Below are 72,089 nucleotides of genomic sequence, written 5' to 3'. Positions count from 1 at the left end.
GTCGATACTCTCTTTTCTGGGACAAGACAATTGGATGTGCTCAACAGATCTCCAGGATGCGTACTATCACATAAAAACGAACATGCATTTCAGGAGACATCTGCACTTTTGGCTGGGAGTCAGTCACTACCAGTTTCGAGCACTGCCCTTTGGACTCACTACAGCCCCCAGAGTGTTCACCAAATGTATGGCAGTAGTTGCAGTTCACTTCAGATGCCTAGGATTCTGGGTGTTTTCATACTTAGATGACTGGCTCCTATCTACCACCACTGAGCATCTACTGATAAAAGCAAGAGACACCACCTTGCAACTCTACTCTCACCTTGGAATTACAATAAACTACAAAACAATCTGCCTTGTTGCCTTCTCAGCATGTCATATTTATAGGAGCAGAGTTGGATTTAAGAAACATGATGGCCAGACTTCCTCCAAAAAGAGTCCATGTTGTACAACACCAGATTTTAAGTCTTCTCACAAAGAAAAAAGCTCAAGCAAGGATAGTCCTGAAAGTCTTGTGGACCATAGCAGCAGCAATAACTCTGGTCCCATTAGCATGTCTACACATGAGAATTCTCCAATGGCTACTGTCCACTCACTGGTCAAAGCAGGAATTACAGATATTCCACAAAATAATGATAACAGAAACTTGCAGGAAAGACCTTCATTGGTGGTTTTACTCACCTCAGGTGACACTAGGTTGACCATTTGTACTTTTCCAACCATCGGCCACAGTGACTACGGATGCTTCTTATATAGGGGGGGCATTATCTGGGAAAGACTGTTCAAGGCACCTGGCAGGATCAGAAGGCCCATTTGCACATCAATGTCCTAGAGATGAGAGCAGTGCTTCTAGCATTGCAAGCATTCCAGGACTCTCTTCAGTTGGGAACTATTGCAATACAGATAGACAACATGTGAGTGGTCTGGTACATAAACAAACAAGGTGGAACCAGATCTTACCCCCTTTGTCAGAAGGCCCTGAAAGTATGGCACTGGGTGACCTCCTCCCAACGTTTTCTGATAGCAACACATATCCCAGGGAAATCCAATGTGATAGCAGATAGACTCAGCAGAGTGATTCTTATGCCTCATGAGTGGTCCCTAAAACAAGAAGTAGAGGAAAAGATTTTTTTCAAGTGGGGCCAACCTTGTTGCGACCTCTTTGCAACATCCATGAATGCCAAATGCAGCAGCTACCTTTCCTGTATCCCCCCTCTGGGGGAGTGACCAAGGGATACACTTGCCCACGCCTGGCCCTCGGGTCTCCTCTATGCTTTTCCTCCCTTTCTCTTGATACCCAAAGTTCTTCAGAAAGCCAATTGTTTGGAAAGGGACTTAATTCTCATCACCCCCATACTGGCCTCATCAGATCTGGTTTTCCTTCCTGTGACCTAATTTTTGGGAGAAGCCTTTGATTCTGGACCCAGTTCCAGACCTTTTGACTCATGAGTCAGGAATGCCCCACCCTTCCCTTCAGACCCTCAAAGTGACAGCTTGGATGCTCCAATTCCAACCATAGCCAGGTTTCCTAACCTCTCTTCATCAGTTAAATATATACTATTTTCTCATAAGGCTTCAACAAGAAAGATATATAGAAGCAAATGGAAATGATTCTCTTTATGGGCTTCTCATAACCATATTGATCCCTTTACTGCCCCAGTCACTTCCATTCTAGAGTTTCTAGCAAAATTATTTGATGAAGGTGCAACTGCAGTTACCATAAGAGTCCAACTAGTAATGATTTCTATTTTCCATATGGGTGAATCCGGTCTCAACGTAATGTCTCATAGGCTATGCAAAGCATTTCTAAAAGGTAGTCTATTGCTATGACCTCCTATCAGAGACCTACCAGCACCATGGGACTTAAATTTTGTCCTATCCCATTTATTTTTCCCCCCTTTGAGCCAGCATCATTTTGCAAACTCAGGTTTTTGACATGGAAAACTATTCTCTTGATAGCTTTTACCTCTGCCAAAAGGGAATCAGAGTTACAAGCCTTGTCAATAAAGCCCCCCTACTTGCTTTTCCACAAAGACAGGGTATCCTTAAGAACAAACCCTTCCTTTTTGCCAAAAGTTTGTTCAGACTCTAATTTAAACCAATCTATAGAGCTTCCAGTATTTTACCCAAATTACAAGAATAAGGCAGAATACATGTTGCATCAGCTGGATGTGCATAGGCAATTATGCTTCTACTTACACAGGACTAACAACTTCAGAAAATTTGACCAGCTATTTATATCTTTCTCACATTCAAATAAAGGTACCTCAGTTTCTAAAGTGACACTATCAAAATGGCTTTCAGATTACATAACCTACATCTATAAATCTCAAAACAGAGATCTCCCCCAGAAGGGCAAAGCACACTCTACAAGAGCCATTGCAACCTTCTCTACCTTTCTAGCTAGACTATCAATTGATACCATTTGTGCTGCAGCAACATGGACAAGACCACATACCTTTATCACTCATTACAAAGTCTATTTGGCCTCCAGGAACAGGGGCTCTTTTGACTCCACGATACTGAAGAATATTCTCCCTTGAGCCACCCAAGAAAAATGGTGTTAGGGACACTGTCCCATCCTGGTAAGAATGAAGGCAAGATCGGACAACAACACATAAAGAAGTTATGTACTCACCATAATGTTCCATGTGTGTTGTCCATATTTGCCCTCATTCTTACATCCCACCCTACTTTCCCCCAGCCAGCTTTTACTCCTGGAAGACCGAGTTGCTACAATGGGACATCATTGTTCTCTGACTTTCTTGACTGCACTCTGAGATATTATAAAATTAATTTTTTCTTCTTATTATTGTTATTATTATTATTATTATGACTGCGAACAAGATCTGGGAGATGTTCCTAGGGCATGCTGGGATAGGGTTTAGCCACGAGCTAGTGGAAGACCTGGAGATTGCATATAAGGCCGAGTTGGATCCGAGGATCGGATCCAAACCCATCCTGGTAAGAATGAAGGCAAAGATGGACAACACACATAGAACGTTAAGGTGAGTACATAACTTCTTTTTTTTTGTGGCCATTTCATTTTGTTACCTCATTGTCTTCACTAGATGGTACCTCGGTATGATGTAGTCCTGCTTTATTTATTTACTTATTTTAATTTGTTGACCAGGTAGTATGATTAGTTCATAGGGTCATAGGTTCATACTAGGCTATCTGCCCAAGGGCATTTATAAGCCTAGCCCATAGTTATGTGGCTTTCGCCACCCCTTTAGTTTGAATAAAAACTATGCCTATCATTTTTCTGTGCCTCTGTCAAGCAGTGACACTGAAGTAATCCCTGGGGTATATCTGCGATCTCCCATCCATTGGTCAAGATTCCTCTTGAACAAGGCCAGCGAGGTGCTCTGCCTCACATGTACCGGGATTTTGTTCCACAGCATAGGGAGTCTCTGGGTGATGAATCTGTCCCTCCAGCACGTTCTATTTATAACCGTGTCAAGGTTTAAGTCTCCGCCTTGTGGTTCTGAGGGATCTAGATTTTTGAGGTGAAGCATATTCATCAAATCTGGGTTTGACATGGCCTTATATGTCAGGCACAGGTCACCTCTGAGCAAGCGGTATGAGACTGAATAAAGCTGGAGTTCTTTCAGTCGGGCAGCATAAGACATATTTTTGAGACCCTTTATCCTTTTGGTGAGGAACTTTTGGGGCCTTTCAAGCTGCATCAGGTATCTGGTCAGATACATTCGAACGGGCATTGTACTCAATCATAGGTCTAATGAGTGATGAGTACAGGGGACGATGACCTCCCTTGATCTAGATGTGAATCCCTTCATGATCAGGTGGGCGATATAGAAGGTTTTCCTAACTACTTTAGCAACATGAGTGTCAAACGAAGACTACTGTCAACTTGGGTCCCCAGATCCCTGATGACTTTTTCTGTGCTCAGTGGATTGTCACCTATATGGTAGCTAGGGTAACCTTGTTTTTCCCGAAGGGTATGACTATGCATTTTTGGCGTTTAACTTCAGGCCATGGCTCTGGCACCAGTTATCCATTTCTGTGAGGCCCTTCTGGAGGATATCTGTGTCAGATGTGTTTTCGACTATGGCCCAGTTTGCAGTCATCTGCAAACTTTGTCAGCCATAACCCTCCTGTGTTTGCTTGTACTTCAGAAAAGTAGATGCCGAACAAGAGTGGACCCAGGACTGAGCCCTGTGGGACACCAGTTGTGACAGGCTTTGAGTCTGACATGGCTCCAGCAACTCTGACCCTGTGGGTTCTGTCGCTAGCCAGTTTGCGACCCATCTTGTGATGTATGGGTTTACATTCAAGCTGATGAGTTTTTCGATGATACCTGAGTGGGGTATTGTGTCGAAGGCCTTTGCCAGATCGAGGTAGGCTGTATGGACTGCCTTTCCCTCATCAATGGCCTTGGTGACTGTCTCAACAAAGTCAACCAAGTTTAAGAGGCAGGATCTGCCTTTGACAAAGCCAAACTGGGTTGGATCCAAAGTCTGCAAGTTCCCTATGTCTTTATTTATAAGTTCCATTATGATCCTCTCCATGGCTTTGCAGATAAGGCTTGTCAAGCTAATGGGGTGGTAATTTCCAGGGTCTGTGGAGGCACCGCCCTTATGAAGTGGGACCACAGTCGCCGCGCCACTCCTTGGGCATGTATCCTGAGGTGAGGCTAAGATTAAACAGCTGTCCTAACTGTGGGTTTAATTCCTCGTTGAGTTCATGAAGCACACAGCCGGGGACACCATCCGTCCCATGGATGCTGTGTTTTTGCCTTAGTGAGGGCAGTTCTCACCTGGGCGTTGGAGATGTTTGGGGGCTACAATCCTCTGGAATAGATATCTCTCCTTTGGGGAGGGGAGAAGTTTGCACTGAACCTGTCAGCCAGTATGTTAGCAATGTGTGTAGGTTCAGTAATTTTCACATCATTTTGAACTAATTCTGAGCATATCTGGGAGTTTCCTCCTAGGTTTCTAACATAGCTAAAGAAGGCCTTATGATTGTCTTTAGAGTCCTTGGCGATTTTTCTCTCAAAATTTGCCTTGGATGATTTTATGAGAGCTCTTAGTTTTTACTTATAATGATCAAAGGTGTCTTACCTTTCAAGGATTTTGCTCTATCTTGTAGTAGCTTCCTCCTTTTGTTGTAGAGCTTGTTTATGGCTGGGGTCCACCAGACTGGACGCTTGCCTTTGGTACAGAGAGTCTTAGTTTTGTTTGGGATTGCCTGATCCATGCAGTCCTGTAGGTGCTGGTAGAAGGCATTTGTAAGTGATTCAGCGGTTTGAGTAATGTTTACCACTGGCTCAGGGGCCTTAAAGGAGACCACACTAGTTTTAGAAGTGTGAAATCGGCTTTTGAGAAGTTTTTCACTGTGGTCTTTTTGTTTCAGGTGGGGCGGGATGAGGACCTCCAGCGAGATTAGTTTATGATCTGATCTCACCAGTGAGGGGTATACTTCCGGTGTTGAACATTTTGATCCCATGTTCGTGATGATGAGCTCAAGTATGTTTTCACCTCTTGTGGGGATGGTGACTAGTTGTTCCATGGCATTTGAGTTTATGAACTCCAGGAATCTTTGGGTTAGAGTGTTCGGGCTTGAGTAGTGTTCCCAGTCTATATTAGGGTAGTTGAAGTCACCTAGTATGATGGTGTTTGGAGATACACTTATCCCCTCCAATGTTTTCAGGAAGGCCATGTGAGGTTCCTGAGTTTGAGAGGGTGGCCTGTAACATGCTACAAATTGCAGAGCAGTCTTGCCTATGGTTAATTGCACCTGGATGGTCTCCGATGCATCGTGCGTTGCCACCAACCTTGAGGTGTGGGTGTCCTTTATGAATATGGACACCCCCCCTCCTTTCTTGGTGTTGTCCGGATTTTGGGGCCGGAACGTATGATATGAGGTGAAACCTGTCAGTGCTGGGGTGCTCTCAGGAGCCTTGAACCAGGTTTCTGTCACAGCACAGACATCGATGTTCTCCATATTGAGAAGGGCCTCGAGTGCGTGCATCTTGAGATTGAGACTTCTGGCATTGAGCAGCATTACCCTTAGTTTTTCCTTTTTGGTGTTCTAGGGTGGTAGGTTTAGAATTTGAGCCTTGCCTAAAAAGGCACTATGGGGTGGCAAGAGCCTTTGCCAATATCCGGAAGCCCAGGGTGACAGGTGCAAGCCGTCCCTTGAAGCAGCGTGGCTTGTCCAGCATGTCATCCCAGGCAGACAGACATTGGATCCCCTTTGAATGACACCAGAATTTAAGCCAATTATTAAAGCTGATCATCTTATCACTGTATTGTGGCATCATTCTAGGTGAAGGTAGGATACTGCTCAAGGTCAGGGTCATACCTGCCTGGGCTACATAATCAGAGAGCTCCTCGACGTCCCTTTTCATGTAGTCCAAGGAGGTACGTCTCAGGTCGCTGACACCAGCGTGGACAATGACTGAGTCGTACTTGTACCTGCTGTTGAGAGACCTGCGTGCTTGCGTTATGTGGCGGATTTGATGGCCCGACAGGCAGCTTACTGTGACCTTCTCCTTACTCAGTCTGGTGAGCGGGACGTCAGTGTGCCTGACTATGGAATCACCAATGACAAGTGTGTCTGGCATTTTGTTTGGCCTTAAGGGCTGTGACTGTTTGACACTCTGACTGTGTGGTCTATGTGTTGCATGTGTTGGGTCGTGAGGTGGTAGTTGTTTGGGTGTCTGCTTTGGTGGCCTCTGCTGTTTTGGTAAATTTTTGACCAGAGCCTCCGAGTATGTCTTTGTGTGAGTATGTGTATGATTTGAAGTTGTGATGGTACCATGTGTGACTGGGTATGTATTGTGTGTGGTTGCCTTCTCCTCCTGTCTGGTCTTGCCAGTCCTATGTTTGGAGAGCTCAGCCTCCAGTTTGGCCGTATAGTTGCATCTCGCATGTATATGAGATTTGTGGGAGAAGGAGAGGATTGTCAGTGTACATGAGGCAATTGTAACATTGCCTCAATATTCCCAGGTTCACCAGTTGAGCTGGAGAGGACACTAGCAACTGATCCCTCGACATACTAGAAGTAGTAGATAAAGAACTTTCAAAGGACTCGGGGAAGTGGGTTTTGGGCTGGTGGGGTACTATCTATAATAAGAGTGCTTTATCAAGGTGCAAGTACTGTAGGAGTAAGTGCTAGGCTTTACAGATAGAGAATAGTCTACTTGGGAATCAAGTAGAGATGAACTTTTCAGTTATAGGATATGCTGGTTAGATCAGCAGTACAGTTTAGCGTGTTTTATAGCAGGGAGCTGAAGGGAGCTAGGAATTGGCCCAAAACGACCAATGGACTACTAGTTTCTGGCTGAAACTTCACCAGATCGGACTAAAAGGCCGCTCAGTGCTTCCCACTCCCACTGGTAAGCAAAGAAACTTCCCTCCTTCCTAATAAGGCAATGGATCAGTAACAGGAACTAAAAACAAAGCCCAGGGATCAGCAACTCTGAAACTGGACTACTCTAGTTCAGTAAAGTGGGAAAACAAGAGATTTTTGTTTTATTACAGAGATAAGGAAAAACAGACAGTAAATGCTATAAATGCTGTAAATCGGCTAGCGACTTTAGTGTGTAGCCTACAGAAACAATTTGCAACAATTAGTAACTTAAAGTGCAATAAACAGTGTAAAATGCAGAAATCACTTAAAGTAGCAGTAAAACAGGCGAAATGCAGTCGCTAGCTTAATAACAGTGGGAAAGCCACAAAAATACTTATATCTGGTAGAAAGTCACTCTTTTAGCTCTCGGCTGCTTGGATCACTCTGCAGGCCACCACGAGGATCTGTGCAGAGTTGGTACAAGCTGGAAAATACGTGTTTAGCGTGTTTTATAGCAGGGGCTGAAAGGAGCTAGGAATTGGCCCAAACGACCAATAGACTACTAGTTTCTGGCTGAAACTTCACCAATTCGGACAAAAGGCTGCTCAGTGCTTCCCACTCCCACTGGTAAGCAAAGAAACTTCCCTCCTTCCTAATAAGGCAATGGATCAGTAACAGGAACTAAAAACAAAGCCCAGGGATCAGCAACTCTGAAACTGGACTACTCTAGTTCAGTAAGGTGGGAAAACAAGAGATTTTTTTTTTTTTTTTTTTTTACAGAGACAAGGAAAAAAACAGACAGTAAATGCTATAAATGCTTTTAAGTGGCTAGCACACTTGAGTGTGTTAGCCTACAGGTAAAATTAAGCAACAAATAACTTTTAAGAGTGCAAAACAGTTAATCAACACAAAAACAGTTTAAATAGAATGCAGAGCTGTATAAACAGGCTAAGATGCAGTCGCTAAGCAGTAAATATTCAAAAAGCCAGAAAAAATACTTAAATCAGTTATAGCAAATACAGTTATAACAAATGCTCTGAAATATACTGTATATTTCCAATATGTTTGAGAAGGACAGTCAGAACACAAGAAGGTTCAGGCGAAGAAGAAAAAAGTTTTGTTTTACTTTTGAAAATGTAAAAGGAGGAACAGAAGGCCTTATCAAATGTTCTCTCTGTATTAAGAAGAATGAGCTAATGACACTAGACTGGGAGGTGTGTCACAGTAGGGGCGGGCAACTGCAAAGCCACCAAGTATAAGAGCAAGACACCAACAGGGAGGGAGGGTGGGACAAAACAGCCTAAGACAACAAGCTATGAAAGTTTTTAAACAGAAAAAGAATTCTGAAGATTCTGAATAGACAAAGTGCTTTATATATATTAAATTATAAAAACAGTAATCTGTTAAAATAATCAAAAATAGTTTTATTTTGTAACTCAGTTGCGGTCAAACAACTTCTACAGCCTGCACTAAAGACCAGAAACACAAATTTTTTTTTAGAAGAACACAAAAGAACCAGCCCCACTAGCCAAGAGATAATTACACAGAGTAAATGTTTCAGTTTATACAATAGCCTAAGACAACAAGCTATGAAAGTTTTTAAACAGAAAAAGATTTCTGAAGATTCTGAATAGACAAAGTGCTTTATATATATTAAATTATAAAACAGTAATCTGTTAAAATAATCAAAAATACTTATATTTTGTAGCTCAGTTGGTCAAACAACTTCTTCAGTCTGCATCAAAGACCAGAAACTCAACTTTTTTTTACAAGAACACAAAAGAACCATCCTCCACTAGCCAAGAGATAATTACACAGAGTAAATGTTTCAGTTTATACAATAGCCTAAGACAACAAGCTATGAAAGTTTTAAACAGAAAAAGATTTCTGAAGATTCTGAATAGACAAAGTGCTTTATATATATTAAATTATAAAAACAGTAATCTGTTAAAATAATCAAAAATACTTATATTTTGTAGCTCAGTTGCGGTCAAACAACTTCTCCAGCCTGCACCAAAGACCAGAAACACAACTTTTTTTACAAGAACACAAAAGAACCAGCCCCACTAGCCAAGAGATAATTACACAGAGTAAATGTTTCAGTTTATACAATAGCCTAAGACAACAAGCTATGAAAGTTTTAAACAGAAAAGATTTCTGAAGATTCTGAATAGACAAAGTGCTTTATATATATTAAATTATAAAAACAGTAATCTGTTAAAATAATCAAAAATACTTATATTTTGTAGCTCAGTTGCGGTCAAACAACTTCTCCAGCCTGCACCAAAGACCAGAAACACAACTTTTTTTACAAGAACACAAAAGAACCAGCCCCCACTAGCCAAGAGATAATTACACAGAGTAAATGTTTCAGTTTATACAATACCCTAAGACAACAAGCTATGAAAGTTTTAAACAGAAAAAGATTTCTGAAGATTCTGAATAGACAAAGTGCTTTATATATATTAAATTATAAAAACAGTAATCTGTTAAAATAATCAAAAATACTTATATTTTGTAGCTCAGTTGCGGTCAAACAACTTCTCCAGCCTGCACCAAAGACCAGAAACACAACATTTTTTTTACAAGAACACAAAAGAACCAGCCCCCACTAGCCAAGAGATAATTACACAGAGTAAATGTTTCAGTTTATACAATAGCCTAAGACAACAAGCTATGAAAGTTTTTAAACAGAAAAAGATTTCTGAAGATTCTGAATAGACAAAGTGCTTTATATATATTAAATTATAAAAACAGTAATCTGTTAAAATAATCAAAAAATACTTATATTTTGTAGCTCAGTTGCGGTCAAACAACTTCTCCAGCCTGCACCAAAGACCAGAAACACTTGGACCCTTTTCAGTAATGACATAAGTGCAAGAGATCACAGTTATAGTAGAAACTATATCTGTGTAGACATAAAAAAGACGTTATATACTCACCATAATGTTCCATCTGTGTTGCCCATTTTCATTCTTCCTCAGCCTATGGGTTCACATCAGATCCCTCGAATCCGACTTGGCCGTTACTATATTCCATGGTAACCAAAAAACTCTCAAGCTTCTCCTTTACCCATAACACACCCTTCCTACGTATCTCAGATCTTGTTAGCTAATAGAAGTAAAAGAAAATATCAGAAGGATCCAGAGAGACCATATCTGGAGCTCAGTACAAGGGAAGTGCCAACTTAAGAGCACTTGTTCTTCTGAGAGTTCAAAGGTAGGAGGGCTGGTGGGTGGGAAGTTGAGGAAGAATGAAAATGGACAACACAGATGGAACGTTATGGTGAGCACATAACTTCTTTATCTGATGTTGTCAATTTTCATTCTATCCTCAACCTATGGAACAGAGTCCCCAGCTACCTTAGATCCTGGGTGGACTCAAGGAAGGATGTTCTTCAGCACCATTGAGCTGAATGATGCTCTACCCCTGGAGACCAGATCCAATTTGTAATGAGTAAAAAAGGTATGGGGAGTAGCCCAAGTCACTGCTGCACAAATGTCATCCTTAGACACTCTAGACAGGAAGACAGATGAAGTTGCCTTTGCTCTAGTTGAATGGGCTCATAAAGGCTTCTGTAAGGCAATGCCCAATCAGTTATAAATGAAAAAAAAATACAATTGGTGAGCCATCTGGACAAGGTTACTTTGGTGACTGGTTTACCCAATTTAATCTGTGAAGGGAACAAATAATTGGTCAGATTTCATGATATCCTTGGTTCTATGAAGCCAAAATGCAATTGTCTGTGAACATTTAATAAGTGTAACAAGTATTCACCTTTGTTCTCAAATTTTGGAAAAAAATACTGGTAAATTGATGGACTGATTGATACTTATCTCTGATACAACCTTTGGTAAAAAAGATGGCTTAATACACAGAGACACTCTGTCTTTGTGAAACATCAAATATGGTGGCTGGGAAGATAAGCTTGAATTTCTGAAATTCTTCTTGTAGAAGCTATGGACACCAAGAAAATAGTCTTCCAAAAAAGGACTTTGAGATTGCACTTAGCTGCTTGTTCAAAAAAGGGGGGGGGGGGTTATGATAGCCTGCAGCACCAAATTTAGGTCACAAAGGGGAGTACAATCTTTATCAAGGGGCTTTAAGAGAAGAGTTCCTCTCAGAAAAGTTTTGCAGAGTTTATGTGAAGCAACTGAAGAACCTTGGAAACCAATATGAAAATTGGATATCGCTGCTAACTGGACTTTGATTGATGAAGAAACCAATCCTTCTTTGATAAGCTGAGCTAAAAAAATCATGACTAGCATGAGTAGGAGCTGAGAAGGGATCAGTGTTATTTTTCAGTGCCCAGTGAATGAATCCTTTCCATTTACTGGAGTATCGCTTTCATGTAAATGGCTTATGAGAAGGCAGGAGTATCTGTCGGACTAAAAAGGGGATCATAGGTTGTCTGGCTATTAATTGTATTCGAGAAACCAGGCAGTCAGCCTGAGATTGGGTATGGGTGAATCATACCTGTCAGGTGAAACAGGAGGTCTGGAGTTGGATCCAGAATCCACAGTTGGTGACATAAGTGAGGTCAAAGGAAAGATAACCAAATCAGTTGAGGTCAGTACAGTGCAATGAGGATTACTTTTCTCCTTAATTTGTCTGCCTTCTGTAGAAATTTTGGGATTAATGGAGTCGGGGGGGGGGGGGCAATTGTGAAGAAGAGCATCTCTCAGTGAAAAGTAGCTGCTACACTTGTTTGGGAAGAGGTGAAAAGATTGCTGTGAGGCTGACCCCATTGATGGAATATCCTTTCCATCACATTTTGATTGAGGGACAATTTGTGAGGTAGAAGAATGCACCAGCTGCATTTGTCTGCTATCACAGTGGTGGTTGGATGAGATCACCCACTGTCAAACTCAGCATCTCAACACAAGGGGTAGGATCTGGTTCCTCCTTGTTTCTTGATGTACCAGACTACTGACATGTTGTCTGTTTGAATAGCAATCATCCCCAAGGGGAGAGCATCCTAGAAAGCCTGCAATGTTAAGAACACTGCTCTCATCTCTAAGATGTTGATATGCAAGTTGGCCTCTGCAGGGGACGAAGTGCCTTGAACTGTTTTCCCCAGAAAATGCCCCCCCACATCCACCCTAGTTAGGAAGCATCCATGATCACTGTGGCCTTGGGCTGGGGGAGAATAAATGGACGACCCTGTAAAATCTGATCGAATTAAATCCACCATCTGACATCTTTTTTTTTGCATTCACTAGTGATCCTTATCTGAGTTGACGTTGATTGGTGAAGGATAGACCATTGCTCTGATAGCAGCCACTGCAGAATTCTCATGTGAAATGTGGCCAGCAGGACTAGTGTTATTACTGCTGCCATATACACTAAAGTCTGAAGAACCAGCCGTGCTGAGATCTTGTTGGTGTAGAGTATTTTCATGACTTGCAATCTGATTGTTTCTACTCTTGAAGGGGGGAGTGGGGCTATTGTTTCTTTTGTGTTGAAAATTGGTCCTATAAAGTTTAAACTTTGAGTGGGCTCTAGATAGGAATTCTCATAGTTTATGGATATCCCTAGATGTGAACATGTCTGGAGAATGTAGTTTCTTGCCTCCAATAGTTGATGCCTGGTTGGGGCGGAAATGAGTAAGTTGTCTAGATATGGAAATACCCGGAATCCATGCAGTCTTAATTGAGCTGCTACTACTGCTGTGCACTTGGTAAAATACCCTGGGGGCTGTGGTGAGACCAAAGGGCAGAACTCTGAACTGATAATGACTGGCTCCCAGCTGGAAGAGTAAGTACCTCCTACCTCCTGGATCACTTGTTCATCTTTATGTGATAATACTCATCCTGAAGGTCTGTCGAGCACATCCAGTCATCCTTTTCCAAAAACAGAAGAATGGACTGAGCTGTGACCATCTGGAACTTGTTGCATCGAACTGCCTTGTTCAAGTTGCTGAGATTCAAAACTGGTCTCCAGTCCCCTGTTTTCTTTGGCACTAAAAAGAATCTTGAGTGAGTTCCAAATTCTCTGGTCTGGTGGGATCTCTTGGATGACTCATTTTCCTAGCAGCTTTTGTACCTGAACAGCTACTTGCTCCCTCTGACCTGGTGGAACACTGAGGATTTTCTTACAATGGGAAGGAGGAAGGGAAAATGGTATAATATAACCTCTGGAAAAGATCCTCTACACCCAGGTGTCTGATGTTGCTTCTAGCCAGGCTGTCTGATGCAGGGAAAGTCGACCACCATTTGCCTCCAGAGGAGGGCAATCAGGCCTCTGTTCAAGAACATTAGAAGGGTCTGCCAAAGAAAGTTTCTCTAGACCCCAGGTTCTGCAGGCCTCCTCTGCCATGAGGGTAGCGTCTACCATTGGAGTGCCTCCCTCTGCCCCTGGGGGAACTACTTCCATGTGTGTCTTGAAGAGACCTTTGGAATTTTCTGAAACACTTTTTTTCACTACATCACTGATTTCTGGAGTAGAATTTCTGAGGCGTGGAGAAATGTACACCCATGGCAGAGAGGGTCTTCCCATCTTTCTCACACCTAGACAATATGTCTTTTACCTTAGGGCCAAATAAGGAGCATTGACAAACATAGACTTAAAAGGCTCTACAAAGTCACACAAGTGCATCCAGGCATGCCTCCTTATGGAAGTGCCTGAACCTGCTGCTCCACTTGTTCCTTCGGCTACATGAAAAATGACCCTCATGGAGGAGTTAGAAATAGACTGGAGGGTAGCCAACTGAGAAGTAACAGAGACCTGTACTTCCTCAGAAACAGATCCAGAGAGGGTATCTGAATGCTCTTTAATCAGATCTCTCTGTAACCTACTGAAATGTGCCAGATAGTTCAGGGACCATAAGGAGAAAGTTGCTGAAGCATAGGCATGCTTCCCGAACCTATCCATTGCACGAGATTCCTTGTTGGGGGGATGGATGGATGAATTTTCCTCAGCTAGTTCCTTTTTTGTGGCCTCTGCCATGGCCATAGCATCCACAGCCACACCTTTAGTCCAAAATTGCTTGCCTACAGGAGCAGTAATAATTTTGTCTGGTCTCCAAGAGATTGGCTCAATGGTGTTGGAGGCCTTCCATGCCCACCAAGAGATCAACTCAATGAGCTCATTGGTGGCCGGAGTCACCCAGAAGGTAGACAGCCGTTTACCAAAAGCCGCCAGGTATATGGACTCCCTAGATGAAGGATTGTTAGGTTTCTAATCACCATTCTGTTTCAGAATTTCCAGAAGTTACCTTGGGAACTTTTCGTCCTCATCAAAGTCTGTGTCTTCAGTGACAGATTCTTCCGGGAATCCAAGTGCTTCCTCTTGCACACCTTTTTCTTAGGGACCTCCTCAGTGGGATGCTCTGTGGAGGTATCAGAAGAAATGGGGATGTCCTGCTGAGAAGCCTGGGGGTTTGGTACTTGCTGTCCCTGTGGATAAAAATGCTGGGACTCTGCACACAGAGATGACAGGGTTGGGAAGATCCAAGGAGGTAGAGACCGTCTGAAGTGCTGAAGCAGACACGGTCTCTCCAAAACCTCAAAGGCTGACCTCCCCTGAGAGGGACGCGACTCTGGATCTGAGATGGCAAGCCTATGGATGATGTAGTCCCTACCTGCTGCAAGGATAATCCTCCTGAGGCAGAAGCCAAAGCCGAGCTAATCAGAGCTGAAGCCTCTAGGTGCAGGGATGGCTCCAAAAACTTCAGAGTTGACTACAACACCTCGGAGCCAACTAGGTAGCTACAGCTCTCAGAGGTCTCTGGCTCAGACTGAACTAAAGAACTCAGAGCATATGATGGATCTGAGGATAGAGTTATCTTTGGAACTGAAGCAGGTGGAGCTGGGCAGCTCAGATCCAAGAACTCCAAGGCCCCGAAAGAAGTCAAAGGAGGATATAAAGGAGGGGTAGTCGATTTATGGAACTCCTAACCTGAAGGGGTAGTAGCTGAGGAAACCCCTGATATACTCTGCCCCCAGAGAATTTTTCTCACCAGTCTCTACATCCTCTTTGGTCAAACACCTAGAAGAATGGGTAAACATCAGAGAAGGTGACTTTGGTCTTTCCAGAAAGGGAAAAGGCATTGTTAATGAAACCAGGTTAAGTGAAGATGAGTATTGGGTCCTTGGTAAAACAGGTAGGCTTGATGTCAAATCAATTAGTGTCTGATCTGGTAAAGGTTTAGACTTGTCGAAGTAGGATCTAAAAATGTGGATGGATCCATATGTTTCTTTGTCCTGATTTTTTGAATCTGAGGAGTTGTAGGATCCAAAAGCTTGGGTTTTTTAACCAATGGATCCAACGGAAAAGTCAGAGCTGACAGAAGCCTCTTCTTAGATTTTTCTGACGTTTTTGAGGAAGAAGAGGAAAGGCTAGATGATGTTGATTTGATCTTTTTTTTTTTTTTTTTGCTTACCAGAAGGGGAAGCTCCAGATAATGCCTCACTGAATCCTGATGGAAGTAGACCTTTAAGAATCAGTTTATTTTTGCGTTCAACCAGTGCTCTATGGTTAAACGAGTGGCATATTCTTCCTGGAGATGGTGGGGTCCCAAATAACACACACACACACACACACACACACACACACACACACACACACACACACACACACACACACACACACACACACACACACACACACACACACAATGTATGTGAATCAGAATAAGGCATTTTTCTACCACACTTTCCACACTTTTTAAAGCCAGACAGCCCTTTATCTTTTTCTGACATATTGAAGAGAGAACAACTTAAGCAAAAAGACTAAGAATAGAAAGCCTTTTTTTTTGAGAGATAAGGAAAAAAGAGGGGAGATACCAACAATGGTAATAAAGGAATACTCTAAATGTAAAGGGAAGGAATACTAACGATAGTATTCAGAGGTACTTTCGTACGAAAAGAAAAGGGAAATAATAACAAGAAAGCAGTCGCTAGTTAAGGGATATAAGCTAAAGCTACAAAGATAAACAAAGAAACCCCAAAAACTATTTAGAAGAGAAAAGACATAAATACATACACTTATCTGCTCAAGAGCAACTGGTCACCACGTCTAACACGAATAGTAGCAAACGAGATCTGAAGTACTTAGGAAGGGTGCGTTATGGGTAGTTTAAGAGTTTTTTGCTTACCACGAGCTATTGTAACAGCAGAGTTGGATCTGAAGGATTGGATTTGAACCCATAGATTGAGGACAAAATGAAAATTGACAACATCAGATCTACAGATAAGTACTGGACTCTTTATCTGTGAAACAGAAACTGTAGCCTGTGAGACATTTTACTGTCCCTCTGATGTGACATATTATACCTGTTGGGTGATGTAATTTCTCATGAGTAGTTGTGGGAGGCATAGTTCATAGCGGGGAGTAGCATTTGAACATAACTGGTGAATGTGGGAGGGTAGAGGTGGAGTGGGTGTTAATTATGAGGTAAGTCATAAATGAAAGAAAAATCCATCAATGAAAGCAGTCAATGCCACTATCCCTCTCCCAGGACACCTATATGTTCCACTCCTGCCCCAAACTTAGAACTGAGATAGTCTTGGGGAGGTTATATGACAAGCTGGTAGACTCCATGATGGACAGGACCATTAGGGTAAACTGGAAAGAATGAATCAGATGAGGAAACAAAAGAAAAAAAAAAGACGACTGAGCAGTGTGTTTCAAATTTTTATAAGTTAGGGAAAAATTCCATGAAGAATTCTGGGTTACCAATATTTGGGACACAGCACCCAAATGAGCAATGGTAAGTAACTAAGGATATTTTGTTTATAGTATTACCCACCTCCTTTCCACATTCTTTAATGTAACACTGCATTTCCCAAAGGTCTTTACTGTTAAAAAAGATGGATATTTCCCTCTTTGAAGTTGATGCTGTCCTGTGCTTGCCAAATAATTTTATTAATAAAGACAGTTATTTCTTCTTTGAAGCTGATAAAGTGTCACCAATATAAAACCCAGTGAGTTTTTCAAAGATCTAATAGTTTTTAGCTGCTTTTTGTCTTGCAGTTGAACAACATTTGGATGCTTTAGTATAAAAACTTAATTTATTTATTTATTTTATTTATTTTACATTTGTTGACCGGGCTAGTCTAACTGGATACATGTCCATTTTCAGAAGAGGCCCGGGGAGAAAAGCTCCAAGCATCTGCAGAGAGTAAATAATACAATATATAGTAATAGTCAAGTGGATTCCAGTACATTAGCTACATCGTGCATTAGCTAGATAGGTCAAAAAATGTTTACAGAGTAAGTTAGTAGCTTTAAGCTAAGATTAAATACAGTGAACCAAAAAACATGATTTTTTTTTTTTTTTAGTACTACAGATAGGTGAGATAAAACAGAAGAGTAGAAAAGTATAGAGAGAGCATGAGCTGAAAGAGATATCAGTCTGGGTTGGAGCAGGGACACAGCCAGTGAGTTGTAAGATATTCTTTCAGATACTTTTTAAACAGAATAGTGGAAGCAAGGGAGGAAAGTTCAGTAGGAAGCTGGTTCCAGATTTTCCCTACTGTGTTGGTGAAAAGTGAATCTCCTGCTTTGTTATTTGATTTAATAGTGGAAGCTAGAAGCTTATTCGATGAGCGTAGCATAGCAAGATTTTTGTATGGTGAAATCAAGTTAGTGAGGATAGGGGTATTTTTTGGGTGGTAAAGGATTTTTTGGGTGATAACAATTTGTTGATAAAGTAGTTGGTTCTGCAGTTCTAGCCATCCCAGTTGTTTTAGGTTAAGACAGTGGTGAGTTCTAAAGGTGGTGCCAGTGGCAAATCTGGCTATGTTATTGTAACTGGTGGAAAGTTTGGTGAGATTGTTTTTTGATAGATTGGTATATATTGCCGAAGCATAGAACAGGGTAGACATAAGGTGGGTCTGGGCAACAGTTATTCTGTCTGAAGGGGAAAGAAAAGGTTTGATTCTGTAAAGAGTGCCTAGTTTTTTGTTGACTGTCTTTATAGTAGAGTTAATGTGATCATCAAAAGTAAGGTTATTATCAATTGTTACTCCTAGAAGACATGTTGAGGTATCTGGGGCTATGTTGGTAGCATTGTTGGAGGTTAATGTGAAGTGCAGTTGAGGTGATTTATGAGTTGGAGCAAAGAGTAATAACTTTGTTTTTTGGGGTTCAGGAGGAGGCAGTTTTGCATGAACCAATTTTCAACACTGTTAAATACTGTTTGGGTGAGAGACTGCAGAGAGGTTATGGACTTAGCTGAACAAATTAAAGTGGAGTCATCTGCATATTGTATGCAGGTGGCCTGAGGAATATTGATATGTAGGTCATTGATAAACAATGAGAAAAGTAGAGGTCCTAAAATAGAGCCTTGGGGTACTCCAGTGTTCACAGGAAGGGATTTTGAAAGATTATTATCCCACAATACTGCTTGTTGTCTGTTTTCCAGATAGGATTTAAACCAATTTAATGCTTGTGGGTCAAGAAATTGGGCTTTTAGAATGTCTATAAGGATATTATGGTTGACCATATCAAAGGCTTTTGAAAGGTCAATAAATAATGCAGAGGAAAAAGTGTTATTGTTACGGTTTTTGTTTATGGAGTCAGAAAAGGACAGAAGGGCAGTTGTTGTGCTATGGAAAGGTCTAAAGCCATGTTGGCAGTTGGCATGTAGATTATTTTGGAGAAGGTGGGTAAGTAGTTGTCTGTGTATGCACTTTTCCATTATCTTAGCAATTGGAGACAGTAAGGCGATAGGCTGAAAATTGGAGAGTTCAGTAGATGACCCACCCTTATGTAGAGGGATGATGTGGGATACTTTCCAAATGGAGGGGATTTTGCTTTCTAAAATTGTTCTATTTATAAGGATGGAGATAGGATATGCAATAGCTTTTGCTGCTATTTGCAGGTATTCAGCTGGAAGACAGTCAGCAGAAGGGGTGCATGGTTTTAGTTTTTGAAGGAATTTGCAAATGAGTGATGTAGGTATTGGTTGTATTTGAAAGGTAGGAGATGGAGTCTTTGTGGTATTTAATGGGGATGTGGTAATAGGTGGTAAAGTATTGGCTAGGGTTTGAATTCATTTTGAGTTCATTTTGGAAGTTCTCTTGGTTAAAAAATTTTTTGGAACGTGAGGTTTTAAAATTATTAGTAGTAGGGCTATGGATTCTTTGTTTAATAATATAGGTTAGCATGTGGTCACTAATATCGTTTAATCTTTTAAATGAAATCTGTTGCATTATTTGTGACTAATGTGAGCATCAATGCTTGTTATAACAGAAGGTATCTTAAAACACTAAGCAAGACATGGGGTACAATAATAGTTATCACAGACAGAAAGTCATTAAACAAAACATCCATTGTCTAGAACCCCCTAGCTGGGGGAACAACTGAAACTCAGTGCAGGACACACAGCACTGAACTAACAATGACAGGCACTTGTCTATTAGGCACTGCATGCACAGTGACACCCATTAGCTTTTTCTCACAAACAACAAAACATGGTACTATTTGCCATATAGCTTTTGTTCCTGGACTGAAACACTTCTCTCCAGGTTCACAGGTTTATAGGTAAGTACTAGGTAAGCTGCCCTTACCGGCCATTCTAAGCCTAAAATACTAGGCAAGCTGCCCTTACCGGCCATTCTAAGCCTAAAATACTAGGCAAGCTGCCCTTACCGGCCATTCTAAGCCTAAAATACTAGGCAAGCTGCCCTCACCGGCCATTTTAAGCCTAAGCATTTTTTCTTTTTGTGCTCGAAATAACCTAGCCAATTTGGTTATAGATTGGCTTTATTAGCAAGGAGGAAGTAAGCATAGCTATGAAGAGGATGAAGAATGGAAAGGCTGTTAGCCCAGATGACATACCTGTGGAAGCATGGAGGTGTTTAGGTGAAATGGCAGTGGAGTTTTTAACCAGATTGTTTAATGAAATCTTGGAAAGTGAGAGGATGCCTGAGGAATGGAGAAAAAGTGTTTTGGTACCAATTTTTAAGAATAAGGGTGATGTGCAGAGCTGTAGTAACTACAGAGGGATTAAACTGATCAGTCACAGCATGAAGTTATGGGAAAGAGTAGTGGAAGCTAGGTTAAGAAGGAACGTGATGATTAGTGAACAGCAGTATGGTTTCATGCCGGGAAAGAGCACTACAGATGCGATGTTTGCGCTGAGAGTGTTGATGGAGAAGTACAGAGAAGGTCAGAAGGAGTTGCATTGTGTCTTTGTGGACTTAGAGAAGGCATATGACAGGTTGCCTAGAGAGGAGTTGTGGTATTGTATGAGGAAGTCAGGAGTCTCAGAGAAGTATGTAAGAGTGGTACAGGATATGTACGAGGGTAGTGTGACAGCGGTGAGGTCTGCTGTGGTAGCGACTGATGCGTTTAAGGTGGAGGTGGGGTTACATCAAGGATCAGCTCTGAGCCCTTTCTTATTTGCAATGGTGATGGACAGGTTGACAGACGAGATCAGAAAGGAGTCCCCGTGGACTATGATGTTTGCAGATGACATTGTGATCTGTAGTGAGAGTAGGGAACAGGTGGAGGAGACACTGGAGAGATGGAGATATGCTCTAGAGAGAAGAGGAATGAAGGTCAGCAAGACTAAGACAGAATATATGTGTGTGAATGAGAGGGAGGATAGAGAAATGGTGAGGATGCAAGGAGTAGAGATGGCGAAGGTGGATGAGTTTAAATACTTGGGGTCAATAGTTCAGAGTAACGGTGAGTATGGAAGAGAGGTGAAGAAGAGAGTACAGGCAGGATGGAGTGGGTGGAGAAGAGTGTCAGGAGTGATTTGTGACAGATGAGTACCTGTAAGAGTGAAAGGAAGGTCTACAAGAGGGTAGTGAGACCAGCTATGTTATACGGGTTGGAGACAGTGGCATTGACAAAAAGGCAGGAGTTTGAGCTGGATGTGGCAGAGTTAAAGATGTTAAGATTTGCACTGGGTGTGACGAGGGTGGACAGGATTAGGAATAAGTATATTAGAGGGTCAGCCCAGGTTGGAAGGTTTGGAGACAAAGCCAGATTGGCAAGATTACGTTGGTTTGGACATGTGCTGAGGAGGGATGCTGAGTATATTTGGAAAAAGATGCTAAGGATGAAGCTACCAGGTAACAGGAAAAGAGGAAGGCCTAAGATAAGGTTTATGGATGTGGTGAGAGAGGACATGCATGTGGTTGGTGTGACAGAGCAAGATGCAGAGGACAGGAAGAAATGGAAACAGGTGATCTGCTGTGGCGACCCCTAACGGGAACAGCCGAAAGAAGATGATGATGATTGGCTTTACCCATCCCATGGTTGATAATCATATATTACCCCTTATAAGAATAACTGGGATCATACCACAGATAATTTGAGGTGACCAATGCATGGGATAAAGCATTTAGGAGTTGTCTCTGTCCATTAGTAGTATGGGGGCAATCCTGGGGTAAATTTTTCTCATCCGTAGATCTAAGTTGCACTTGAAAACGGACAGGGATTAACTTTGTTTTATGTGGATGGGGAGTCTGTTTCATACAGGAGAATATTTAAGTAGTACATATACTGTAACTAGAGATAAGTACTGGACTCTTTATCTGTGAAACAGAAACTGTAACCTGTGAGACGTTTTACTGTCCCTCTGATATGACATATTATACCTGATGAGTGGTGTAATTTCTTAAGAGTAGTTGTGAGAGGCATAGTTCATAGCATGGAGTAGCATTCTGATATAACCAGTGAATGTGGGACGGTGGGGGTGGGGTGGGTGTTAATTATTAGGTAGGTCATAAATGAAAAAAATACCTCACTGGAAGCAGTCAATGCCATAACCCCTCTCCTAGGACAACAGGACACTCTTAGATTCCACTCCTGCCCCAGACTTAGAACTGAGATAGCCCTGGGGAGGTTATATGACAGGCTGGTAGACCCAGTGATGGACATGAGCATTGGGATAAACAGGAAAGAATGAAGCAGATGAGGAAACAAAAAAAAGTGACTAAGCAGTGTCCATTTTTAATTTTTACAGGTTAGAGATATACCTGTCCGTCCAAACCATTCTGCTGATGTTGTAGAAGAAGTTTAGATCCCAAGACTGAGTATTTCTGATGCCATTTGTCTTGCTGATGTGAAGTAAATCCATCAGTAATGGATCACAGGATGCCCTGTATGCTAGACACAGGTCAACTTTTAGAAGTCTGTAGGATACCGAGTAGAGTGACAGGGCTTAGAGTCAGTCCATGTAGGACATGTTGCTTAAGCTTTGTATCCTTCTAGTAAGGTATCTCTGTGGGCATTGCAGCTATTGTATGTGTATGGATAGAGACATGCTAAAGGGGTTATTACATTCAGTGATTATTTATTTATTGATTGATTGATTGACATTTATTAACCAGGTTAGTCCAGCTGAGCCAGGGGCCCATTTTCAGTGGAGACCCGAGGAGAAAAGCTCCTGAAATATTACAAACTGTTAACAATAGTTGCAAAAAATAAAATCAACAGATATCATAGTACAAGTCAACAATTTGAGAACATCAGTACATCGAATAGGTCAAATAACAATTAACAGGTCTAGAGAATATCACGCTTGAAGTACATTCAAATAGAATAGACAACTGGATAGAGACCCATCAATGGATGTTTTATATATTTTTTTAGTATATATAAATATATATTATATGTTACGGAAAGGAGAGGAAAGGGAGGAAAAAAGGCTTTTAAAACAAGTACAAGGAGGTAATGAGTTAATACGGAAAAGCAGTTAAGTTGAAAAGAGAGGAGGCTAGCCTAATGAGGGCTGAGTAAATGGGGACAATGACATCCCTACATCTGGTCAAAACTTAAGTCGCTGTTCAAATAAGTTCTCAAATCCTAAATAGGTCAACTCGTAGGGGAGTATTGTCAATGTGGTAGTTCCCTTCGGTACATGACTTATCAAAGGATACAATAACGCATCTTCTGGCATTTAGTTTCTGTCCATGATTTTGTCACCTGTTTTTTATTTCAGACAAACCTTCTGCAGGATGTCTGAGTCATTTGGGGATTCAATGACTGCTCCTAGGTTGCAGTCATCTGCAACCTTAATCAGCCAGAGCCCAATGGCATTGGCTTTTACTTCCGAAAAGTAGATGCCAGTCATGAGATATCCAAGCACAGAAGCCTGGGAGACTCCTCTGCCGACTGGTCTATTTGAGGAGGTAATTTCCCCTATTTTGGTTATCTCCATCCCATCTGTGAACCAGCTGCCAATCCAATGGATGACATAAGGGTTTATTTAGCTTTTCTACTATGCCTGAGTAGGGATCTGTGTCAAAAGCTTTGGTCAGGTTGAGATATGTTGTGTGTATTGTTTTGCTTTCATCCCATTGTTTTGGTTACCTTTTCAAAAAAAATCCACCAGGCTGAGTAAGCATAACCTGTTCTAGATTAATCCAAATCCAGTGTTTAGAGGCTCCCTATATCCTGATTAATTAATTCCATGATAAATCTTTCCATGGCTTTGAATATGAAGCTGGTAACACTTACGGGTCTGTAATAACCTGGGTCTGTGGAAGGTCATCCCTTATCCAAGGGAATGACTGTAGCTGTTCTCCATTCACTTGTTACAAAACCTGTATGGAGGCTGAGACTGAATGGTGTTGTTAGGGGCCTGGCTAAATCATGCTTTCTGCTTTTTAAGATGCATCCTGGGATATTGTCAGGACCCACTGAAGCAGTATTTTTAGCTTTTCATATTGCTTTTAGGACTTGGTCTTGTGTGATAGTGAGAGGCGAGCCAGTTTCAGGTATATCTTAAGGGACAGATGGAGAGACTGGTAAAGTTAGAGCTACGTTTATCAGCCAGTAAGTTTGCTATATCTTCAGCCTCAGTGTATGTAACATCGTTCACAATCAGCTCAGAGCATTGCTATGTTGTGTTTTTGAGATTACCAACATAACTGAAAACACCTTGCAATTGTCTTTGGGTTGGGTAGCTATTTTCACTTCAGACTTGGATTTGTTGGATTTGAGTTGTTTGTTTATTTCAGTGACAAGGGCTCTAACATTTTGTGAATTACTCTTCTTACTTTTGGTCAAAATTATTTTTCCTTTTATTATAAAGTTTGTTGATATAATGGTTCCACCATGTGGAGTTGTTTCTGGGGTGTGCTTTGCACTTGTTCCTGTGGGGTATAGCTACATCTATTCAGCTGTTTACAAGCTGGAATAGTGTGGTGGTACATTTCTGCATATTCAGGGGAGTTAACTAGTTTTGGTGGGGATTTGAAGCTTGCCAATGTATAGATTAATCCAAATCCAGTGTTTAGAGGCTCCCTATATCCTGATTAATTAATTCCATGATAAATCTTTCCATGGCTTTGAATATGAAGCTGGTAACACTTATGGGTCTGTAATAACCTGGGTCTGTGGAAGGTCATCCCTTATCCAAGGGAATGACTGTAGCTGTTCTCCATTCACTTGTTACAAAACCTGTATGGGGGCTGAGACTGGATGGTGTGGTTAGGGGCCTGGCTAAATCATGCTTTCTGCTTTTTAAGATGCATCCTGGGATATTGTCAGGACCCACTGAAGCAGTATTTTTAGCTTTTCATAGTGCTTTTAGGACTTGGTCTTGTGTGATAGTGAGAGGCGAGCCAGTTTCAGGTATATCTTAAGGGACAGATGGAGAGACTGGTAAAGTTAGAGCTACGTTTATCAGCCAGTAAGTTTGCTATATCTTCAGCCTCAGTGTATGTAACATCGTTCACAATCAGCTCAGAGCATTGCTATGTTGTGTTTTTGAGATTACCAACATAACTGAAAACACCTTGCAATTGTCTTTGGGTTGGGTAGCTATTTTCACCTCAGACTTGGATTTGTTGGATTTGAGTTGTTTGTTTATTTCAGTGACAAGGGCTCTAACATTTTGTGAATTACTCTTCTTACTTTTGGTCAAAATTATTTTTCCTTTTATTATAAAGTTTGTTGATATAATGGTTCCACCATGTGGAGTTGTTTCTGGGGTGTGCTTTGCACTTGTTCCTGTGGGGTATAGCTACATCTATTCAGCTGTTTACAAGCTGGAATAGTGTGGTGGTACATTTCTGCATATTCAGGGGAGTTAACTAGTTTTGGTGGGGATTTGAAGCTTGCCAATGTATCACTTAAAAGTAAGTAGTTTGTCTTAAAGAAATTTCCTTGGGTGGAATGAACCTTTGATTTCAGTTTTATTTCACAGGGGACTTTTTTATGGTCAGACTTAACAAGTGATGAAGATATGCAAGGGTTACATACACAAATACATACATACATACACACATAGATACAAACATTTCAAGCATGGGCATTAATGTCCTTCTAGCCTGCCAATATACCAAAACAGTTGTTCCCATAAGAAGTATCCAGGGTGTTCTTAAAAATACCTAAACTAGGACTTGCTTTAATGATATTTGGTAGTCTATTCCATGCATCAGCTGCTCCCTCAGAGAACCAATTAGTGCACTTTTCATTTCTATAGAATTTTCTGCATAGGTTGTCTGATGATTCTCAACTACTTTTTAATAACTGAAAACATTCCCAGAGGTAGTTGTCTTTGAATGCCCTATATACATGAATAAGGTCTCCTCTTAAATATCTATATGAGATACTGTACAGGTTCAGATATTTTAGTCTTTCATAATAACTTAAATTTTCACATCCCTGGATGCCCTTGGTATATTTCTGCTGGACTCTTTCTAGTTTACTCATGCTTGTCTTCTTATAAGGTTTCCATATTGTTATCCCATACATGATTTTGGGTCTAATGTAACTCACAAACAATGACTTCATCATTTCTGATTCCTACACTTTATAAATCTTTTTATACAATCTATAGTTCTATAACTATCATTAACCAATTGTCTGATATGATTAGAAAAACTCAAAGCTGGATCTACCCATATACCCAGGTCCTTAAAAGAATCTACATTTTCAATCATTGTGTGCTGTATTAAATATTCACCTTTCAGTTTATGTTTCCCAAATATCATATGCTTAGTTTTTGATGTATTTATCAGCATATTATTCTCCTGTGCCCAAATGGTCAATTTAGTCAAGTTATTTTGCAGAAATGCCTTATCTGTAACATGTGTAATCAGTTTACCCAGTTTGAAGTCAACTGCATATAGACTCTAGAACACCTCAGATGAAAAGGACAGATCTGAAAGATACAATCTAAACAAGTAAGGGCCTAGGACAGAGCCCTGTGGGACATCCTGACTGTATCCTCAAATTTCACCTGTCCAATTATTGTATGTTACTTGCCATGTCCTATTTGTAAGCCATGCAGCTATCTGTCTTATCAAGAGTATGTTAATGGGAGATTCCAAGATGGCTGCCGACTAGACTAGTCCCTATTCTTTGAGCTCCTCACAGATCTGTAACATCTTTATTTTTTTACAACTTTGTAACAATCTTTTTCCTCAGTTTTTTTCATAAAAAGATTTTACAAATCTTTTTTCATACATCTGGAATATTTTTATCTTCGGAAATCTTACTTTGGGATATATTTTACCTCAGAACAGTTTTTGTGGTGTTATCTGATTTGGTCACCTGCTGCTTCAGAATTTTCCTAGAACCTGACATTCTGTCATCAGCACCTTATCTCTGGGTATGGCTACTAAATCTGACTCCATGGAGACCCAGACTACGAAGGCCAAATTTTCTTCAGTGCTCTCACCTGAAAAAGATACCAGTTCCAAAAGATTGAGAACATCTAAACAATCTCCTGAAACTTCCAAAGTAAGTAACAAAGACTTGAATGACTCAAATTTTTATTTAGATGAACTAAAGCTAGCATTAAAACCTATACAAAGTGCTATTCAAAACTTCTCAGAGCAATTTGCTGACTTTAGTAAAACTTTAAAGCAAATAAATGACAGAATGGATATCATTGAAAATAGAAATTCAGCTCTAGAGATAAAAACTGTTTCATTGGAAAGTGATCTAAGGTCTAAAGATAAAATTATTTCTGAAATGCAAACTAAATTGATAGACTTAGAAGCCAGGAGTCGCAGAAACAACATTATTATTCGTGGTTTGCCAGAATCCTATGATAATAAAAATCTGCTGTCTGTGACTAAAAGCATCTTTGAAGCACTGTTAAACTGTGAAGCATCCTCAAAAAATATAATTGTAGAGAGAGCACACAGAGCATTACGTGTAAGTCAAGATACTTCTTCACCAAGGATTATATATACTAAATTATTAAACTTCCAAGACACTTTTCAAATTTTGGAAGCAGCTAAAAGTAAAAAACAGTTTCTATGGAAATCTCACAAATTGTCATTTTCACAGGATCTTCCTTCTCAAATAAAACTAAATAGACAAAAACTTTCTCCCTATTGTGCAGACTTGATAAAAAGAGGGATAAGATTTCGTATGTCTTATCCAAATACCTTGTCCTTTACATTTAATGAAAAAAGGTTTATGTGTTCTGATCCTAAGGGAGCAAAAGATATTTTTTTAAAGCATTTAAAAAGCTTCCGGAATCAGTCTCCTAATATTTCACTTATCTGTTGGTTACAAATGTGATGTCTTTTCTGTAAATGCTATGCTAATGCAGACAGTATGTGTCATCTATTTTTCAATTCATTTCTACCAAGGGTGTGCACAGTGTTTATGTATATATATTATATTTCTTTCCTTTCTATAAAAAAAGGGAAAAAAAGAAAAGAGATACTGATTTTATTGTGTACAAATATATTTCTTCAGAAATATGGAGCTAGCTTTTGAATTTAAATAAGCCTTGTAGATGCCTTTATGTTTTCCGAAGTAGTGTACATGTTTTTTTCTAGTTTAAATAAGTACAGTGCCCTATTTCAGCTATATACATTTTGGAGGGAGATTTTGCGACTCTCGAGGCTGGACAGAGAGAAAATCTTCTGTTTTTCTCATCAGCTGCTGTTTCTACTATGCCACGCACCTTCTATGAAGCTACGGAGTTCGGCGGTGACGTCATCATTCGCAGAGGACACTCGCTAGTTTCGTTTTAAAGCTGGCTTCTGAAATACAACGTTTGTTGACTCATATGCATTAAACCATGTACTTTTTTTGTTTTTTTTTGTTCTAATTAATATCTGGGCTTACACAATGGATTTATTTTTCAGTTAAAAAGGCATGTTTCGCTTCAGTCAACTGCTGATTACAGGATACTTTCTTGTTTTAGCGTGGTTCTACTTTTATGGAAGAAATGGTGGAAATTGCCTTTATAGGTCCAGAAATAGCTCTGCTACTTCTATTTTCAAGGTACAATTTATATTTAATGTTTATATTAGTTTTCTTTTCAAGTCAAAGTGAACTGTTTTGATATCTGGTTAAATAATTTGTTTTTCTATATAACATGCGCATAGTATGAAAGCAATACGGGGGTATTATATGCAAGTTGATTTTCACATATGAATATTTAGATAAAATGCTAAATAAATATATATTGGGTCATGTGTTGTAATAGGAACATGATACAGATGTATATATAGATACTGTATAATAATCCTGTCTTTCTATTCAGGTTTAATTGTTCTGTTTAAATAATTTTATGTGTACATACAGGAGAATGGTAGAGTGCATTTCTTGATAGTTTACTGCTCTTTTAAATTTAAGAAATGTCTCTCAACTATACAATTCATAGTGTTACAGCTTTTTATCTTTTTTTTGATTGACACATTTATTTATTCTGGGATTAATAGGTGAAATGTGCTTCTGGAGGTACAGACATGCCTGTTTCTAGAACCATGTTTCATATGTTTACGCTGTGAGTTAGATTTTACTGTCATAATTATTCACAATATCACCAAAATGAAACATGATGTATTTTACTGTATGATTATTTGCTTGAATTTAATTCATCTTGTTCTGCTATATATATGGTTATCTTCTACATAAGCAAAACATCATTTTATGTTTGATACAATCAATACTAGTTTTACAGAAAGTATTATATATATGGGGTAATGTTAAATTTATCTTCCTTATACTTTTCATACATGGTAATCTATGTAAATTTGATTCATTTTAATATCTGGAATGTGATGTTGAGGAAATTCTTTAATTTGCTATATATTTTACTTAAAATTGGAGCTTGTATACTAAATACGTGAGTAGGGATTGAGCATGTTGGACATCTTGAATTTAGTTAGATTTGTAAATATGTTTGATATTATAATAATGTTTTTTTGTTTAGTTAGGCTTGTATACAAAGTTTATTATGCTTATTCAATGCAATTGATATTGATAGTGTTAACCAAAATCACTTACTTGATTCATTTTTATTTTTCTTCTCTAGCAGGGGGTGGGTGGTTAGGCACCGGGGTACTTGGGAAGAAATATTACAGGATCTTTAAAACAATTTTTTTAGGAGACATCAAGATACATTATAATAAGTATAAGGAACTGAGGTTTATAGTTAATATTACATTTTGTCAAAGCTTAGATATATGTTATATATCTATTTTTATTTAATAGTATGACCTTAAATATTGACTCATGGACTGTGAGAGGAATACAAAATAAAAACAAGAGATCCCTACTATTTCATCTTCTATTTAAATCCCAGGCTAATATTTGCTTTCTACAAGAGACACACCTAAATAGAGAAGACTTTGATAAAGAAAAAAACAAGAAATGGATTAAAATGATAGTAGCAGCTGGTAACAGTACAAAATCAAGTGGGGTAGCCATTATAATTAAAAACAATTTTCAGGGAACTATTTCTGATGTGAAATATGACGTGAATGGAAGATGGTGTTACATTATCTCCTATTTCCATAACATTGATAAGCCAATTATATTTTTTAATCTTTACGGCCCTTGTGAACAACAACATATTTTCTTTATACAAATTTATAATATTCTCTCCTCTTTTAAAGATCATTATTTTATTTTAGGGGGGGATTGGAATGCTATCATTAATCCTGACACTGACCGTACTAGTAGATCCTCCTCGTATAATTTCCAAGCATCCATTGCTTTGGAAGAAATAATAATAGACCTCAACCTTACAGACCCTATTTCTCTCATAACACAGTATGACAGAAAAGACATTTTCACATATTACTCAAAATGTTATAAGTCATGGTCAAGATTAGATTTTTTCCTTATTTCTAACTTTCTTACCCATAGGAAAATTAATTACTCTCTTGAACCTAGATTTTTTTCTTGACCACTCTAGAATATCTCTTGGAATTAGTTTGGCCTCAAATACACCAGATTCATCTTCATACAATAGTTGGACACTGAATAACAATTTACTTTCAAATGAAAATACACATAAATTAATAACTGAAACAATAAAGGAAACATATCTTAATCTAGTCACATCAGATATTCCTTTAGATATACAATGGGCCGCATGTAAGGCAACCCTTAGAGGTATATTAATTAACAAAGCATCATATTTTAAAAAACAATATAGAAATAAAGAATTACCCCATGCGCCAACAGTTATGCAAATATGGTATTGGCGCATTGGGAGGAGGTGCTATTTAGGACAGGACTATTCAAGGAACAGGTTATATTTTTTCGACGTTTTGTCGATGATGTCTTCCTTTTATGGAAAGGAACGGTAGAACAATTAGAATTATTCTTAATAACTATTAATAATCTAACGGATTTTCTTACATTTACTCTGAATTATTCAAGGAATAAGATTGAATTCTTGGATTTGTACATTGAGAAACTGCCCAATGGATTGATTAACACCGGGATATTTCGTAAGGCTTGCTATAGTAACTCCTTGTTAATGAGATCCAGCATGCACCCCTCATTTGTATTCAGGAACATTATAAGAGGACAAGGGATAAGGGCTTCCAGACTTAACCCTACAATTGAAGGTTTCAATCTAGAACTCGATATATTGAAGGATAGACTATTAGAGAGAGGATATCAGGAATATGAGGTAGAGAGGAACTTACAAGATCTACCTAACTTGAGAAGTACCATTGCTACACCATATTTTGGTCCTGACAATTTGTATAGGAACATTGGAAATGAGCATAATTCCTCAGTTGTGAAATTCATGACCTCCTTTACCTCTGATAGTTACAGGATTAGGGATATTAAAGGTAAATATTGGAAAATTTTTGAAATAAATGAAGAAATCAAGAATATCGTAGGTGATATCCCGAAATTCCAGTACAGGAACCAGAAAAATCTGAAAAGGATGTTATGTGATACTAAAGGTGGTCATGTTGATATAGGCTCAGGACACACTGAGCCATGTGGTAAATGTAATTTTTGTACATACATAGACCCAAGTCCCTCCTTTTTGCATCCGGATACAGGAAAAGTTTTCAATACTACTATTGCAGCGGATTGTATGACTAGCAATATAGTATATTTAGCAGTGTGTCAAGTACGTAAGTGTTTTTATGTAGGAAAAACTAACCGTAAATTTAGAGACCGTATTAGGGAACACATTTACCACATTAGGAAAAGTTATCAGAATAATGCTTTAGCGAAACATGTGGTAGAAAATGACCCGACACATATCTTTCATTTTAGAGTCCTAGAAGTTATACCAACCAATAGGAGAGGAGGAGATATTCGGAATCACACGGAGGATAGAGAGAATGATTGGATTATACGTCTAAGAGCAGACAGTGGGAAAGGATTAAATGAGAGGGTCTCCATAAAACCGAAACTGAGGAAAAGAAGGAAAATTCACCCCTTCTTTTTGAAATTTTCAATTACATAATGATTTATGGTATATCTGACTTGTATTGGAATACCTCAAAAAACATTTTAATTTTGAAAAAGGACAAAGAAAAAACTGATCCTAATAATTATAGACCTATCTCTCTGATTAACATTGATATCAAAATCTTAGCTTCCTTACTTGCTTTTAGACTAAAAAATGTTTTACCATTCTTGATTTCTTCAGAGCAGGCGGGCTTTATGTCACATAGACATTCATGGGATAATACCTTGACAATTGACTCTCTTATTCACTTTGCTAAAAACGACTCAAATCCAATGTATGCACTGATCCTTGACACTGCTAAGGCTTTTGATAGGGTTAATTGGGATTTTCTTTTTCACATTATGTCTTGCTTCAATATACCATCTACCTACATAGACTTTATTAAAATTTTATATAAAAATTCCTATACCTTTCTTTATATTAACAGGAAAGTATCCAAAAGTATAAAGATCATTAATGGTACAAAGCAAGGATGCCCGTTATCCCCTTTTTTATTTAATCTATATATAGAGCCCTTATTACTATATATAACACAAAATACCTTCCATAAGATTCCTAGAATTCTTAACACTAAAGTTTGTTTGTCGGCTTTTGCAGATGATCTTGTAATATATTTTCAAACACCCTGCTCAGACCTTTCAAAACTAATTGGTTCTATTGAAAAATTCTCAGAGGCCTCAGGATATCAGATTAACACTCAAAAAACACATATTATTCCCATAAATCCACTTGCTCACAAATCATATTTGTTTCCTGACTCCGCTTTCCGGATAGTTCAGAATTTTAAATATTTGGGGATTCATATAAATCATAATGGTCTCTCCACATTTCAAAATAATCTAGCTAAAGTATGGTCGTCTATTATACTTGACTTCTATAGATGGAAATTGCTAAACTTATCACTTCTATCAAAAGCAGCTATAATAAAAATGAATATTCTCCCCAGACTGCTATTTCAATTCAATGCTGTGGATCAGTTAATTCCAAAATCTTTTTTTTCAAAAATTAATAAAATTCTGGTCAGTTTCTTATGGTTTCCCAAATCAGTAAGAATTTCTTACATTAAGTTAATCTCTCCTAAAAACAGGGGAGGACTTGGTCTTCCGAATTTTCATCTTTACTATTTGATCATCTCGGCCAATAAACTATTATCTATCTTAAATATAAATACTGAGAAGTATAATCAATATCCTATTTGGACAAAATTATGGTATCAACACATTTTAACTAAAAATATTAATCCATTAGCTCTTCCTTTCCTTTCATTAGGTGTCATGAATAAGTTAAAAATTCCTAACTCTCTAAAACAAAAAATTATTGCTTTTCAAGAACTGTTAAAACTTGTCAATTTAGAAAATATATTTCAATTAATGCAACCTCTCCATTTAAACCCTAATATTAACTTAGATAATATTTCTATTAATCTTTCAAATTTTCCCCTGATCAAAGATCTCACTGTCTGGGATCTGATACAGTACAAAAATGAAACTCTCACTAATATACGCAAAATCCTCAAGGTTAATGCTAATTATTTAAACATTTTACGTCAAATGAGAGATATTGTCAATGCTAAGTTTTTACACACCAACGTAGACAACACAGATATCACTAACTATAAAGTGGTTATACAAGTCCTTACGCTTCCAGAGAAAATGTTATCTAAATCTTATAATCTTATAAATCAGATAATTCATAATACAGTGTGCCTTTTTCTAATTATTGGGACAAACACAATTCTCACATATCTATAAATCAGAAACTCTCAGCTATTAAAAATACATTAGAATACTGCCTTCAAAAAGTCTTTTACACTCAACTAATGATTAATAATAACGCATATTTTGCTCCTTCTAAACTTAACAAATTTGATGCTAATAAATCGCCCTCATGTTCTTGTTGTTCTCACCCTAATGCAGATCTTCTACATATTTTTTGGTCTTGTTATCATTCACACAAACTTTGGACTTCCCTAAAAGTCCGTTTACAGAAAATGGGTTATCATAAATCTACCCTATCCTGGGAGACTGCATTACTACACTTACCAAATATTTATCTCTCCAAATTGGACACGCAAGTGCTAATATACATATGTTCACTTATAAAATTATATATCACCCAAAATTGGCTAGATCGTACTAAACTGAATTGAAATAATTTTAAAATTCTAGCTTATACATATATTAGTGCGCAGAAAACGATAGTGAAAAGTCCCAAGAAGTCGGCACATATCAACAAAGCTATAGAAAAGGTGTTACATATTATTAATAGTGTATAGTTGGCTACTCTCCTTTACAGAGTCATAAACCTCAGTCTCCTTTATATCCTCATACTTGTTTTATTTTAGATCTATACCTGCTTTGATATATTCTTTGGTTAACATTTGTATATAATGTAGATAGTTATTGTATGTTCTCAGACAGCATTGAGATAAAACATTTATTATACAAAATTGTGTTATCATAAATATCTCCTAACTTTTCATTTTTCCAATATGTATTTTAATTTTGTTGTTGTTGTATTTTTATTTCAGTATTTTAAAAATTCAATAAAAAATTTTTTGAAAAAAAAAGAGTATGTTAATACCTAGTTGATCTAATTTATTGATCAGTGTTTCATGTCTGACCTTGTCAAATGCTGAATAGGGTTTATGAAAGATGCTACCATATTAATAAGAACAAGATCCAAAATTTTATTCCATTTAGTGGGTACTCTGACTAATTGTTCCACATTTTGTATTGACAAAGTCCAGGAATCTCTGTACTTGTTCACTAGTGGTGAAGTATGTTTCCCATTCTATAGTCGGAGAGTTTAGATCACCTAGGAAAATGGTATTGGGTTTAACACTCAGTGATTCTGGTTCCCATGGGTAGGCATTGTGGCTTTCTTTTGTCACAGAGGGAGTTCTGCAGCTAGCTGATATATGATACAGGACTTTTTGATGGATATTTGGATATGAAGAAGCCCTAGAGCTTCATGCTGCTTTACCAGTCTTGATGGGAGTCTCTTCTGGATGTACAGTACATTGATATACCTCTACCTTTTCCCCCTCCTGCACAATAGCTGGTATAAATGTCTGGAAAACATTATAGCCCTGTGCAGTCAGATTTTTCTCCACTATTTAAACCATGTCTCAGTCATTCCATAGATGTCAATGTATTCTAGGGTGAAAAGGGCTTATAGAGTGGAGTTTCTTCTTAAGGGTCCCAGCATTAATCAGTAATATCTTCATATTTTGGTTTGCCTTTTTTCATTGTGTTTGCAGGTTTATCAGGTTAGCATTGTCTAAAAAGATGATGGGGTGGACAATGTCTTTGCCAATAACTGAAACGCTACAGGAGACAAATGTAGGCTATCCCTGCTGAAGCTGTGTGGTCTGTCAGTCATATTTTCTCAGGCTGATAAATATTGGACCCCATTTAAATGACACCAAAAACTAAGCCAATTATTGAAGTCAATTATTTTTTGCTCATATCACGGCATCGTCCTTGGAGAAGGTAGAAGGCTGCTCAGTAGGTTCATAGGTGTGCACTAGGCTAATGGCCCTGGAGCCTTTACAAGCTTAGCCCATAGGATTACCCTTGCATCATGCCACCCGACCTTAGTTCCCAGTGCATCTGTCTAGTAGAGCCACTGGAGTGATCCCCGGGGTGAATTTTCTATTTCCCATCCACTCATCAAGATTTCTCTTGAAGAGGGCCAGTAAGGTGCTCTGTTTGACATGTATGGGAAGTCTATTCCATAGCATGGGCAGTCTCTGGGTTAAGAACCTGTGCGTTCAGCACATTCTGTTGATTGTGGTAATGAGGTTGAGGTCTCTGGAGCATGTGGTGCGGAGGGATTGGGATTCATTTAGATGTAGCATTTCTAACAGAGCTGGGTTAGACATGGCTTTGTAAGTCAAGCAGAGATTGCCTCTAAGTAGGTGATATGAGGCAGAGAATAGTTGGAGTTTTTTGAGTCTGTCCATATAGGACAAGTGTTTAAGGCCTAGGATCCTCTTTGTGAGGTACTTTTGCTGCCTCTCCAGGTGTTGCAGGTATCTAGTGAGGTACATGCCAAATGGGACATTGTACTCGATGATTGGCCTAATGAGGGAAGAGTAGAGGAAGACAATGACCTCTTTCTTCCTGGATGCAAAACCCTTAGTAATGAGATGTGCCACATAGAAGGACTTTCTGACCACAGTGGCAATGTGGTGGTCAAAAGAGAGGTTGCTGTCACCCTGTGTTCCCAGATCTCTTATAAATCCTTCTATGTTCAGTGGACTACCATCAATGGGGTAATTCATGGGAACTGGGTTTTTCCCAATGCGGATGACGACACATTTTTTTTGGCATTGAGCTTAAGGCCATGGTTCTGACACCAGTCGTTGGTCTCAGTGAGGCCTTTCTGTAGGATGTCAACATCACTTGGGGAGTTAATAATGGCTACCAACTTGCAATTGTCTGTGAACATTGTCAGCCAGAGTCTCTTTGTGTTGGTCTGGACTTCTGAGAAGTAGATACCAAACAGGAGAGGACCTAGGACTGAACCCTGTGGGACTCCACTCATGACTGGTCGGCAGTCTGACTTGGAGTCAGCTACTTTTACACTGTGGGTTCTATCTGTGATCCAGTTTGCAACCCACCTAGCGATATAGGGGTTGATGCCTAGCTTAGTGTGTTTTTCTGATTCCTGAGTGGGGAATGGTATCAAAGGCCTTGGTCAGATCAAGGTAGGCTGTATGAACCACCTTGCCTTCATCCACAGCTCTGGTGACTGACTCAAAGAAGTCGACCAAGTTGAGCAGGCATGATCTACACTTCACAAAACCAAACTGTGTGGGATCCAGAGTTTGGAGATTCCCTATATCCTTGTTTATTAGGTCCATGATGATGTGTTCCATAGCTTTGCATATCAGACTTGTCAGGCTAATGGGGCGATATTTCCCAGGGTCTGTAGTCACTCCTCCTTTGTGGAGAGGGATGACTATAGCAGTGCACCATTCAATAGGGACAAAGCCTGAGGTGAGGCTGTGATTGAACAGGGCACACAGGTGAGGTACCAGTTCACTCTCTAGTTCATGTAGAACATAGCCAGGGATATTGTCAGGTCCCATAGAAGCTGTATTCTTGGCCTTGGACAGTGCTGTTTTAACTTGTGCAGCAGTAATACTGGGTGCCTGGCAATCTACTGGTATTGTGATTGATCCTTTGGGGGTGAGAGGGGTAAAGTTGGCACTGAATCTTTCGGCCAGTATATTGGCAATATCTGTTGGCTCAGTATAGGAGGTAGCATTGTGCAGTAGCTCAGAGCAAATCTGGGTATTGCCATGAAGATTCTTTACATAACTATAGAAGGCCTTGTGGTTGTCTTTACTATCTGCTGCAATTCTGATTTCATAGCTAGCTTTAGAGGATTTGATGAGGGATCTCAACTTTTTGTTGAGGCTGATAAGGGAGTTTTTCCAGTCTTGAGACTTCACCTTATTCTGCATCAGTTTCCTCCTTCTGTTGTAGAGTTGTTTATGGCAGGGGACCACCAGATTGACTTCCTTTTTTTGGAGGAGAGCATCTTGGTTCTATTGGGTATGGTGAGATCCATCCATTTGTGTATGTGTTTGTACAGTGCATTGGTGTATTATTCAGCAGTCATGCAAGTATTCTCCATTTGCATGGGTGCTGTGAAGTTAGCCACCTCTGTTTTTAGGAGCCAAAAGTTAGCTTTGGAGAAGTTTTTCATGGTAGTTATCTTTGCGGAGGGGGGGGGGGATTTCCAAGGTGATTAGTTTGTGCTCAGATCTAACCAGGGAGAAGTTGACTATTGGTGTAGAGCAATAGTCGCCCATGTTAGTAATGACCAGGTCAAGGATGTTCCTACCTCTAGTGGGGGTAAGAACGAGCTGGTCTAGGGCTTTGGAATTAATGAATTCCAGGAAACATTGGGCAAGTGTATAGGTACTTGAGTAGTTTTCCCTGTTAATGGAGGGGCAGTTGAAGTCACCCAGTGCAGGCTCATACCTTCCTTGGACACACAGTCTAAGAGCTAAATCATGTCTCTCTTCATATAATTCAGGGAGATACACCTCAAGTCACTGAAACCATAATGAGGAATGACAGAGTCATACAGGACTTCAGTGCATGTGTGATCTGAGGGATCCTGACACCAGACAAGGGTCTATATTAGAACATTGAATGTTCTAATATCGAACCCTATTCAGCGAACGCTGAAAATAGTGAAGCTGCAGAAAACCAAATTTTTTTCCAGGGAAAGAATTTGGTTTTCCGTTTCTGTCACTTCGCTATTTTCAGCGCTGTGGTGGAACATTACGGGTGGGGTTCAGGTAAGTGTGCGATTGTGTAGATGTAAGGGTTAGGGTGGGTTAGGTGAGTTAGGGTTAGCATGCGGGTCAGGTAAGTGTGCGATTGTGTGGAAGTGAGGGTTAGGGCGGGGGAGGTGAATTAGGGTTAGGGCACGAATGAGGTGAGTGTGCAATAGTGACGAACCTTAGGGTTAGGGTTTGGGTTAAGGTAAGTGGATAGTGGTGTATGTACAGTTTAGTGTAGGGTTAGATGTAAGATTTTAGGTGTGTGTGTGGATTGCTGTTTGTTTGGTGTGCTTGTGTTGTATGTATGTGTTTCGGAACAGCTAGTTTTTTACCTACGAAAAAAATCGCTGTTCTGAATGTTCGATGTTATTAGCGTTTGCTGAATTGGGTTTGATATTAAAACATTAGAAGTTCTGACACTTCGATGTTCTGATATAGACCTCCAGACAAGCAACTAACCCTCACTTTTTGTCCTTGCTTAGCCTGGTAAGAGTCACATCTGTATGTCTTACAATGGCACCACTTATAACAAGAATGTTTGGTTGGGTCGATACCTGCCTTACAGGCTCAACACCAGTAACTTTGAGTCTCCTTGTTCTATGTAAGGAAGTAGGCTTAATATGCTAAGTGTGCTTTGTGCCTGTGTTGTGTTATAGAGGTTTAGGCAAGTTCACTTTTAGAACCTCAGAATATCATCATAAGTGTATTGTGATGGCATTGCAGAAGTGTGATGTGTGGTGTACTGTTGATGATTTTGGTATCCTAGTTTACTGTGTGTGAGATTTTTGCCTCCAAGGATATTATATACGTACATCTCTCACACACTGTGTTATGCTGTTTGAGTAATAGATTATCATCAGACAGCATGAGGCAATTCTTACACTGTCTCAAGATACTCATCTCAATCAGGCTGGCTACAGAAGTTTTGGGGAAGTGCTGGTTCATGATACTGACAGGAATGACTCTGGGGGCAGAGGTAAATATAACTGCTTGGAGATCAGTTTTAGAATAATATCAGAGTATTTAAACTTCAGTGCAAAACAACTAGCCTGGAAACCTTCTTTTGTCACCAGCAAGAACCAGTAAAATAATTATAGTAAAAAAAAAACACTGATTTGGTACTAAAATCAGTTCAAGCAGTATGAGTGCACTCAATTTTTTTTTTCACTCTGTCTTTATTTCCTGGTATATTTAACACCTCAAAATCACTCAAAGTGCTTTATTTGTAATTATAACTGCTGAGAACCCGCTCCTTGTCATACGTACTGACTAGTGTGTGAGAGAATATGGATTCAATGTTCTTAATATAGTTTAATCTCTCACATGTTCAGTTTCTGTGGACTAGGAGTAGAGGGATGTCGGTGAACATGAGGCAGTTGCTACACTGCCTCGGGATACCCATGTCGACCAAGCTGGCTGGAGAAACTGCTGAAATTGTCAATCCATAGTGTTAGGTAAATTTATATGGTCAGGAAAAGAGGTCACACTTAGAAATGGCTAGTGGGTGAGAGGTGTGTTGGTACCTCTGAGGCTAGGCTTAGTGTTCTACCTAACAGTAGAGCAGGGCTGCAGAAAACCTCTGGAGGACCACAAGAAAAGTGCTAAGGGAAAATTTAACAAGCAAAGCATTTGCATCTTTAACCACCAATGGTAACCATTGAAACCTGGCAGTGTACAATGGTACACTACATGCAAACAGGGGTAAATGTGGGGCTTAAATAAAAGAATAAATAACCATTTTTAATACAAACTAGCCAATAAGGATGCTCTGTCTGAACTCTAGTGCAATCACCCCCAATTAGATGGGACCCAGACACCACTCTCCTCCCACAAGGGTGCAGAACAGCCTTCACCAACAAGGATGGCTTGAATTTGATGCTCATAAGTTACAAAACAGACCCAGAAACAGCAAACCTGGAACTGGACTATGCTACAGGTGAACTAGTACAGTATATAGTACATTGTGGCAAAAAGTTCAGACAATTCAAACAGACAGTAGAATACAAATACAAGTTAAAAGTGCAATATAAGAGCAACAAAATGTACTTATAGTTAATTGGAAGTAATGTATGCCTCAGAGCTTTAGTATCTCAGTGAATAGCTGGTTTTACTGCTCAAGTGTTATTATTTCTTACATTTATTTCATTGAATTGCACTTCTTTAACAATTATAATTGTGCTATACAGCTAATCTACTACATTTTACACTGTTATAAAGCTTTTTTACTGTTTCACTGCATTTATGTACTGTTTTATACTGTTATAACTGTATTTTTCATTGCTAGATACTGTTTCATTACTCTAATTGCATTTTTACTGACTTACTTAACTGTAAACTGCCTTTTCATACTGAAAGTTGTATTTTCTGTTTGTGAGTACTCTATCTGTGTTTTCTGTGCATTTTTCATGAGGTTTCTGTGTTCTAGTCAGGTATCATATAACTAATTTGTTTGTAGTTAAAAGCATTCTCTAGAGTCTCCTTGCTCCTATATCTGTTTAAAACTTTCATTTAGTGGCTACATCTAGTGGCTGTAATAGTTTACCACCAGCCCTCCCTATTTGTGTCTTGTTCTTATACTTGGTGGCTTTGCAGTTGCCCACCCATACTGTAAATTTGATCTGAGACACTCCTCCCAGTCTAGTGTCATTAGCTCATTCTATCTAATACAGAGAACATTTCAGAAGACCAACCGACTTAGGTTCTTAACCTTGAATTATCTTCAGCTCCTCCTTTCTCCCTTTCCACTTTACTAAAAAAAAATTGCTAGAATCTACTTGTGTTCTAACTGAGTATGCTTCGCAGCTGATAAGTATATTTTTTGGCATTTTTTTTTTGTAACTGTTCAGAGTTGAATAAAACAATAATTGAATTCAGTTCACAACACAGCTTGAATAAATTGCATTTATTTAAACTGTATTTGCTCTAATATTGCTACACACTCAATTGTGCTAGCTTGCACTGCACTTGAATTGCTTTTAGTGGCCTTTCTGTAAAAAAAAATCTAAGCTTGTTTCCTGCCTTTCCTGTAACTAGTTTACTCCAGATACAAATTTGCTGTATCCAGGACTGTTTGTAAGCTTCTGAGCCCCCCAAGCATTCCTGTGTTAGAGTGAAGCCTTCTAGCTTATCAGTGGGAGTGGTAAGCACTATGTAGCTTATCTACCACAAAAGGAATGATTTCTGACCCAGAAATAGTAGTCATTGGCCATTTGGGCAGTTTTTCCATCTCTCTCAACTTTTCTGGTTTAAAAGCCCATGTTTGAGCTTGTCCCACTTCTCCTGTAACTAGTCTAATCCAGATACAGATTTGCTCTATCCAAGACTGTTTGTAAGCTTCTGAGCCCCCCAAGTCTTTCTCTGTTGGAGGGAAGCCTTCTAGCTTGTCAGTGGGAGTGGTAAGCACTAGATAGCCTATCTACCACAAGAGGAGCCACTTTTGGCCCAGAAATTAAGGTTTATTGGCCGTTTGGGCAGTTTTTTTCAATCTCTTTCAACTTTCTGGTTTAAAAGCCCTCATTTGCGCTTGCTTTCTCCCTTTCCTGTAACTAGTCTAGTCCAGAAACAGATTTGCTGTATCCAGGACTGTTTGTAGGCTTCTGAGCCCCCCAATCCTTTCTGTTTTGGAGGGAAGCCTTCTAGCTTATCAATGGGAGTGGTAAGCGCTAAGTAGCCTATCTACCACAAGAGGAGTGGTTCCTGGCCCAGACATTGTAGTTATTGGCTGTTTGGGCAGTTTTTCCATCTCTTTCAACTTTTCTGGTTTAAATGCCTGTGTTTGAGCTTGTCTCCTACTTCTCCTGTAACTAGTGTAGTCCAGATACAGATTTGCTGTATCCAAGACTGTAAGCTTTTGAGCCCCCCAAGCCTTTCTCTGTTGGAAGGAAGCCTTCTATCTTGTCAGTGGTAATGGTAAGCACTAGGTAGCCTATCTAACACAAGAGGAGTGGTTTCTGGCCCAGAAATTGTAGTTTATTGGCCGTTTGGACAGTTTTTTCCATCTTTTTCAACTTTCTGGTTTAAAAGCCCTCATTTGCACTTCTTTCTCATCTTTCCTGTAACTAGTCTAGTCCAGATACAGATTTGCTGTATCCAGGACTGTTTGTATGCTTCTGAGACCCCCAAGCCTTTCTGTGTTGGTGGGAAGCCTTCTAGCTTGTCAATGAGAGTGGTAAGCACTAGGTAGCCTATCTCCCAGAAGAGGAGTGGGTTCTGGCCCAAAAATTGTAGTTTATTGGCCATTTAGGCAGTTTTTCCATCTATTTCAACTTTCTGCTTTAAAAGCCCGCATTTGCGCTTCTCCTGTCTTTCCTGTAATTAGTCTAGTCCAGATACAGATTTGCTGTATTCAGTACTGTATGTAAGCATCTGCCGCCCCCCCCCAGGCCTTTCTGTATTGGAAGGAAGCCTTGTAGCTTATCAGTGGGACTGGAAAGCACTAGGTAACCTATCTACCATAAGAGGAGTGGTTTCTGGTCCAGAAATTGTAGTTTATTGGCCATTCTGGCAATTTTTCCATATCTCTCAACTTTCTGGTTTAAAAGCCCACGCTTGTTCTTGTTTCCTGCCTTTCCTGTAACTAGTCTAGTCCAGAACCCACAGTGTAAAAGTAGCTGACTCCAAGTCAGACTGCCGACTAGTCACAAGTGCAGTCCCACATGGTTTGAGCCTGGGTCCTCTCCTGTTTGGTATCTACTTCTCTAAAGTCCAGGCCAACACAAAGGGACTCTGGCTGACAAAGTTTGCAGATGATTGCAAGTTGGGAGCTATTATTAACTCCCCAAGAGATGTGGACATCCTACAGAATGACCTCACTGAGACCAACGACTGGTGTCAGAACCATGGTCTTAAGCTCAATGCCAAAAAAATGTGTCATCATCCCCTTTGGGAAAAACCCAGTTCCCATGAATTACCACAGTGATGGTAGTCCACTGAACACAGAAGGTGTTATAAGAGATCTGGGAACACAGGTTGACAGCAACCTCTCCTTTGTTCACCACATTGCCACTTCTATGTGGCACATCTCATTACTAAGGGTTTTGCAGCCAGGAAGATAGAGGTCATTGTCTCCCTCTACTCTTCCCTTATTAGGCCAATCATTGAGTACAATGCCCCATTTGGCATGTACCTCACTAGACACCTACAACAACTAGAGAGGCCACAAAAGTACCTCACAAAGAGGATCCTAGGCCTTAAACACTTGTCCTATATGGATAGACTAAAAAAAAATCCAACTATTCTCTGTCTCATATCGCTTACTTAGAGGCGATCTCTGCTTAACTTACATAGCCATGTCTGACCCAGCTCTGTTAGAAATGCTACATCTAAAGAAATCTCAATCCCTCCACACAACATGCTCCAGAGACCTCAACCTCATTACCACAATCAACAGAATGTACTGCAGGGAGAGGTTCATAACTCAGAGACTGCCCATGCTATGGAATAGACTTCCCATATATGTCAACAAGAGCACCTCACTGACCCTCTTCAAGAGAAATCTTGATGAATGGATGGAAAATAGAAAATTCACCCTGGGGATCACTCTGGTGGCTCTACTCAACAGAGGCACTGGGAACTAAGGTCAGGTGGCACGATGCCAGGGCAATCCTATGGCTAGGCTTGTAAAGGCCCCAAGGCCATTAGCCTAGTACACACCTATGAACCTATGAACGTATGAAATATTCTAGATACAGCAAGTCTGAATCAGGCCTATGCTATAAAATGTAGAAGTACTAGAAATTCAAACTGCATAAAAATCACAGTCACAACAGCAAAAACAGTTTAAATAAAGCAGCAACTCACCAGCAATTCCCAGCTTAGAAGGGTGTAGGCCACAGTCTCCCGCCACATGACTCTAGACCACAGACTGTCCTAATGTATGACAAGTAGTTTTGGAGCCCAAGTGCTTAAGTCAGAACTAAGACACTTCAGAATAACAGACTCAGTAGACCTTCAACCATCAATTTCCAACTTAGAAGGGTGTAGGCTATCCTGTCCTGCCACAAGAATTTAGACCACAAGTTTTCCTAATGTAAAGTAACTGGCTTGGACCCCAAGTGCTTAAACCATAATAAAGACACTTAGAATAAAAGGCACAATAAGCATTCACCAGTAATTCTCATTTTAGAAGGGGGTAGGCCACACTATCCTGCCACAAGCGTCTAGACCTCAACTCTCACAATGTAAAATAACTTGTTTGGGTCCCAAGTGCATTAATTGGAACTAAGACACTTTCAAAATAACAGACACAATGATCCTTCGACCAGAAATTCTCAGTTTAGAAGTGTGTAGGCTATCCTCTCCTGCCACAAGAGGCTAGACCACAAAACCTTCTAATGTAAAATAACTGATTTGTAACCAAAGTACATAAATCTAAACAAAGACATTTAGAACAACAGTCACAATGCATTTGGGTTTGGATCCCAAGTGCTCAAACAAGAACTAAGGCACTTTCATAATAACAGGCAGAATGAGCCTTCAACGAGCAATTCCCAGCTTAAAAGGATGTAGGCTATACTCTCCTGTCACAAGAGTTTAAATAGCTTCATAGGTTGGTACTAGGCTATTGGCCCTAGGGCCTATACAAGCCTAGCCATAACAATTCCCTGGATATTTCTTCCCACAATATTTACTTTCCTGGACCCCTGTCTAGCAGGGTGACTGACATGATCCCTGGGGTGAATTTGCTATCTCCCATCCAATCATCAAGGTTCCTTTTGAAGAGGGCCAAGGAGGTGCTCTGCTTGACATGTATGGGCAGTCTATTCAGTGTATGGGGAGTCTCTGGGTCAGGAACCTATCCCTCCAGCATGTTTTGTTCATTGTGATGACAAGGTTTAGATCCCTAGAGTGTGTGACTCTGAGGGATTGGGATTTCTTTAAATGGAGCATGTCCAACAGCTCAGGGTTTGACATGGCCTTGTATGTTAAGCAGAGATCGCCTCTGAGTAGACAATATGCCACAGAGTATAGCTGGAGTTTTTTTAGACGGTCAGCATATGGCACCTGCTTTAGGCCTGTGATTCTTTTAGTGAGGTATTCCTGCAGCCTTTCCAGCTGTTGCAGATGTCTTGTGAGATACATACCAAACAGGGTGTTATACTCTATAATGTGTCTAATGAGGGATGTGTACAGTGTGACAATGACCTCCTTCTTTCTGGACGAAAAGCCCTTAGTAATGAGGTGTGCAACATAGAAGGATTTCCTGATTGTTGTGGCGATGTGGTTATCGAAGGTGAGACCACTGTCCACCTCTGTCCCTAAGTTTCTCATCACACTTTCGATGTTTTGTGTACTGCCACCTATGTGGTAATTCATGGGTACATGTTTTTTTCAAAAGGCATTTCTTGGCATTAAACTTGAGCCCATGGCTCTGTCACCAGGCATCTGTTTCTGTAAGGCCCTTTTGTAGAATATCCACATCATTTGAGGATTCAGTAATGGCTCCCAGTTTGCAGTCATCTGCGAACTTTGTTAGCCAGAGTCCCTTAGTGTTGGCTTGTACTTCAGAGAAGTAGATGCCAAACAAGAGTGGTCCCAGGACTGAACCCTGAGGTACTCCACTTGTCACTTGTCTGGAGATGGATTTGGAGTCGGCTACTTTTATAGTCTGGGTTCTGTCAGTAAGCCAGTTGGCAACCCATCGAGTGACGTACAGATTTTTGCCCAGCTTAGCAAGTTTATCTATGATTCCAGAATGGAGGATGGTGTTGAAGGCCTTGGCGAGGTCCAGATAGGCTGTGTGGACTGCCTTACCCTCGTCCACAGCTCTGCAGACTGATTCAAAGAAGTCAATCAGGTTCAGGAGACAAGATTGGCCATTCACGAACCCAAACTGTGTGGGGTCCAGTATTTGAAGGTTGCCAATGTCTTTTTTTATAAGTTCCATGATAATGCTTTCCATGCCCTTGTAGATCAGGCTCGTCAGACTGATGGGACGGTAGTTCCCATGATCCAAGGTGGATCCCCCCTTGTGGTGTGGGATAACTGCAACTGTACGCCACTCAGTGGGCACGAAGCCTGAGGTGAGGCTATGATTAAACATAACACTTAGGTGAGGTGCCAGTTAATTTTGTAGTTCATGTAGTACACAGCCAAGGATGTCATCTGGTCCCATGGATGCTGTATTCTTAGCTTTGGAGAGTGTGGTTTCTACCTGTGTGGCCATGATTACTGGAATTTGGCAATGTTTTGGTATTGAGATGGGCCCTTTAAGGGGTGAGAGGGGGTGAAGTTGGCACTAAAACGATCTGCCAGGATATTGGCAATATCCTTGGGATCAGTATATTTAATGCCATTCTGTTGTAGCTCAGAGCAGATATGAGCATTGTCATTTAGATTCTTGACATAAATATAGAATGCCTTGTGGTTGTCTTTGGAATCTTTGACAATTTTATTTTCATAACTAGCTTTTGAGGATTTGCATGAGTGGATGTGCTCATACAGTGCCTTAGTGTAGGATTCAGCAGTAGAACTTTCAGATCCCATCTGCATGGGTGTCATGAAGTTTGTCACTTCTGACTTCAGTAGCATGAAGTTGGCTTTGGAGAAGTTTTTTATGGAGGTTTCCTTACTGGGGGGTGGGGGTGGGATGTGGATGTCAAGGGTGATTTGCTTATGGTCAGACCTGACCAATGAGGGGGTGACCACTGGTGTGGAGCATCTATCTCCCATGTTGGTAATGACCAGGTCTAGGATATTGGAGCCCCTGGTGGGACAATGGATTAGTTGATCTAGGGTGATGGAATTTATGAATTCCAAAAACTGTTGGGAAAAGGTGTTGGTACCCAAGTAGTTTTCAAAGTTAATGGCAGGGTAGTTGAAATCACCCAGTATTAGGGTGTTTGGTTGTATCTTAATATTTTCCAGTAAGTTTAGAAAGGTGCAGTGAGAATCTTGGGCCATGGTAGGGAATCTGTAGCACTCTACAATTTGGATTGCAGTTTTACCTAGTGTTAGTTGCACCTAGCGAATTTCAGATGCATTGTGTTGGGCAACTAGCCTGGAGGTGTGAATATCCGTGGTGAATATGGGCACTCCTCCACCTTTGGTGTTTCGGTCTTGGTTTTGTGGCCGAAAAGTGTGGTAAGAGTTGTAGCCTGGTATTGCAGGAGTGCTCTCTGGAGCCTGCATAGATATCGATGTTCTCCATTTTTAGGAGTGCCTCGAGAGAGTGCATTTTGAGGTTTAGACTTCTAGCATTGAGTAGCATTACCTTCAGATTTTGCATGATTGTATCTGTTATGGTGGTGGTTTTGTCCTTTGAACCTTGCCTAAAAAGGCACTATAGGGGTGGCAAGAGTTTTAGCAAGTAACCTGAATCCCAGGGGTGACAGGTGTAGACCATCTCTGGCAAAGCATCATGGTTTGTCGATCATGTCTTCCCAGGCAGACAGATACTGGATCCCCTTTTAATGACACCAGAAGCTTAACCAATTGCTGAAGTCAATCATTTTGTCCTTATACCGTGGTATCATTCTGGGCGAAGGCAGCATGCTACTCAGGGCTAGGGTCATACCTGCCTGGGCCACATGATCCGAGAGCTCTTCCATGTATCTTTTCATATAGTCCAGGGAGGTACGTCTGAAGTCATTCACTCCAACATATACAATGACAGAGTCGTATTTGTACATGTTGTGGAGTGACTTGAGTGCATGCGTTATGTGGTGGATCCTGGCACCCGACAGGCAGCTGACTGTAATTTTCTCCTTGTTCAGCCTGGTGAGTGGGACATCAGTGTGCCTGACTATAGAGTCACCTATGACTAAAGTGTTGGGTACATTGTCTTGGCTTAGGGGCTGTTGTTGGGTGGCACACTGGTGTTGTGAGCTATGTGTCACTTTGGTTGTGACTGGTGTTTGTTTGCATTTCAGCTTCGGAGATCCTTGTTGCTTGGGCAGGTTAATGTTAAGGGCCTCTGTATATGCAGGTTTAGTATTGCTATGTGTGGGTGTTGATGGTGTGGGTTTTGAAGGGCTATGAGTTGCTTGAGGTGTAGTGCAGGTGTTGACCTTCTCCTCTTGACTGTCTAGCACAATCTTGGCCCGAGAGAGCTTTGCTTCCAGTTTGGCTATGTAAGTGCATCTCTCGCAGGTTGTAGTGTTGGGTGGTAGGAGGAGAGGGTTATCTGTGTACATGAGGCAGTTGCCGCATTACTCCAGTACGCCCAGATTCACCAGGTGGACAGGAGAAATCACTGGATGCTGACCCTTGGACATGCCTGTTTAGGTGCTTTTTTTGTAAAGTACAAGAGCTGTTTTCCCTTACCTTTGCACACACATACACACACACACTCCTCTCTCTATATATATCATACCTCTCAAGTGTCCAGATTTTCACAGAATGTCCAGATGTTTTGCTCGTTTTTTGGTGGTCTGTTCCATATAAAATTTGTGGTTTTCTGGCAAATAACTGGGCTAATCTGGGTACCACTAAATAATGACATACATCTGAGTCTCAGACTTCAAATCCTTCAGAAAATGTATGTTAAAACAAACCCTGTTTCTCAAGCTACTTTCTAAATTTATAAGAACAATATTTAAAATATGTTCATATTTTTGGGGCTTTACCTCCTGATTTGTAGGGGCTTGTCCAGATTTTTTCCACTAAGAGGTTGAGAGGTATGCTCTGTATAACTCTATACATATACATACACACACACACACACACACACACACACACACACACACACACACACACACACACACACACACACACACACACACACACACACACACACACACACACACACACACACACACACACACACACACACACACACACACACACACACACACACACACACACACACATATACATATAAAACCAAAACAATTAAGTCTAGCACTAACAAGGAAAATGAGAAGCTCTTTATTCACAAAAGTTACAATGTTCGGAAGAGAAAAATCCATCAACAAACTGCAGTGTCTCCACTAATGTAGCATCTTCAGTGCATGATAAAAGTAAACCACCAAAATATTTGCATTTAAATATTTGCACACCATGGTGACTCAGATTGATTAAACATTTAAAGATATGGTTGTTTACTAAAAAAAAATAAATAAATAAAAACAGGCAAAAGACACATCTAATACATACTATCAATGTTAATACTAAAATATTGCCATTTTTTTATATTAGTAACTATTCGTGCTAACAACTTAATAAAGAACTAAATCATTTTTTCCCAAAAATAAATGAATAAAAAATATAAAAAAATAATAAAGTCATCTGGAAACATATCATATAAATTCATTGCGTCCTGAGCTATACATAGCTCCTTATCTAGTAGGAATCCAACTTGCATCTTTTTTAGCAAGTACTTTTGCCCACAAGATTTAGCAACAGTTTTAGTATTAACCCGATCTATTCCAACAGTGTGTGTATGTGAGTCTATATATATATATATATATATATATATATATATATATATATATATATATACATACATACATATACACACACACACACACACACACACACACACACACACACACACACACACACACACACACACACACACATACACACACACACACACATACATACACACACAGAGAAAGAAAGGGAGATTATTAAAACAGGAGCCGGCCCAACAAGGAGCCTTGGGACACTTTACTGGTCACTGGTCTCTTGGTGGAGGTGGTGTCACTGACCCTGACTTCTTGGGTCCTATCTGTGAGCCAGATTGCAATCCAGTGAGTTATGTTGGGATTTATGCCTAGTTCTGAGAGTTGGACAACAATACCTGAGTGGAGTATTGTATCGAATGCCTTGAACAGATCAAGGTAAGTGGTATGCACTATTTTCTCTTCATCTATACCATGGTGATCCTCTCAAAGATGTCAACAGGTTAAGTAGGCAAGGCCTTCCCTTAATGAAACCAAATTGGAATGGGTCCAGTGTCTGGAGTTTCCATTGTCCTTGTTGATCATTTCCATGATAATTCATTCCAAGGCTTAGGATCATAGGAAGTTACTAGGCTGTTGACCTTGAGGCCCTTAGAAGCCTAGCCAAAAGTTTAGCCCATATTCCAACAAGTCAACATCTTATGCCACTGTCCAGCAGGGACACAGGTAGAATCCCAGGGGTGTATTTTCTGTTTCCCATCCAGTTATCCAGGTTGTGCTTAAAAAGGTTTAATGAGGTACTTTGCTTTATGTGGAGAGGGAGTCTATTTCACAAAAGGGGGAGTCTCTGGAACACAAATCTGTCCCGCCAATGAGTCCTATTGATGTCACAGACCAGGTTGAGGTTGCGCATGAGGGTTACTCGAGTGGAGCTTGACTTGTGGATATGCAACAGTCCCATCAGGGCGGGGTCTGAGATTGCTTTGTATGCCAGACAGAGGTCATGTCTGAGGAGTCTGTATGAGACTGAGTAGAGGGACAGGGCCTTTAGCCTATCTGTGTAGGGTAGATGTTTGAGGCCCTGAATTCTCTGGGTGAGGAACCTCTGTGGTCTCTCCAGCTGCTGAATGTGCTTTGTGAGGTACATGTTGAAAGGGGCATTGTACTCAATAATGGGTCTTATAAGGGAAGAATACAGTTATATTATGATATGACCCATTGTCCCTGGATGAGATACCCTTAATAATGAGGTGGGCCATGTAGAAGGCTTTCCATGCAACGGAGGCAATATGGTGGTAAAAAGTTAGATTGCTATCAACCTGGGTGCCCAAGTCCCTCATGACTGATTCTGTGCTTAGTACCGTATTATCAATGTGATAATTTGTGGGGACGTCACTCTCCACAAAAGGGATGATGATGCATTTTTGGCATTCAGTTTGAGACCATGTTTCTGGCACCAGTCATTTATTTGGGTGAGACCCTCTTGGAGCATGTCCACATCACTAGGGGAATTGATGACAGCACCCAATTTGCAGTCATCTGCAAACTTGGTCAGCCATAGCCCACTAGATTTGGCCTGCACCTCCGAGAAGTATATCCCAAACAGCAGAGGCCCCAAGACCAATCCCTGGGGTACACCACTTGTTACGGGTCTACTACTTGAGGTGGTTTTCCCTATTTTGATGAGGTGGGTTCTATCAGTGAGCCATTTTGCTACACATCTAGTAACATATGGATTGATGCCTAGTTGAGAGAGTTTATCTATTATACCTGAGTGAAGAACAGTATCAAAGGCTTTGGCCAGGTCAATGTAGGTGGGGTGTACCGTCTTTCCTTCATCTATGGGCTTGGTGACTGTCTCAAAGAAGTTGAACGAATTTAACAGGCATGACCTCTTCTTGACAAAACCAAACTATGTTGGATCAAGTGTCTGGAGATTGCCAATGTCCTTGTTAATGAGGTCCATGATAATCTGCTCCATGGCCTTGCAGATCAGGCTAGTTAGGCTGATGGGTCTATAATTTCCTGGATCAGTGGATGCTCCACCTTTGTGCAAAGGGATGAAAGTAGCTGTCCTCCACTTGGCTGGGAAGAAGCTGGTACTCAGGCTTTGGTTGGATAGGGTGCCTAATGGTGCTGCAAGTTCCTGCCTGAGTTCATGTAGGATGCAGCCTGGAATGTTATCGGGTCCCATGGAGGCTGTATGTTTTGCCTTTGAGAGGGCAGTGATGACTTGCTCCCTAGAGATAAGGGGAGGGGACCAGGGATTGTCCTCTTTTACTGATGGGGAGGGACACAGGAGTGAAGTTTTCACTGAACCTGTCTGCCAGCAGGTTGGCTATATATACAGCGTTTGTGTATGTGGTGTCCTTGACCACCAGTTGTTAGTGGATCTGGGTCTCTCCCTTGAGATAGCGGACATACGCGAAGAAGGTCTTATGACTGTCTTTAGCAGATGTGGCCAGTTTGGACTTGAAGTTTGCTTTGGAGGATTTCACTAGTGCTCTTCTTTGCTTCTCAGGTTAAGGAGAGATTACTTCCAATTAGGCACCTGGTCCTGGACAGCAATTTATTCCTTTTATTATAGAGTTTATTTATTGTAGATGTCCACCACAAGTTCATAGGTTTATAGGTGCGTTAGGCTAATGGCCCTGGAGCCTTTATAAGCCTAGTCCATAGGATTACCCTGGCATCGTGCCACCCAACATTAGTTCCCAGTGCCTCTGTCGAGTAGAGCCACTGGAGTAATCCCCAGGGTGAATTTGCTATTTCCCATCCACTCGTCAAGATTTCTATTGAAGAGGGCCAGTGAGGTGCTCTGTTTGACATGTATGGGAAGTCTATTCCACAGCAAGGGCAGTCTCTGGGTTATGAAAATGTCCCTCCAGCATGTTCTGTTGATTGTGGCAATGAGGTTGAGGTCTCTGGAGCATGTGGTGTGGAGGGACAGGGATTTCTTTAGATGTAGCATTTCTAACAGAGCTGGGTTAGACATGGCTTTGTAAGTCAAGCAGAGAGCACCTCTAAGTAGGCGATATGAGACAGAGAATAGCTGGAATTTTTTGGTTGGGTCCATATAGGCCAAGTGTTTAAGGCCTAGGATCATCTTTGTGAGGTACTTTTGTGGCCTCTCCAGTTGTTCCAGGTGTCTAGTGAGGTACATATGAAATGGGGCATTGTACTCAATGATTGGCCTAATGAGGGAAGAGTAGAGGGAGACAATGACCTCTTTCTTCCTGGATACAAAACCCTTAGTAATGAGATGTGCCACATAGAAGGACTTTCTGACCACAATGGCAATGTGGTGGTCAAAAGAGAGGCTGCTGTCAGCCTGTGTTCCTAGATCTCTTATAACACTTTCTGTGTTCAGTGGACTTCCATTCATGTGGAAATTCATGGGAAATGAGTTTTTCCCAAAGGGGATGACAACACATTTTTTGGCATTGAGCTTAAGGCCATGGTTCTGACACCAGTCGTTGGTCTCCAAGAGGCCTTTCTACAGGATTTCAACATCACTTGGGGAGTTAATAATAGCTCCCAACTTGCAATCGTCTGTGAACTTTGTCATCCAGAGTCTCTTCATGTTGGCCTGGACTTCAGAGAAATAGATACCAAACAGGAGAGGATCCAGGACCGAACCCTGTGGGACTCCACTCGTGACTGGTTGGCAGTCAGACTTGGAGTCAGCTACTTTCACACTGTGGGTTCTATCTGTGAGCCAGTTTGCAACCCACCTAGTGATATAGGGGTTGATGCCTAGCTTAGTGAGTTATTCTATGATTCCCGAGTGGGGAATGGTATCAAAGTCCTTTGCCAGATCAAGGTAGGCTGTATGAACCACCTTGCCTTCATCCACAGCTTTGGTGAGTGACTCAAAGAAGTCAACCAGGTTGAGCAGGCATGATCTACCCTTCACAAAACCAAACTATGTGGGATCCAGAGTTTGGAGATTCCCTATATCCTTGTTTATTAGGTCCATGATGATCCATTCCATAGCTTTGCATATCAGACTCATCAGGCTAATGGGGTGATAGTTCCCAGGGTCTGTAGTCACTGGTCCTTTGTGGAGAGGGATGACTGTAGCAGTGCACCATTTGGTAGGGACAAAGCCTGAGGTGAGGCTGTGATTGAACAGGGCACACAGGTGTAGTGCCAGTTCACTTTGTAGTTCATGCAGAGTACAGCCAGAGATATTGTCTGGTCCCATAGAAGCTGTATTATTGGCCTTGGACAGTGCTGCTTTAACCTGTGCAGCAGTAATACTGAGTGCCTGGTAATCTACTGGTATTATGATTGGTCCTGAGCGGTTAAAGTTGGCACTGAATCTGTCAGCCAGTATATTGGCAATATCTGTTTGCTCAGTATAGGAGGTACCATTGTGCAGTAGCTCAGAGCAAATATGGGTATTGCCGTGGAGATTCTTTACATAACTATAGAAGGCCTTGTGGCTGTCTTTACTATCTGCTGCAATTCTGTTTTCATAGCTAGCTTTAGAGGATTTGATGAGGAATCTCAACTTTTTGTTGAGGATGATAAGGGAGTTTTTCTAGTCTTGGGACATCACCTTATTCCACATCAGTTTCTTCCTTCTGTTGTAGAGTTTGTTTATGGCAGGGTACCACCAGATTTGCTTTATTTTTTTTTAGAGGAGAGCGTCTTGGTTCTATTGGGTATGGTGAGATCCATGCATTTGTGTACGTGTTCCTACAGTGCATTGGTGTATGATTAAAACCAGACAGTTTTACCGCTGACATGACGGTTTATTGGGTATGGCGAGATCCATGCATTTGCACTAGAACTCAGCACAGCTCCTCGTGGACTAGAAGTCAGCACAGCTCCTTGTGGTATCCAGCAGAGTTCCTAGAGCAGCAGAGGACAGAAAAAGCAACTTTCCAGATTTTAAGTATTTTTTCTTGCATTTTTCGACCATTTGTGTTATTCGACGACTGTTTCTGTCTATTTTATAGTGGTATTACCTGTTTTTCCTGTTTTTATAAACTTTAATTGTTGGTTGCACTTCTTAGTTTAAGTTTGCTTAAAAGTTAAACTACAGGCTAATACACTCAAGTGTACTAGCTTTTGATAGCATTTAATCGAAAAGCAAAGCATTTATTGTTTTCTGTTCTGTCTGTGAAAAAAAACTTGAAAAAAAACAAAAAAATATTCTTGTTCTCCTAACTTTCCTGGCTAGTTTGTTCCAGTGATCAGATTTGCTGATCCCTGGGCTTTGTCTTGGTTCCTGTACTTCTCCATTTTCTTTGTTTGGTCAGGGAAGTTTCTTTACTCACCAGTGGGAGTGGGAGTACTGAGCTGCCTGTTTGTCCTCAGAGGAGTGGTTTAAGACAGTAGCGTGTAGTTCAGTGGCCATTTTGGGTAATTTCCTGCCTTTTCCAGCCCCTGCTATAAAGCGGCTTTAGCTGCGAGTTGCCACTAGAGCAGCATCAGGCAGCCAGTTTAACAAGGTTAAACTTTTTCTGGCTCCATAAAGTCTGTTCTTCATTTTTCCCTTAGAACTGCTCTACTAGTAACCTAAACAGTATATCCCTTGACTAAAGCGCAGCACTTGTTTCCTAAAATTTTTTTTTTTTTTTTTTCTCAAAAAAAAAAAAAAAACAAAAAAAGCTCAGCACTTGTCACTTATATATTATACAAAGTCCCTCACTTGCGAAAACCCCAGGAGTACCACTTCCTTACTAAGTCCTCTCTTATTCAGTCTCATACCTAACTTAATTTTTCTAGCATGTCGAAGAGCCAGATGCTGGCGTCCTCTCCTTTCCAGTTGGTGAATCTGGGAATATTGAGGCAATGTTACAATTGCCTCATGTACACAGACAACCCTCTCCTCCTCCCACATAACACAAATACTTGTGAGAGATGCAGCTATTTAGCCAAACTGGAGGCTGAGCTCTTTCAACTCAGGACTGGCAAGACCAGACAGGAGAAGGCAACTACACACACCACAAAACCAGCCTCACATAATGCTACCACACCACTGAATCAAACACATAAACACACAAAGACATACTCGGAGGCTCTGAGTAAAAATTTACCTAAACAGCAGAGGCCTCCAAAGCAGACACCCAAACAACTGCTACCTCAAGACACCCCACAAGCAACACATAAACCACAAAATCAGTGTGCAAAGCAGTCACAGCCCTTAAGGCCAAATACAACACCAAACACACTTGTCATAGGTGACTCCATAGTCAGACACACTGGCGTCCCACTCACCAGGCTGAACAAGGAGAGGGTCACAGTAAGCTGCCTATCGGGTGCTAGAATCCGCCACATAACACAAGCACTTGGGTCACTCCACGGCAAGTACAAATATGACACAGTCATTGTCCATGCTGGTGTGAACGACCTGAGGCACGACCTCCCTGGACTACATGAAAAGAGACATAGAGGAGCTCTCTGATTATGTAGCCCAGGTAGGTATGACCCTGACCCTGAGCAGTATCCTTCCTTCACCAAGAATGATGCCACAATATAGAGGCAAGATGATCAGCTTTAACAATTGGCTTAATGTCTGGTGTCATTCAAAGGGGATCCAGTGTCTGTCTGCCTGGGATGACATGCTTGGCAAGCCACGCTGCTTCGCAAGGGACGGCTTGCACCTTTCACCCCTGGCATTCCGGATATTGGCTAAGGCTCTTGCCACCCCCATAGTGCCTTTTTTAGGCAAGGCTCAAATTCTAAACCTACCACCCTAGAAAACAAAAATGGGAAGAAACTGTGGGTAATGCTGCTCAATGCCAGAAGTCTAAATCTCAAAATGCACACACTCGAGGCCCTTCTCAGTATGGAGAACATCGATGTCTGTGCTGTAACTGAAACCTGGTTCAAGGCTCCTGAGAGCACCCCAGCACTATTAGGTTTTACCTCATATCATGCGTTCCGGCCCCAAAACCCGGACCACACCACAAAAGGAGGGGGTGTATCCATATTCATAAGGATACCCACACCTCCAGGTTGGTGGCAACGCACAAAGCTCGAAACCCTTCAGGTGCAACTAACCATAGGCAAAACTGCTCTACAAATTGTAGCATGCTACAGGCCACCCTCTCAAACTCAGGAACCCCACACAGCCTTCCTGAAGACACTGGAGAGGTATAAATGTATCTCCAAACACCATCATATTGGGTGACTTCAACTACCCGAATATAGACTGGGAACATTACTCAAGCCTAACTTTCTAGCCCAATGGTTCCTGGGTTCATAAATTCAAATGCCATGGAACAGCTAGTCACTGTTCCCATGAGAGGAGAAAATATACTAGATCTCATTATCACAAACATGGGGACAAAATGCTCCACACCGGAAGTATATATCCTCATTGGTGAGATCTGATCATAAACTAATCTCACTGGGAAATCCACATCCCCCCACCCCAAACAAAAAAGACCACAGTGAAGAACTTCTAAAGCAAACTTCACACTACTCAAGACTGGTGTGGTATCCTTCAAGGCCCCTGAGCCAGTGGAAACCACAACCAAAGCTGCAGGAAGCCCTTACAAATGCCTTCTATGAACACCTCCCAGGACTGCATGGATCTGGGTCTTTCCTTGAGATAGCGGACATACTAGCATAAAGAAGGCCTTATGACTGTCTTTAGCAGATGTAGGCCAGTTTGGACTTGAAGTTTGCTTTTGGAGGATTTCATACTAGTGCTCTTCTTTTTAGCTACTCAGGTTCAAGGAGAGATTACTTCCAATTAGGCACCTGGTCCTGGACAGCAATTTATTCCTTTTATTATAGAGTTTATTTATTGTAGATGTCCACCACAAGTTCATAGGTTTGCCAGGTGCGTTAGCAGGCTAATGGCCATTCTGGAGTCCTTTATGCAAGCCTAGTCCATAGGATTACCCTCAGCATCGTGCCACCCAAATATAGTTCCCAGTGCCTCATCGAGTAGAGCCACTGAGTAATCCCCCAGGGATTGAATTTGCATATATTTCCCATCCACTTTCGTCAAGATTTCTATTGAAGAGGGCCAGTGAGGGATGCTCTGTTTGACATGTATGGGAAGTCTATTCACACAGCAAGGGCAGTCTCTGGGTTATGAACCTGTCCTCCAGCATGTTCTGTTGATTGTGGCAATGAGGTTGAGGTCTCTGGAGTGTGTGGTGAAGTAGGAGGGGCTGGGATTTCTTTAGATGTAGCATTTCTAACGGGCTGGGTTAGACATGGCTTTGTAAGTCAAACAGAGAGAGCACCTCTAAGTATTAGGCGTATATGAGACAGAAGAATAAGCTGGAATTTTTTTGGTTGGGTCCATATAGGCTGGAGTATTTTAAGGCCCAGGATCATCTTTGTGAGAGTACTTTTGTGGCCTCTCCAGTTGTTCCAGGCAAATCTAGTGAGGTACATATGAAATGGGGCATTGTACTCAATAGAGTTGGCCCTAATGGGGAAGAGTAAGAGGGAGACAATGACCTCTTTCTTCCTGGATACAAAACCCTTAGTAATGAGATGTGCCACATAGAGGATCTTTCCTGACCACAATGGCAGTGGTGGTCAAAAAGAGAGGCTGCTTTGTCAAGCCTGTGTTCCCTAGATTCTCTTACTGCTAACACTTTCTGTGTTCAGTGGACTTCCATTCATGTGGAAATTCATGGGAAATGAGTTTTTCCCAAAGGGGATGACAACACATTTTTGGCATTGAGCTTACAGGCCATGGTTCTGACACCAGTCGTTGGTCTCCACAAGAGGCCTTTCTACAGGATTTCAACATCACTTGGGGAGTTAATAATAGCTCCCAACTTGCAATGGGCTCTGTGAACTTTGTCATCCAGAGTCTCTTCATGTTGGCCTGGACTTCAGAGAAATAGATACAACAGGAGAGGATCCAGGACCGGCCCCTGTGGGACTCCACTGCGTGACTGGTTGGCAGTCAGACTTGCAGGTCAGCTACTTTCACTGTGGGTTCTATCTGTGAGCCAGTTTGCAACCACCTAGTGATATAGAGAGTTGATGCCTAGCTTAGTGAGTTATATATATGATTCCCGAGTGGGGAATGGTATCAAAATCCTTTGCCAGATCAAGGTAGGCTGTATGAACCACCTTTGCCTTCATCCACAGCTTTGGTGGAGTGACTCAAAGAAGTCAACCAGGTTGAGCGAGCAGGCATGATCTACCCTTCTACAAAAACCAAACTATGTGGGGATCCAGAGTTTGAGATTCCCTATATCACTTGTTTATTAGGTCCATGATGATCCATTCCATAGCTTTTGCATATCAGACTCATCAGGTACAATGGGGTGATAGTTCCCAGGGTCTGTACTCCCTGGTCCTTTGTGGAGAGGGATGACTGTAGCAGTGCACCATTTTGGTAGGGACAAAGCCTGAGGTGAGAGCTGTGTGATTGAACAGGGCACACAGGTGTAGTGCCAGTTCACTTTGTAGTTCATGCGAGAGTACAGCCAGAGAGATATTGTCAGGTCCCATAGAGAGCTGTATTATTGGCCTTGGACGAGTGCTGGCACTTTAGCCACCAATGTGCCGGCAGTAATACTTTGAGTGCCTGAAGTAATTCATACTGGTATTAAGTGATTGGTCCTGAGCCGGTTAAAAGTTGGCGCACTGAATCATGTCAGCTGCAGTATATTGGCAATATCTGTTTGCTCAGTATAGAGGTACCATTATTGCAGTAGCTCAGAGCAAATATAGGCATTGCCGTGGAGATTCCTTTACATACACTATAAGAAGGCCTTGTGGTTGTCAACTTTACTATCTGCTGCAATTCTGTTTTATAGCTAGCTTTAGAGAGGATTTGATAGAGGAATCTCAACTTTTTGTTGAGGATGATAAGGTGAGTTTTTCTCTAGTCTTGGGACATCACCTTATTCCACATCAGTTTCTTCCTTCTGTTGTAGAGTTTGTTTATGGCAGGGTACCACCAGATTTGCTTTATTTTTTTTTTAGAGGAGAGTGTCTTGGTTCTATGGGTATCATAGATCCGACATTTTGTGTATGTGTTCCTACAGTGCATTGGTGTATGATTCAACCAGACAGTTTTACCACTGACATGATGGTTTATTGGGTATGGCGAGATCCATGTATTTGTGTACATGTTCTTATAGTGCATTGGTGTATGATTTGACCAGACAGGTTTATTGTTGACATGACAGTTGACATGACCAGACAGGTTTATTCTTCCTTGAGGAGGAGGAATTCGCCTGTCTGGTATTGCTGATTCCATGCAGCTATATAAATGTTTATATAGTACTTTGGTGTAAGTTTGGACATATGTGCCAGTTCCTATGGAGGGGGAGGGGGCTGTGAAGCTGTTTATACCTTCCCTCAGGAGGTTGTAATCAGCTTTGGAGAAGTTTTTTTGTTTGTCTCTAGCTGGTGGGGGTGGGGGTCAAGGGAGATGGTGACTTCGAAAGCGACTGCTTTGTGGTCGTATCTTACCAGGGATGATGACACTGTAGGGATGCTGCAGTGGTTACTCATGCTGGTTAACACCAAGTCCAAGATATTTTCACCTCTTGTGGAGGTGTCAACCAAATGGTCCAAGGCATTTACACTGACGAAATCAAGGAATCCCTGGGAATTTGTATTTTGGCATGAGGATTTCTTCCAATCTATGGTTGGATAGTTAATGTCACCCAGGATCAGGGTAAAGGGTTGAATCTTGATAGATTCAAAGAGGTCCAGATAGGTGGAGTGGACATCTTGAGTCAGAGTTGGAGACCTAACTCTGACTCAAGATGCTCACTCCTCCTATCTGGACCGCTTCACATATAAGACTTGTCAGACTGATGAGTCTATAGTTCCTGGGGTTATCTGATGATCCACCCTTATGAAGAAGGATGACTATTGTGGCAGTCCATTCACCTGGCATGTAACCTGTTTTGAGGCTGTAGTTGAAGAGTGCTTCAAGTGATGCTGTTACCTCATGTTTTATGTTATTTAGGAGGCACTAATACACCAACAAAGCTTCCAAATCAAACAGGCCACTTTCAAATGTAAGAGCAAACTTGATTGAATGCAGTATACCAGGCACTAATGCTTGCAGAATAAATATAGGCAAACACTATTTTGAATGAAATTAAGCAAAAACGTATTGAGATTAGAATCATGAAACCTGACAAGGGTGAGGGTGTTGCTTTAATGAATATTTTTGATTATTTTAACAAGATGAAGGCAATATTAGGGGGTCAGTCATATGTTAAATCATCCACTAATGTGTTAAATGAAGCTTACAGGAGAATAAGGAAATAACTTCAGGATTTGTTTATTGAAGGTTCGATTACTTAGACCAATTGAATTATTTGTCTATTTTATACCCCAAAGTTTTGGTTATGTTTGGGCTCCCTAAACTACATAAGGATTAATTTCAACCGCCAATGCATCCAGTAGTAGAGGCAAAAAGTTCCATCACACACTCTATTGCTACGTTTTTGGATATTAAGTTGAAGGACTTTATCTTTTGTGAAACATACATGTGTAAAGATTCCTGGGATTTTTTGAAAACAATTGACAAAATCCCTTATTAGGATACATATTTGTTTATTACCATCAACATCAAAGATCTGTATTCAGATATTCCTCACAATATTGGTGTTGAATGGTTTACTGATTACTTATATGAGAAAGGTGTTGAACCCAAAGATGTTGTTGTACTTAGCCAGTTGATGGAATTGGTATTAAAGAACAATTTTATTTTATTTGATAATGAGATATATTTACAAAAAGAGGGTGTGGCGATGGGATCAGCATGTGGAGGTTTATATGCTAATATAGTGTTTTTTCAATGTGAAAAGAAGTTTGTTTTTGATTCTGAATAATCCCCCTTTTTAAAGTTTACACTCATTTTTTTGGATGATTTATTAATTTTATGGACTGGACCAAGAGCTAAAAATTATGAATTATTATTATATATTAGTACTGCAACTGAATTTTTGAAATTCACCCACAATGTTGACACATCTAGTATAGCTTACTTAGATATGTGGCTTTTTAAAGATTACGTGAATAATAGATTTTTATCAAAAATATTTAGGAAAGATAGATACTCTAATAGTTTTTTACATTTTTCTAGCACACATCCCCTTGAAACAAAAGAAGGCTATTGTAAAGGGGCAATATGTATGTGCAGCTCATATGGTGTCCACTATGGACTCATTTTTAGATGAGTATGAAAACCTTAAATTGATGATTTTAAGTAGAGGCTTTCCAGTTGACTTTGTTAGCAGTGTCATGTTGGAGGTTATCAATAAAAGAGAAAGAGGCTACTTTGTACCACTTTCGGGTGATAAGAATAGTGACCAGTATGGTGCCGGTGAAAGTGGGTCACCTGGTGCTTTCAGTGTTAACAACAACTATAGAAACTATAGAAGTTCTTTTATTACTACCTTCAGCATAGGTAGTTATCATCCTCAAAACATCCTACAGAACAATTTGGAAATTTTAAGACATGATAAGAATATTAGAACACAGGTGGGTGAACGTCCCTTGATGGTATTTAAAAAAGGTAGGAATTTAAAAAATATTTTTGAAAACAGATGTAGGAATGATGGTTCTATGAGGAAATGTGGGGCATGCAATTTTTGTAGGTATATCTATGAATGCAGGATGGTTCGTATAAACAACATGAATTTCACTATTCGTGGTAAATATAATTGTAGTTCTAAAAACAGTCATATATTGTGCACTTTGTTGTAAATGTCAATGTTTCTATATTGGGGAAAATGACAGGAAAATGAAAAAAATAGGATTTATGAGCATTTATGTGACATTAGGCATAAAAAAGAAACAAATGTGTTGAGTAAACATTGTATGGAGGAGAAAAAGAAGTTATGTCTTACCATAACTTTCCATCTGTATTGTTGATCCTCGTTCAGTCATTACGTATGGGTATCAGTTCCGACCTCGGAACTGAGCCGGCCATCTTCCAAGCTCACGTCAGCTATAAACTCTCAAGCTAAACTCTTACCCAGAATTCCCCTCTCCCTGTTACCTCATATTGAGTTTGCAAGTCAAAAGAAGGTAGAGGCTACCTCTGGTCAAATGACCTAAAAGAACTGGATGGTGAGATCCACTAGAAGCCACAGGAGGGGGAAGGAGGGAGGGTCATAATGACTGAACGAGGATCAACAATACAGATGGAACATTATAGTAAGACATAACTTCTTTATCTGATATTGTTAATCCTCGTTCATTCCTTATGTATGGGACAGAGTCCCCGGCTACCTCTATTTCTGGAAGGCTCTCATGGAAGGACATTCCTAAGCACCATAGAACCAAAAGATGCTCTTCCCCTGGAGGCCAAATCCAATTTGTAATGATTAATGAAGGTATGAGGCATAGCCTAAGTTGCAACTGCATAGATGTCATGTAAAGAAGCTCTGGCATGGAAGGCAGCAGAAGTTGCCACCGACCTTGTCGGATGAGCCTTTATGGTAGTAGGCAATGGAATATTGCACTGTGTATAAATGAAGGTCACAAGGTCTTTCAACCATCTAGCCAATGTGACCTTAGCAACAGCACATCCTAATCTAGGTCCAGAATAGGCCAAAAATAACTGGTCTGATTTATGAGAGGCCTTAACCCTGTTCAAGTAGAAGCGAATTTGCCTGTGAATATTTAGGGTATATAGGCAATACTCTCCTTTGTTTGAATGATTGGGGAAGAAAACTGGCAATTCCATGAGAATAAGAAGGGGTCTTTGGCGATGGGTGATCACCTCCCAAGGAAGGATAGGTCCTGGGGGGCAGGATACCTCTGGCCAGAAGCACTTGATCCACAAGATGCAACACGTCATGTTCAGAAAGGCTTCTAGTGGACCTCACAGACACAGCTGAGGGAGAAACAGGTCTGTCCACAGAAGAGACAATCTCGGTGCCCACCTCACCAGTCTGCACTGAGAACAATGGTGCCGAGAGAGACTGGACTACGGGTGTCTGCACCGAGGAAATCATTAGTGCCGAGGTCACGATCTGCACTGACAAAAAGATCGGTGCCAAAGTGGTTGCTGGTACCGAAGCTTGAACCGACAAAATTGGTGTCAATAACTGTGGCATCGGTTCCATGTAAGATGTTGGAGCCGAGGTGGTTAAGGTCTGCACCGACTGAACAGTCAGTGCTAATGTAGTAGTAGTAGTCTGAACCGAGGAGCCCCTCGGTACTGATACAGTAAAGGCTACAGAAGACAGAGCCAAAATCAGTGATGGCTCCGAAGATCTTGGTGCCAAAGGTCTAGGTACCGAAAGTGCTGGGGCTGACAGAGTGAGCTCTGAAGCAGAAATATTAGCCTTCTTAGGTCTTGGTTGGCGGGAGTCCCCAGCCAGGGATGAAGGCAGAGACTTGGCCTTTGTAGGATCATCCGATTTTTTCTTATGGGCTCTAGGAGGGGTAGAAGCCTCCGACCCAGAAATAGCCTCTGAAAAGGGAGATTTAAGAAGTCCCTTCAGTAACAATTTATTTTTCCTCTCAATCAAAGTTCTGTTGGAAAAGTTCTTACAAATACCACAGGGCGGGTCAACAGATAAGGGAGACACACCCAATCAACAGACACACAGAGAGTGTGCATCTGATGTAGGTAATTTGTGACCACAATCAGAACACCTTTTAAATCCTGGCCTAACTTTTTTATCTGCCATGATAGAAAAGAAGAAAGAAGAAAGGGTACCAGCAATGGTACGAAGAATACCCGAATGTAATGAAGAAAGGAAGGGTTTACCAACGATGGTAAGGGAGAAAATACCTTGCGGTAAAAGTGCAGAGTAAAGAGAAGGAAACTCAAGGAAATATAGTTGCTAAATGAGATAAAGTAAGAGACAACAAATTAGAACCTTTTCTGACAGAAAAGGTTATATTAGACTAGTCTGACAACAAATATCTATACTTAGCTCAAGAGAAGTAGCGTGACACAACCGAATGGTGACGCGGCAAACGAAATCTGAGGTAACAGGGAGAGGGGAATTCTGGGTAAGAGTTTAGCTTGAGAGTTTATAGCTGATGCGAGCTTGGAAGATGGCCAGCTCAGTTCCAAGGTCGGAACCGATACCCATACGTAAGGAATGAATGAGGATTAACAATATCAGATTAATCATTATTTTAGGTTTGTTGTCATCGACAGCATTATTTTAGATCAATGTGGTGGTGCTTGGTCACTGTTATTGGAAAAATGTGAGCTTCACTGGCAAATATACTTAAATGCTGGTAATTGGCCAGGTTTGAATGACCAAGTTTCCATTAGTGCATTATTAAAGCTAAAAACCATAGAGGGATGACAACTTTAAATTTTAATGTTTTTTTATATATGTATACACACACACACACACACACATATATATATATATATATATATATATATATATATATATATATATATATATGTGTGTATCTAGGACTATTGAACAAAAGTTCAATAGTCCGAATCCACAATAACCGAACGCACTTTAACAAAAGCGCTTTCACTGAAAAAGCTCTTTCATTAAAGTACATTCGAAAAAAAAAAAAACAATAAATCTTCTTTTATGCAGGGGGCAGGCCCCCCTGCTGTGCTCCCCATGCCCCCCTACTTTTATATTCTCACTCCAAGGTTGCACTACAGTGGGGAAAAGGGAATTCTCCCTTAACCACACTGTAGTGCAACCGGCACAACCAACAGGTCCTATATATATATATATATATATATATATATATATATATATATATATATATATATATATATATATATATATATATATATATATATATATATATATATACACAATGTAATGCTGGTTTATTATTTGTTTATTATTTTTGTGTTCAGTATAGCTTAGTTAAATAGTTTTAAGTTAATTTATCTTTACATGTGATTGGAAAGCAAAGGGGGTGTGTTTATTGACGTGTATTGTTTTTACTATTTAACTGTTGCGTTGCATTTCACATGTTCATAGATTAGTACTAGGCTAACTGCCCTTGTGGGCCATTTTAAGCCTAGTCAATTACCCTATGTGAGAATCATACCCTGCACCTTGTGTCTCCAAGGTAAACACCTTAACCATTATGCCATCCTCCCACCCAACTTTGCACTGTTTTATCTGATGAAGTTCTTACTAATAAGAATGAAAGCACTTATCCAATAAATTTAAATCCTTGTAGTGGAATTTGTCTTTTTGCCTATACTTATTCTGCAGGCATTAGCGCCTGGTATACTGCATTCAATCAAGTTTGCTCCTACATTTGAAAGTGGTCCGTTTGTTTTGGAAGTCTTGATGATATATTTGTGTGTTGGCTTTCTGTTTCATTCTTATTTAGGAGGCAACCAGGGATATTGTCAGGGCCCAATGAAGCACTGCTTTTAGCCTTACTGAGCACCCCTAGGATCTGCTCCCTCTTGATAGCTGGGGAATATGCTGGAAGGGATTTCACAGGGGTTAGTAGAGGTGAAGTTGGAGCTAGATTTATGAGACAGTAGATTTGCTATGCCACCCAGGTCAGTGAAGGTTGTGGAATTTACCACCAGTTCTGCACACTAATGAATATTACCTTTATAGGATCATAGGGGGTTACTAGGCTAATGGCCCTGGGGCCCTTACAAGCCTAGCCAAGAGTTTATCCCCAAAAAAGAAACCTCAGTCAGCACCTTTCGACTCTGTCAATAAGGGACACAGGTGGAACCCCTGGGACAAATTTGTGTACTCTGTTTGACATGTATGGAAAGTCTATTCCAAAGATGGGGCAGCTGCTGGGAGACAAACCTCTCTCTCCAGCAGGTTTTATTGATGTTACATATTAGATTTAAGCTTTTCAAGCAGGTAATGCTCGAGGAGTTAGGCTTACGGATATGGAGCATCTCTAGAAGGGCAGGGTCCGATATTGCATTGTCGGCGAGACACAGATCACCTCTGGTATAGCTGAAAAAGGCTTTGTGAGTGTCCTTAGCCAGGGAGGCTATCTTGACTTTGTAACTGGTATTGTTGGACTTCAGTAGACTTCTTAGTTTCTTTTTTAGATGAATCACGGAGTTCTTGTTTCAAGTTGCTCTTTCTGATTTTGGCCATGACTTTTTTTTTCTTTTCTCATATAGTCTGTTAAGGTAAGGATTCCATCAGCGTGGTTTATTTCTGGTATTAGATCTGGGCTTACCTCTGGCATGCAATGCAGCTATTTACATGTTTGTGCAGGGTTTTGTGAAATAGTTATGTATAGGTAGCTGTGTGCTCTGGGTTTGGGGGAGCACTGAATTTGGACAAATTGTCACTTAATAGGATGTAGTTTGTTTTAGAATAGTTCCTAACATTTCATACATTCATAGATGTATACTAATCTAATGACAACTAGGGGCTGTAAAAGCCTTGCAGTGCAACCCAAATGTGGCCCACAAATTTGATTTATATAGGTGTGATATACTGATTGCCTATGTCCATGAGAGGCATAGAAGCCAGACCAGGGGTGAATTTTAAATTACCCATCCAATGGTCCAAGTTGCACTTAAAACTGAATATGAAGGAACTTTGCTTCACATGGATATTCCATAGAATGGAAATTCTCTGAGAAACATATCTGTCTCTCCAACATGTTCTGTTTATGTCACATGCAACATTTATGTCTTAATCTGGTAGTTCTGATGCTGCTTATTTTGCAGATGTGGCAAAACGTCCATCAAAACAGGGTCAAGTGATGTCTTGTATGTCAGGCAAAGATCATCTCTCAGAAGTCTGTATGATGCTGAGTAAAGAGGAAGGGCTTTGAGGAGATCACTGTAGAACATTGGATTTACTCTCTGCACTCTTTTTGTAAGGAACTTTTGTGGGTGTTCCAGTTGGTGTATGTGTCTGGTCTGGTAGATACCAAAGGGAGCATTTTACTCTAAGATGCGTCTGATAAGGGCCGAGTACGTCTTAGCTTGTTAATACTATTTGATAGCTATAAACAAGTTTATCCCATCTTGTGCACAAAAGCCTGCTTATATATTTCTGCAAATTCAGTATGTTTTTCAAGCTGTTAAGCATTCACAGCTAAGTCATTTCTGATTATTCAAGTGGATAAATAAAACTAAATGTTCTTCATTAGATCACTGTTGCAATAGCCATAACTACATGGGATGTATTCTGCCAAGGATTGGACTTCTGTCTAGAGTATGGACTCTTTCCTCGTGTACTGTACATCTCCCTATAAGTGTACATGCTGATATAAGAGGGATGTACTGGTGCACAAAAAAAAAATCTGAGTTTTCTTGCCCAAATAGGCCAATGTCTGAAGCTGTACAACAATTTAATCCAAACCAATTGATATTGTCATGTTGGGGGGACAAAGGTAGAGTATCCCAGTCCGGTCTGGAAAGAGTAGGAAAGGGATGAAGATGGGAGGGTGCTAATACTGCAACTGCAACCTATTTGAACAACTAATGTTACGGTAAGTTAACTTATCACTGTAACTACTACAGTTAGTTACTCATCTGTGTGTGTGTGTGTGTGTGTGTGTGTGTGTGTGTGTGTGTGTGTGTGTGTGTGTGTGTGTGTGTGTGTGTGTGTGTGTGTGTGTGTCTGTGTATATACACACACACACACACACACACACACACACACACACACACACACACACACACACACACACACACACACACACACACACACACACACGTACATACTGATCTAGAATTTAATCATCTACACCCGTACCTGCCCAAACACCCCTACAAAATGTCCCCAATCCTACTGCTTCTTTGAGGTAATATGAAGTCTAGCCCTGGTCCATCTCCACTCTCTTGTATTCTAATCAATGCACAAAGTATAAACAAACCTTATATAAAACCATTTGATCCAACAAAAACTTTAACCCTATCAACTTCCAAACGGAACTGAAAGCATGTGACTGGTCACCCCTAAGGCACCTCCAATTAGACGAAGCAGTATCCTACTTTAATACCAAATTCTTAGAAATCCTGGACTATCATGCCCCATCCCACTCATTCAGAAATAGAACTAAAACTGCTCCAAGGCGAACAAAAGAGACAAGGCATAAAATTCTACTAAGAAATAAAATCTGGGCCAAATGGCGAGCGACTAAAAACCAAGCTGATCATCTAACATTTAGACAGGTGAGAAATGCTACCAAAAAAGCTATACTCCTAGATAAAAGAAACTTTTACCACAACAACCAGCAAACCCACCAATACAAACCTCAAAAGTTCTGGGCAGGAATAAATAAACTCCTCCACCCAGGTCAGTCCAAAACTCCCACCCCAACAGGTTCCACCTATGAAACTCCCAAGCATATTACAGTCCAAACTCTTTCTAATTCATTACCTCCTGTTAGCACTTATTTGTCATCCTCCTTGACCACTTTAACCCCCTCATTTCACTTACAACCAGTCCCAACATCCCTTATCTGCACTTTTCTTCATAAACTAAAACCTTGTACACCCTCAGCTGACCTTCTACCAGCAGAATATCTACAGATAGCTGCATCAGCAGTAGCCTTTCCTATTTCCATCCTAATAAATAGAACCATTTCCGAAGGCACAGTCCCATCTATCTGGAAAGTCTCCCATATTATCCCACTGCACAAAGGGGGCAACTCAACTGAACTCTCAAACTACCGTCCAATAGTCTTACTCTCTCCTTTAGCAAAAATAATGGAAAAATGTATCCACCAGCTACTAGACCACCTACTGCAAAATAACTTACTAGCTAACTCTCAGCACGGCTTCAGGCCTCACCATAGTACCACCACAGCCCTCTTATCCTTTTCTGACTGTATCAACAATAATCGAAACAACAATACTCTGTCCTCAGCACTCTTTATTGACCTATCAAAAGCCTTTGATATAGTCAACCATCAGCTTCTTTTAAGTACACTTAAATCTCTCTCACTAGATACGCATGCTTTACAATGGCTTAAATCCTACCTTGAAAATAGGCAACAGGCTGTGCTTTGGGAAAACAGCGTATTCTCTCACCTTCCTATTACCCTAGGAGTCCCTCAAGGTTCTATCCTGGGTCCTCTTCTTTTTTCAATTTTCATCAGTGATCTTAATCTAATAATCCCTCAAGCTACATGTATCCAATATGCTGACAACTCCACACTAATATGCTCGGCTACCTCTGCACCTAAACTCCAGTCCATTACCCGGACAGTGCTAAACATAGTAGAAAGCTGGTTCTTACAGCACAGCCTCCTCCTGAACACTAAAAAAACAAAACTACTACTCTTTACTCCCACACATAAGTCCCCCCAATTGTCTTCAAAGTTACATCCAATGATGGCATCATTATATATCCTGACCCTGCTACCAAGCTCTTAGGGGGTAACAATAGATCATAATCTTAGCTTTGACACACATATTAACACAACTATAAAAACAGTAAACATAAAATTACTCTCCCTCTATAGGATAAGACCCTTCCTTACTCCAAGAGCTAGAACAACTATTGCCCATACCCATCTAATTTCCACCCTCCTCTACGCCTCACCCATCTATACCAACCTATCCAAAAACAACCATAACAAACTAGCTACCTCCTGCAACAATATTGCCAGATTTGCTACTGCTTCCTCTTTTAGAACTACTCTTCTCTATAATGATTGATGTCTAAAATTCCTGCAACCCCTGTAATCTAGTTGGCTATACAAACCTAAATTAACAGCTGGTTAACCCATGAGTTTAAAGCGCTTCTACAACTTTGAGACAAGGCATGTTATTCTTGGAAAGCACTTCCTACTGATATAAACAGACAGTGTTACACCTAGCTACTCAACCTTGCCAAGCAAGCTATAGTTGTCATTAAAATCACTTGATGAAATCATACCAAACCTCACTAAATGCCACTAATCAGTAGCGATCACTGACTAAAGAAGTGCAAATAATCAAGAAAATAAGCTTATCTTAGCCTGGATGATTTTAAATGCAGTGAAAACATCTGTAAAGCATTGCTGAACTTTGTGGAAGTAAGCAGAGCTGCACAAACGCACCTGATTTATAGTAGACAGAAAAAAAGCTGAAAATTAACTCGTGTAACCTTGCTTACATACTTCTCTTCTACTTTTTGTGGATGACTTAAAACTGTATAGTTCATCAGATGAGGAGCTGAAAGCACAACTGCAAGTGATTAAAACTTTTTCAGATATAAAAAATAATGTGTTGTGAAATGTGGAGGAAAGTTGCAGTACCAAGAAAATATAAATCTGTGACAGTTGTTGTTGTTTGTCTTTCAGCTTTTCCCGGTAAGGGGTCACCACAGCAGAACTCCGGTCCATTAATGATTGGCAGTAGATTTTTACGAAACGCTGAGGTGCCAACTCGATGCCCAGCCTTCAACGAAGGCACCCCCATTTAGTAATGTGATATAAAAGGACTTGAGCTGGAAGGAATGAATAAATATTTGGGAACTGATGAACGATCACCAACAAAACGTGGACAAATGCAAATATAACTCTGTACGGAATACTCCAGAAGACTAAAACTAACACTGAAAACAGCTTTGACATTCTGGAATGAAGTCCAAGTTATAAACCACTTTGCTCTTCCCATTTTAAATTACAGTTTTGGTGCGATTGACTGGCCCCAAAATGTATTGGATCAGTTGGACAGAAGAACTACAAAAATGCTTCACACTTACCAAATGATATATAAAAATCACTGTATACCAAGATTATATATTCCAAGCTGTGAAGGAAGTCAAGGCCTCATCAAAACTGATTACATGAGTACAATGGCAATCATGGAACTGCGTACATATCTGTTGATCTTATCAGATCCAAACATAGCGAAAGCTTTAAAGCATGAGGAGAGGAAGTCTAAGATGACTTCTCTGCTTAGCTTAGCAGACGCATTCAGTTGGCAAGCAGAAATGGAAATCAAATCAGAAGTAGACAAAAATCAGACATCAACTGAATGTGACAAAAAAAAAACGAAAGAAAGAAGTTAAGGCATACCTCTCAATTGTCCAGATTTCCACAGAATGTTTAGATTTTTGGCTTATATTTTTTGTCTGTTTGTCATAAAATTTGTGCTTTTTGCGCAAATCACTGGGGACTGAAGTCACTAAATAATGACAAACAAGAGTTTCAGACTTCACAGCCTTCAGAAAAATGAATGCTAACACAAATCCTGTTATTCAGCTGTTACAGTAGTAGTAATAGGAGCAGTGGGTCTAAAAAAGAATCTACAGTCATATTTAGACATGCTACTAATACACACAACTCCTTATGAATTGCAGAAGTCAATTGTAGGCCCTTTGGGTGCTGCAAAGAACAATTTTGGTTATCATCAAAGACTGAAACAATACTAACCTCTTGAACTTCATTCAAACCCTGACTTAGGAATGGGGTCCATTCCCATAATGATATTAGAAACTCAAAGGATTTGAAGAAATGAAACCAAACAGCTCACACATCCATCTAAATGGTATGTTTACAAAACAACATGCAGTCTAGCCAAGTTTAACCTAAGCATATTCATTACTACCCTGTCATCTATTAACTAGAATATCCTAAAAATCCTACCCTTAGATGACGCTGTAAGTGAATTCAATGCAACTTTTCTAAATATCTTTGCACCTCT

Source organism: Protopterus annectens, chromosome 7.part1 (genome assembly GCF_019279795.1).
Source record: "Protopterus annectens isolate FY-2018-M chromosome 7.part1, PAN1.0, whole genome shotgun sequence".
NCBI classification, from domain to species: Eukaryota; Metazoa; Chordata; order Ceratodontiformes; family Protopteridae; genus Protopterus; species Protopterus annectens.
The sequence above is the reverse complement of the archived record's forward strand: the minus strand, read 5'-3'. Positions refer to the sequence as shown.